We start from the raw sequence: 72,089 nt of genomic DNA, 5'->3' as shown, positions 1-72,089 counted from the left end.
GCACTATCCATACAAGTGCAACAGCAACTGTTAGAGAACGTGGGGCCTCTGCAGAGAGACAAAAGCATGTGTGTGTCATCAACTATAATAAATTCATGGGTGGGGTAGATTTGTGCGACCAGATGTTACAACCTTATCTGGTTAAAAGGAAAACCAGAACGTGGTATAAGAAAGTGGCAATATACCTCATCCAGGTTGCAATGCACAATGCATTTGTCCTGTACAAAAAAATCAGCGGGCAGGGCGACATTCTTTGAATTTCAGGAGAAAGTGATTGAAGATCTCCTATTTCAATCTGCAGACCAGAGAGTAGTCCATGAGTCAGAGGATGTACGCCGACTTGTTGGAAAACATTTTTTACACCCCATCCCTTCAACACCTAACCAAAAATACCCCAAAAAACGGTGTCGGGTCTGCAGCAAACGAGGACAGCGAAGTGAGTCAAGATATTATTGTTCCGCTTGTCCTTCCAACCCCGGTCTATGCATAAGTCCCTGTTTTGAAATCTAAGATACCGTCGCACATTACTAATTTTCTTTTGTGAGCTATAAAAGTTAAAATGCAGGATTTATTTTGGATTTAATTTTTCTGTACACCTCTTTTTTTTTTTTTTTAGGGAAGCAGCTTTCACTTTGGAGATGCCAAAATTTAGGGTTCTTTTAGAGATTTCTTTTTTTTAATCACTTTTTTTGGGAGGGAGGGAAATATACTTTTCTAGATTGAGTCATTTTGGGATATAACCCAGTTATATAAAGTGGAATAAGGCCCTGAAATTCATTCAAGATAAAATTGTGCCCTGAAAGCTTTTTATTTCCTTTTCCGTTATGACTATGTCCTGCCATAAATAGCTGTTACTGACTGGGGATACGGCATAATTTTTTCTTTTTATTCTGAGGATTTCTAATAAGCGAGCTGTTCCTTATCAATTCACTATGGGCTTTATTACAGTTTTGTTCGGGTTTTTGGTGGACCTCTTACACCCGACAATACTTCTAGAAATAGCGACATTAATTTGGGGAGTAGTGGTCCTTTACTGTATCTATACATACGGTGTGGGACACTGCCCCTTTATATATTCTACAGGTGATTGGTTGTTTTGTGCACACGGCGGTTCCTACCTTGCCCGGCAGGGGCTTGTTATGGTGTACCGCGTCACTTAGCACATTCGTCCCTTATATAGGGATTGATAGAGCTAAAGAGACGTTGTATGACCAGTCACTTTGAATAATAAAGTAATTACAGCTCTACAAATTTTCTTTCATCCTGTGAACATGCTCTAGTTTTCCACATAGCTGGATACATTCTTCCTCCTTTTTTTGGATATATTGCCTTTTTCCGCCAACAGTTTAATAAATTTTCCCACTCTAACTTACTATATATCAGAGCGGGTTGATATACATAATGTTTATGGACTGACATGATTTCAGGACAGCTGCTTTCTTAGCACGACATAGTCATAGGGTGTAGAAACTGTTAGGGACATCTATTTCTCAATCTAGAAAAGTAGAATCCTCCCATTTTCAGCAAAATGTGTGTCCTGAAAGCCTCCGGGTGCTCCCTTCCTTTTGGTGTCCAGGAAATGCATTAGGGCCACAATGGGGATATTTTTGAACACAGGAGAAAGAGGGTGATACATTTTCTGGTGCATTTCCTTATTCTCGTGTCCTCTGTACAAGAAATCTGACCTTAAAATGACACATTTGTGAAAAAAAGTGAAATAAAATTTTCTTTCCACCTGCTTTGCATTACTTCCTGCGAAAACTGTGGGGTCAAAATACTTAGTACACACCTAGATGAATACCTTAGTTTTCAAAATGGGGTCATTTATTGGGAGTTTCTATCTTTTTGGCAGCTCAGTGCCTCTATAAATGTGTAATGGGACCTGAAACATTTTCAAGCAAAACGTGTGTCCTGAAAGTCTTCGGGTGCTCCCTCCCTTTCGGGCCCTGCCGTGTGTCCAGCCAACGCATTAGGGCCACAATGGGGGCATTTTTGAAAACAGGAGAAACAGGGTGATAGATTTTGGGGTGTGTTTCTTCATTCTCATGGTCACTTTACAAAGAAATCGGTCTTCAAAGTGATACTTTTATATAAAAAGTGTTTTCTTTTTTATTTCACCTGCTATGCATTAAATTTAGCAAAAAACTGTGGGGTCAAAATACTCAGTACACCCCTAGATAAATACCTTAAGGGGTCTAGTTTTCTAAATAGGGTCGTTTATGGGGAGTTTCTTTCGTGCTGGTAGTTCAAAACCTCTCCAAATGTACAGTGGGGCCTAAAACATTTTCAAGCAAAATATGAGACCTGAATGCCTCCGGTTGCTCCCTTCCTTTCGGGCCCTGCCAAGTGTCCAGGCAACGCATTAGGGTCACAATGGGGGCATTTTTGAAAACAGGAGAAACAGGGTGATAGATTTTGGGGTGTGATTCTTCATTCTCATGGTCACTTTACAAAGAAATCGGTCTTCAAAGTGATACTTTGATATAAAAAGTGTTGTTTTTTTTTATTTCACCTGCTATGCATTAAATTTAGCAAAAAACGGTGGGGTCAAAATACTCAGTACACCCCTAGATAAATACCTTAAGGGGTCTAGTTTTCTAAATGGGGTCGTTTATGGGGAGTTTCTTTCGTTCTGGTAGTTCAAAACCTCTCCAAATGTACAGTGGGGCCTAAAACATTTTCAAGCAAAATATGAGACCTGAATGCCTCCGGTTGCTCCCTTCCTTTCGGGCCCTGCCATGTGTCCAGGCAACGCATTAGGGTCACAATGGGGGCATTTTTGAAAACAGGAGAAACAGGGTGATAGATTTTGGGGTGTGATTCTTCATTCTCATGGTCGCTTTACAAAGAAATCGGTCTTCAAAGTGATACTTTTATATAAAAAGTGTTTTGTTTTTTTTAATTTCACCTGCTATGCATTAAATTTAGCAAAAAACTGTGGGGTCAAAATACTTACAACACCCCTTAATAAATACCTTAAGGGGTGTAGTTTTTAAAATGGTGTCACTTGTGGGGGTTTCCACCATTCTGACACCTATGAGCCTCTGAAAACCTGGCTTGGTGCAGGAAAACAAAATGTACTTCAAAATGTATAAAATTATTCCTAAACTTGTAAGTCTTCTAAATTGCTAAAAAAAAATTTTTTTTTTTCAAAAGTGCTGCCAAAATAGAGTAAAGCGATGGAAATATATATTTAATAAAAAAATTGTACAGTATGTATGTACATATGTCACATATTGCAGTTAAAAATAGGGAAAAATGATAATTTTTACAAAATTTCTTCCATTTTTCTATTTTTTAATTAATTTCCGCAAATCGTATCAGTCTACTTTTACCACTAAAATAAAGTACAACATGTGACGAAAAAACAATGTCAGAATTACTTGGATATTCAAAACTTTCGCTGAGTTATTCTCTGATAAAGTCAGACATACCAGATTTAACAAATCTGGCTTGGTCATTAAGGTCTTTTCAGGCCCGGTCATTAAGGGGTTAAAGAGGCTCTGTCACCACATTATAAGTGCCCTATCTCCTACCTAAGGAGATCGGCGCTATAATGTAGGTGACAGCAGTGCTTTTTATTTAAAAAAAACGATCTGTTTTCACCACTTTATTAGCGATTTTAGATTATGCTAATGAGTTGCTTAAAGGAACAGTGTCATCAGAAATTATTTTTTTATATGTTAAAGATGTTAGTGCTTTATTAAAAACTTTTATATTTATTTGTGTGTTTGTGTTTTACTTTTTCTTATTTTTACACTTTTTCTTCCCTATGGGGGCTGCCATTTTTTGTTCCATTTCTGTGTGTGTCGATTAACGACACATACAGACATGGAATACGGCAGCCACAGTCCCATAGGGACGACGAACGGCTCCCGTCCCATTGACTGCAGTGTACGGCGTCTGTGTGGGAACTGCGCATGCGCCGCTCCCACACAGTCCTATTCGAAATTGGCGCCGTCCGGCGCCATTTTCCTGTGGACCGGAAGTCGCGGCCGGACAGTAATATTACTACTTCCGGTCGCGGCTTCCGGATTTCTGCACTTGCACCAGCGGCAGCAAACGGAGCGGACGGGCCGGAGGGAGCCGCGGCGGCAGGAGCAGGTAAGAGATTTCAATGTATGTTCGTGTTTGTGTGTGTTTACTACTGTATGTAAACCTACTACACTGTGGGTTAGCTCAAAAAATGGCGACACACAGTGTAGGAGGTTACACCGTTCAAACCCCTCGTTTATCCCGGCACTAGCCAGGATAAAGGAGGGGGGGATGCTGAGAGCTCACTAGAGCGAGGGCTTTTAACTCAATGTTGCAATGCTGCAATTTTGGGAACAGCTCCATCTAGTGACCAAAAATGGGTAGTATTATAAATTAGAAATAATTTATAATATTTCCTGGACTCGTGCAAAAAAATAAAAAAAATTTGAACAATGTTTAACCACCCACACACTAAATGTTTAATTTTTAAAAAAAAAACATGTTTTTCTGGCAACACATTCCCTTTAATGCCCAAGTGGGCGTGTTTTTTTACTTTAGACCAAGTGGGCGTTGTATAGAGGAGTCTATGACGCTGACCAATCAGCGTCATGCACTCCTCTCCATTCATTTAGTGAGCGCATAGGGTTCCTTTTAGATCACTATGTGCTGTTTTATACTAACACATTAACGATACTCAAGTGTTTAGTCAGTGAATAGACATTCCACGGGATGTCTATTCACAATCTCTGCACTTCATTACTGTTTCTGTGGTAGTTACAGCAGAGGAAGCGTAATCTTGTTGTAACCTGTCATCTACAGCGTAATCTGGCGAGATTACGCTTCCTCTGCTGTAACTACCACAGAAAGAGTAACGAAGTGCAGAGATTGTGAATAGACATCCCGTGGAATGTCTATTCACTGTCTAAACACTTCAGTATCGTTAATGTGTTAGTATAAGACAGCACATAGCGATCTAAAAGGATCCCTATGCGCTGCCTAAATGAATGGAGAGGAGTGCGTGACGCTGATTGGTTACTGATTGGTCAGCGTCATACACTCCTCTGTACAACGCCCACTTGGTCTAAAGTAAAAAACACGCCAACTTGGGTATTAACCCCTTAACGCTCCGTGACGTACTATTCCGTCATGGAAACCGCCCCGTTCGCGCTCCATGACGGAATAGTACGTCACAGGAGTAACGGCCATTTCGGCCGTCCTCCCGACACATGCAGGAGCTGTGACAGCTGCTGTCTCGTACAGCAGCTGCCATAGCTCCTACAGCAGGGACCGATCGCTGTGTCCCCGCTGATTAACCCCTTAAAAGCCGCGTTCATTAGTGATCGCGGCTTTTTAGGGGTTAAGCTACCATCGCCGGCCTGCTACATGATAGCGGCCGGCGATGGTGACTATGGCAACCGGACACCAAACAATGGCGTCCGGCTGTGCCATCGACGGAAGCCTAGTGGGTCCTAACAAAGTCAGGACCCACTATGCTTGATGTCAGTGAGTAGCTGACAGCTCTAATACACTGCACTACGCATGTAGTGCAGTGTATTAGAATAGCGATCAGGGCCTCCTGCCCTCAAGTTCCCTAGTGGTACAAAGTAATAAAGTAAAAAAAAAGTAAAAAAAAGATGTGTAAAAATAAGAAAATAAAAGTTTTAAAAGTGATCAAAGTAAAAATCCCGCTTTTTCCCTTATCAGTCCTTTATTATTAATAAAAATATATAAACAAACAAATAAACTATACATAATTGGTATCGCCACGTCCGTAACGGCCTGAACTACAAAATTATTTCGTTATTTATCCCGCACAGTGAACGCCGTAATAGAAAATAATAATAAACCGTACCAGAATCACAATTGTTTGGTCACTTCACCTCCCAAAAAATGGAATAAAATCAGATCAAAAAGTCGCATGTACCTAAAAATGGTCCTGATCGAAACTAAAGTTCGTTATGCAAAAAATAAGTCCTCGCACGGCTTTATTGATGGAAAAATAAAAAAAGTTCTGCCTCTTAGAATATGGTAACACAAAAAGTAAATGATTTTTTACAAAATGGATTTTATTGTGCAAACGCCATAAGACTTAAAAAAAACTATAAACATCTGGTATCGCCGTAATCGTATCGCCCCGCAGAATAAAGTGAATATGTCATTTATAGCGCACGGTGAACGCTGTAAAAAAAATAGAATAAAAAACAATAGTAGAATTGCTGTTTTTTAGTCACCGCGCCACTTAAAAATAGAATGAAAACTGATCAAAAAGTCGCATGCACCCCATGAAAACTGCAATGAATTCCTCAAGGGGTCTAGTTTCCAAAATGGGGTCACTTTTTGGGGGTTTCCACTGTTTTGGCACCACAAGACATCTTCAAACCGAACATGGTGCCTAAAAAAAAGGAGGCCTCAAAATCCACTAGGTGCTCCTTTACTTCAGAGGCCGGTGCTCCAGTCCATTACGGCACTAGGGCCACATGTGCGATATTTCTCAAAATGGCAGAATCTGGGCAATAAGTATTAAGTTGCGTTTCTCTGGTAAAACCTTTTGTGTTATAGAAAAAAATGGTATAAAAAGGATTTTCTGACAAAAATAAATAAAAATGTAAATTTCACCTCTAATTTGCTCTAAATTCAAGTGAAACACATAAAGGGTTCACAAACTTTCTAAATGCTGTTGTGAATACTTTGAGGGGTCTAGTTTCTAAAATGGGGTGTTTCATAGGGGTGTCTAATATATAGGCCCCTTAAAGCAACTTCAGAACTGAACTGGAACCTAAAAAAAAAAAAATTAGGCAATACCTCGCTTCTTACATTATACTGATAATGAGCCGTGCCCACCTTGAGATGACCCCAGTTTTGACCGTTTGTATAAACGGAGACGCCTATTAGACCGTTTCAGTGCCGAGTTTTCCAAAGCATACACCCCCGAGAAGTGTATTTCTATTGATGAGTCCTTGGTAGATTTTAAAGGGAGGCTTCAATTCCGCCAGTACCTGCCAGGTAAGAGGGCAAGGTATGGTGTGAAGATGTATAAGCTGTGCGTGAGGGCATCAGGGTATACCTACAAATTTAGGATATATGAAGGAAAGGACAGCAGTATTCAGCCCCCAGAATGCCCCCCCTTACTGGGAGTTAATGCAAAAATTGTGTGGGATTTGGTGCACCCATTGCTGGACCAGGGTTACCACCTCTACCTGGATTATATTTTTTTTACCAGCGTCCCACTCTTCAACTGCCTCGTTTCCAGAAGTCCTGCGGCATGCGGCACTGCTAGAAGAAATCTGAGAGGCCTCCCTAAGACTCTGCTTGGGCAAACACTCAGAAGGGGTGAGAGCAGGACACAATCTAGCAGCAACATATTGTGTGTCAAGTACAAGAAAAAGAGAGATGCCACACCAGTACCCATGTACCTGTATGAGGTACCAGTACAGAGACCCCCAAACCGGACTGCATCCTGGACTACAATAGGTACATGGGAGGGGTGGACTTGTCATATCAAGTCCTGAAGCCCTACAGGGCTATGCGGTGTGGTATAAGAAGCTGGCCGTGCACATCATTATCAAGAACCTAATCTTTAGGGGCCAAGAAGGGAGTACCCAGTACTTCTGGAAGCGAGACCACAGGCATCGTACCAGGGTAACACTTTCCAGAAAAAGTTCCCCAAACTGGCAAGAAGGGAAAAAGTCAAAAGAGGTGCAGAGTCTGCTATAAGAGGGGGATAAGGGAGGACACAATATATCAATGTGACACGTGTCCCGAAAAACCAGGGCTATGTATGAAAGTGTTTTCAAATTTACCATACATCCCTTAGATTTTTCATCTACCCTGACGCACTCCGCACAGCTTATCCCCCTCATCTTTCCTTTCTGAGCCCTGTTGTGTGCCCAGGCAGCAGATAACAGCCACATGTAGGGTATTGCCGTACCCAGGAGAACCCACATTACAGTTTATGGGGTGTATATCTCAGGTGGCGCATGCTGGGCACAATATATTGGACACTGAAATGGCATAGATATATAGAAAATTGCAAATCTCACTCTGCACCATCTGCTGCGCATTACCTATTACACAATACCTGTGGGGTCAAAATGCTCACTACACCTCTAGATAAATGTCTTAAGGGGTGTCGTTTTTAAAATGGGGTCACTTCTCAGGGGTTTCAACTGTACTGGTACCTCAGGGGCTTCTGCATACATGACTTAGCACCAGAAAAGCTCCAGTAGGACAAATGGTGGTCCTTTCCTTCTCAGCCCTCCCATGGGCCCAAACTGCAGTTTATCACCACAAATGGGGTATTGCTGCACTCAGGAGAAATTGGGCAACAAAATGGGGTATTTTGTTCCCTGAGAAAATAAGAAATTTTGATCAAAAATGACATCTTATTGGAAAAAAATTAAATTTTTTTAATTTCACAGCCCAGTTCAAATACGTGCTGTGAAAAAACTGTGCGGTCAAAATGGTCACAGCAACCATAAATCAATTCCTTGAGGGGTGTAGTTTCCAAAATGGGGTCACTTCTGGTGGGTTTCCATTGCTTTGATACCTCTGGGGGTCTGCAAATGCGACATGGCACTCGAAAACCAATCCAGCAAAATCTAAACTCCAACAAAGACATAGCGCTCCTTTGCCGCTTGGGCCCATGGGAGGGCTCAGAAGGAGTTTATCACCACAAATGGGGTATTGCCGCACTCAGGACAAATTGGGGAACAAAATAGGGTATTTTATTACTTGTGAAAATAAGAAATTTTATCAAAAATTACATCTTATTGGAAAACATTTCATTTTTTAAATTTCACAGCCCAATTCAAATACGTGCTGTGAAAAAACTGTGTGGTCAAAATGGTAACAACAACCATACATGAATTCCTTGAGGGGTGTAGTTTCCAAAATGGGGTCACTTTTGGGGGATTCCTACTGTTTTGGCACCTCAAAACCTCTTCAAACCTGGCATGCTGCCTAAAATATATTCTAATAAAAAAAGAGGCCCCAAAATGCACTAGGTGTTTTTTTGCTTCTGGGGCTTGTGTTTTAGTCCACGAGCGCACTAAAGCCACATGTGGGACATTTCTAAAAATTGCAGAATCTGGACAATACATATTTAGTAGTGTTTCTCTGGTAAAACCATCTGTGTTACAGAAAAAAAATGGAATAAAATTGAAATTTAGAAAGAAGAATTAAATTTGCAAATTTTACCTCCACATTGCTTTAATTCCTGTGAAATTCCTAAAGGGTTAAAAAACTTTCTAAATGCTGTTTTGAATACTTTGAGGGGTCTAGTATTTAAAATGGGGTGTTTTATGGGGGTTTCTAATACATAGGCCCTTCAAAGCCACTTCAGAACTGAACAGGTACCTTAAAAAAATGACTTTTGAAATTTTCTTAAAAATAGGAGAAATTGCTGTTTATGTTCTAAGCCTTGTAACGTCCAAGAAAAATAAAAGAATATTCAAAAAACGATGCCAATCTAAAGTAGACTTATGGGAAATGTGAACTAGTAACTATTTTGGGTGGTATAACCATCTGTTTTACAAGCAGATGCATTTAAATTCAGAAAAATGCTATTTTTTCAACATTTTCTCTATATTTTGCAATTTTTCACAAATAAACACTGAATATATCGACCAAATTTTACCACTATCATGAAGCCCAATGTCTCACGAGAAAACAATCTCAGAATCGCTTGGAAAGGTTTAAGCATTCCGACGTTATTACCACATAAATTGAAATATGTCAGATTTGAAAAATGGGCTCTGAGCCGTAAGGCCAAAACAAGCCTGCGTCCTTAAGGGGTTAAACAACTCATTAGCATAAATCTAAAATCGCTAATAAAGTGATGAAAACAGATTGTTTTTTTAAATAAAAAGCATTGCTGTCACCTACATTATAGTGCCGATCTACTTATATAGGAGATAGGGCACTTATAATGTGGTGATAGAGCCTCTTTAACAAACAATAGAACCCATATAAGCTACTACCGTGTTTCCCCGAAAGTAAGACAGTGTCTTACTTTCTTTTTATCCCCAAAAGCCCCACTATGTCTTACTTTCGGGGTATGTCTTATATTGGAAAAAAATTGTCGATTTTTTTTTTTTTTTTTTTCACAAACTTTATTTAACTGTTTTACATTTTTTTTTTTAGTCCCACCAGGGGACTTCACTATGCGATGTGCCGATCGCATATATAATGCTTTGGTATACTTAGTATACCGAAGCATTATTGCCTGTCAGTGTAAAACTGACAGGCAACCTATTAGGTCATGCCTCCGGCATCGCCTAACAGGCAGATGCTGAAGGCAGACCTGGGGGTCTTTGTTAGACCCCCGGCTGTCATGGAAACCCGACGGCGACCCGCGATTTGTTTGCGGGGGCGCCGATCGGGTGACAGAGGGAGCTCCCCCCTCTGTCAAACACATTAAATGCCGCTGTCACTATTGACAGCGGCATTTAATGGGTTAAACTGCCGGAATCGGCGCGCGCTTCGATTCCGGCAGTTGCAGCAGGAGCCAGGCTGTGTATAACAGCCGTGCTCCTGCCGCTGATCGCGTGGGTACAGTCTCAGTACCCGCGCCATCACAGGACGGATATATCCATCCTCCTGCGCGAACTAGCAGCTGCTGAGGACGGATATATCCGTCCTTCGGCGTTAAGGCGGCATTGACAAGTGCAGGGGACGGCGCGGTGACGTATGGAGAGGGGGGCGGCGCGGAAGTGGGCAGGAGGCGGCAATACCCCGTGTTTCCCCGAAAGTAAGACATATGTCTTACTTTCGGGGTACGGCTTATATTAGCCGACCCCCCTGAAACCCCCGATACGTCTTACAATCGGGGGTGTCTTACTATCGGGGAAACACGGTAGGTTTTTCTGGCTAAATATTTGAAGCCATTTGGTAAAATTTTGAAAGTATATAAATAAAAGTAAATTTTAATTATTACATCGCTTTTTCCATGATTCCTTCTTTCCCCTTACTAATATTAAAGACTATCTACATGTGGTGTACACACGATCTAACAGCTTAAAAATATCCCCACAGTGTAACACATTTTCTTATTCAAGGGGCATTATTTACTTTGAAGGGGCACTATTTTAGGGCCTATTCACATGAACAACGTCCGTGTGCTGCCCATTGAAATCACACGCAGCACATGGACCAATTAATTTCAATGGGCCATTCACACATGCGTGAGTTTTCACGCAGCGAGAGTCCGCTACGTGAAACTCACTGCATGTCCTATATTGGTGTGTTTTCACGCACCTACGCGCCCATTGAAGTCAATGAGTGCGTGAAAACCACGCACCGCACACGGATGCACATCCGTGTGCGGTGCGCGATTTGCGCATCAATTCAATTGAAAAATAAAAATACGCAACACACACGTTTTTCACGCGCGTGTATCTGATACGCTCATGTGAATGTAGCCTTACTATGAGGGGGCACTATTTTACAATAAGGCAACACTACTTACTATGAAGGGGCACTATTTACTATGAGGCGGCACTACTTACAATGAAGGGGCACTATTTACTATGAGGGGGCACTATTTACTATGAAAGAGCACTATTTACTATAAAGGGGCACTATTTTGCTATTAGGGGGCACTGTTCACTATTAGCGGGCACAAAAGTATGCATTTTTATTGTGCGGGGGCAAAAAGTGTGTTACTAGTACTGTTTTTAGACAAAAAGGGGCTTTTAGTAATAAAAGGAACCCATTTCTGCCCAAAGCAGTAATAATAACAACCCACATTGTGCCCCCGTGCCATGAAAAGTACACCCCCTTTTGTTCCTAAGGGGCACAGATAGGCCATTATTACTTTGTAGGGGGCACAAAGGTGGTCATTTTTACTGTGTAATGGGCACAAAAGCGGTCATTATTACTGTGTTGGGGTATTATTACTGTCAAAGCCGCATTATAAGCCCTGAGGAAGCCGTCAAGGTTAAACTGGTCAGGTGGCATTCGGATTCCATATGGTGATTTTATATGTCGGATACAAGTTTTTATCTTGTGAGTGGATATTAAAAAAAGAAGGCAAGTACTTTTAAATCTGGTCCCACACAGTCTATATGTGTTTTTGTATTTAAATTTTCCGTATAGATCTGCCAGAGGTATCCTGCAAGAAAAGGGATCTGTCCAAGTGTCATACCACTTACGCACTGGCTGAAGTGAACAGCTGAGGACAGTGAAAGAGCTTGGAAGCTTGAAACTTTGAGTATGCCCGTAGTTGCAGCAATGGAGACAGTGGGCGTTCGGTGAGAAAACCGGGGAAAAAAACATGGGGTGCTGAGGAATCCGTAGGACTGTTTTCTTGGATATTTTCACTTCCATATGAGAGTATTATTTTATAGGGTGTTTTGAGTCCACCATTACATTTAACAAAGCCGCATTATTACTAACTAAGAGGCACACAGGGAGGATTATTACTTTGTTGGAGGGAACAAAAGGGGCATTATTACTATGTGGGGCACTAAGGGAAGCACTAATACTGTGTGGGGCCTATAAAGGCACTGTTTGGGGGCACTAAGAAGATCACTATAAGTGTGTGTGGGCAGTGTTACTGTGTGGGGTACTAAAAGTGCCATTATTTCTTTGTGGTACACAAAGGGGGGCACTTTTACTGTGTAGTGCACTGTTACAGTCTGGGACACAATATGGGGAACTATTTGTTTGGTACCATTATTTTTGGGCCACTATCTATCTGACTATTGTTTTCAGGTGCTGTCTGTGTGAAACTTTTCTAGGAGGTTACCGTAGGACACAATTATTTCTGAAGTACATTGTTTGGGGACTGTGCAACGCAGAAGGTACAGTAATAAGTTAAGATGGGGCAGAAATAGGCATAGAATTGGGGTTAGCAGCAGGATGGGGAGTCCGTGTAAGTTAGGAAAAGTTAGGGAGGATGCTGGAAAAGCGAGGAGCAATACTTTCAGCAACAAATCCACAACGTGTAAGCATACCTTTTGAAAATGCCTTACTAAGGGATTCAGGTAGACATATGTAGACATATGTGCACCTTCAGCATTCACCTTCCAGGAACTAGCATTTCTTTATGTTATTACAAAAAAAAAAGAAGCAAACGACATATGATAAAGACAACCAAAAATGTTCGGTATTACCATATCAATTACCAAATCACAACCAAAAAATACTGGGAGGAGTGTCTCCCATTTAACACAAATCTTTGGACTTTGAATCGCGAGATTATCAGTCACCATCCTAGCAAATCTGGGTGGTCTTTTACTCTCCCACCAGTCCCTATTTTTATTTCACTACAACTCTCCATTTCTCTTTATTTTGATTATATTCTTCTTTTGCATTTCGGAGAAGTTAATCAAAAGAACATATCAAAAGTAAAGGTATAGTAAAATAGTGATGCTTGCTCTATGTTGTTTTTGGGGTTATGTTGGACTCCGATCTTTCCTTAACTTCACACATTCAATCACTTTCATGCTCTTATCAACTGTACCTCAAAAACATCTCCAGAATCTGCCCTTTTCTTACTGTGGAAACAGCTAAAACTCTCATTGTCGCTCTGACTCACTCTCGTCTTGATTACTGTAACTCATTACTTATCGGTCTTCCTACACTAAACTCCCCTGTGCCAGTCACACTGGGCTGCTACACTAATGTCTCTATCCTGTGCCAGTCTCACTGCACCGCTACACCAATGCCTCTGCCCTGTGCCAATGACTGAACTGGTTGCCCATTCACTCTTGAATACAATTTAAACTTCTTAAGTTCTCCACAGTGCTGCACCTCCTTTAATCTCCTCCTTCATCTCTGTCTACCACCCTACCCGTACTCTACATTCTGTCAACGTACTACGGTTAAAATCCTTCATAATCTGAACCTCCCACTCCCGTCTCTAAGATTTTTCTCGTGCTGCACCAGTCCTCTGGAATTCGCTACCCCAGGAGATGAGCCAGCGTCATCAGTGGTGGATGTCAGCTGTATGTTACAGCTGACATCCACCTGTAATGACAGGAACCGGAGCTAGCTCCGTTCCCTGCCATTAACCCCTTAGATGCAACGATCGAGAGCGATGGCCTGCAACCGCAGGGCTGCCGACTGCTGCTATCGCAACAGGAGGCCTAGCAATGGCCTCCTGCTCTGCCATTACGGAAGCCAATTAGGCCCTGCCCGGAGGCGAAGCCTAATCGGCTTGCTGTCAGTGAATAACTGACAGATCTAATACATTGCACTACATCAGGGGTCTCAAACTTGGCCGGGTAAGTGGGCCACATATAGAAAAAGTGGGAAGTTGACGGGCCGCATTACTTTCAAATTTGATACAATACAAAATTATTGTTAATCAATTAGTTATTCTAACTACTATAACACTATATTACTATAATAATACTACATTACTATAATAATACCGCTAGGTTTAAAATTTGAGATATTTCTCCACGTGCTTATTTCAACAATCCAGTTTTAAGTGTCGCTAAATGCAGTCCGGCGGCTCAGTTGGCAGCGTTTGGCAGACACACGTGTCAAGATTGGGCAGCCCCTTTTTAGATGCCACAGTGCCCTCGGTGGATGCTGCCGCAGTGCCCTCGGTGGATGCTGCCGCAGTGCCCTCTGTGGATGCTGCCTCTGTGCCCTCTGTGGATGCTGCCGCTGTGCCCTCTGTGGATGCTGCCGCTGTGCCCTCTGTAGATGCTGCCGCAGTGCCCTCTGTAGATGCTGCCACAGAGTCCTCTGTAGATGCTGCCACAGTGCCCTCTGTAGATGCTGCCACAGTGCCCTCTGTAGATGCTGCCACAGTGCCCTCTGTAGATGCTGCCACAGTGCCCTCTGTAGATGCTGCCACAGTGCCCTCTGTAGATAATGCCACAGTGCCCTCTGTAGATAATGCAACACACCCCTAGATAATGCCACAGTGACCTCTGTAGATAATGCCACAGTGCCCTCTGTAGATGCTGCCACAGTGCCCTCTGTAGATGCTGCCACAGTGCCATCCACAGATGCTGCCACAGTGCCCTTCGCAGATGCTGCCACAGTGATGTCAGGGGCTTGCCCAGAGCTGGAGTCCCGGAGCAGAGCCGCTTCTAGCACTCTGCCTGGGATTCCAGCTCTGCTCCTGACATCACTGTCCATATATGGACAGAGATGTCAGGGGCAACCCCAGAGCTGGAGTTCCGGGCAGAGCACTAGTAGGCTTTTCCTGGGACTCCAGGTGTGCTCCTGACATCACTGGGACTCCTGCTCTGGGGAAGCCCCTGACATCATTGTCAATGTATGGACAGCGATGTCAGAGGCTTCCCCAGAGTCCCAGAGCAGAGCCTACACTAGCGCTCTGCCCGGGACTCCGGCTCTGGGAAAGCCCCAGACATCGTGTGTCCAAACATGGACAGTTGGACACCGATGTCAGGGAATTCCACAGAGTCCCGGAGCAGAGCCGATACTAGCGCTCTGCCCGGGTCTCCGCTCTGGGGAAGACCCTGACACACTGTCCATATATGGACAGCGATGTCAGGGAATTCCACAGAGTCCCGGAGCAGAGCCTGTACTAGCACTTTGCACGGGACTCCGGCTCTGGGGAAGCACCAGACATCGCTGTTCATATGTACCTATACTAGCGGCTCTGTGTCCCACGGGCCGCAGATGACACAACAAAGGGATCGCATGCGGCCCGCGACCCGCGTGCTTGAGACCCCTGCACTACATAGTTAGTGCAATGTATTAGAAAAACAATCTGACAGTTGGACATTCAAGTCCCCTAGTGGGACTAAAGAATAGTGTAAAAAAAAGTGAAAAAAAGTTGTCAAAAATATAATGTTTCAAGTATTAAAATAAAACACAATCGCCCTTTTTCCCTTATCAAGTCCTATACTATTGAAAAAAATAAATAAACCATACATATTTGGTATTGCCGCGACTGTAACGGCCTGAACTATAAAAATATTATGTTATTTACTCCACACGGTGAATGGCGTAGAAAACAATGCCAGAATTTCTGTTTTTTGGTCACTTTGCCCTACAAAAATTTTAATAAAAAGTGATCAAAAAGTTGCATGTATCCAAAAATGGTACTTATAAAAACGATAGCTCGTCTCACAAAAAACAAGCCATCATACAGCTCCGTCGACGAAAAAATTTAAAAGTAATTGTTCTCACAACATGGCGACAGAAAAAAGACATTATTTTTACAAAAGTTATTTTATTGAGCAAAAAGATGTAAAACATAAAAAAGTGCTATAAATTTGGTATTGCCGGAATCGTAAAGGCCCGCAGAATAATGTTAACATGTAATTTATAACGCATGGTGAACGCTGTATAAAAAAAACAAAATAACTGCCAGAATTTTTGTTTTTTGGTCAACTTGCCTCTCAAAAAATAGGATAAAAAGTGATCAAAAAGTCGCATGTACCCCAAATTGGTACCGATAAAAACTACAGCTCGTCCCGCAAAAAAACAGTCCTCATACCACTACGTCTGTCAAAAAATAAAATTAGTTAAGGCTCCAATAAGTCCAAATGCAGTTGTACAGACCCGAGGGGAACATTTCTTCTGTTTCAAGAGGCGATTTATCAAGACCCTAAAATTAGGGAACCAGGAAGGGGAGGGCCCAAACATATCTGCTTGAAGTGAGGACAACACTTTCCCAGTAAAATTCCCCAAACTGCAAAGGTGCGGAGTGTGGACCAAAAGGGGAATAAGTAAGATGGGCGCATGCACGCTGGGCTAATGGTGGACGTGTTTCCCAAGAGCTCCGCACCTCAGCGGGAGTATTCAGCTAATTTTTGCGATTTCTAGCTGCTCACCTCGCTCACATTCCACTGGAATTCCTCCTGCTCCCTCTCAGGGATCTTTTGATGGTGAAAGGGAATGCTAAAAAGTCCGGGATCGTGACCAGATCTTTGGTTGTTGTATCGAAGTCGCCATTACAGATTGCACATGCGGAGCAGGCCATGATGGCGCCGCACCCGGCTCACTGTCCTCAGCTGCAGGCACCTTCGCCGGACCTGATGCACAGTATGGATGGAGGTACACCGTGTTATCAAAGCCGAACTTTGCCTCAGACTTATTTGGGGATGAAGGGTCCAATACCTACTCCGCAGAGCCTGCGGTACAAGGGTTATTACCCTCCCCGCAGCTAAAGGCTGACACTGGTGCATACTCGGGGGATAAAGTTCTTATTGCACGCTTTTCACAACTCCTACAGCAAGAACTTGAAAAAACGTGTGTTAAGATCACACCTAAACTTAAAGCTGATTTTCATGCTTTGGGGTCTAGAATGGAAGCAATGGAGGCTACAATTTCTACTACGGTGACAACTGTTAACCAGCATTCTGATTGCATTGACGACATATACCAGCAGCTTGAGGAAGCCCAATCTAAGCTGGAAGATATGGAAAATAGATCCAGGCGGAAAAAGGGTCTGTCAGAAAATGTCCTGGAGGCTGCGGTACATGATCTTTTTAAACAACTCCTTCCTGATTTACCTGACCGCTATTTGATGTTGACAGAGTGCATAGGGCGCTTACTGCTCCCCGCTCAGATGGTCTGCCCAGAGATGTGTTGGTGAAGCCTCATTATTACTCTGTGAAGGAGAAGATCATGAAAGCTTCCAGATCCACGGAACAGCTGCGATTACGTAGCTGCGACATGCAGATCATTGCTGAGTTTGCTCCTCGCACAATCTAGAGGCATCGTTTATTAAAATCTCTCCTTCAAATTCTGATTCGCCAGGAGATTCGATACAGATGGGCCTTCCCCTTTCGTCTCACATTTTCGTATTGCAATCGGCCATACAGTTTTGCTTCTATCATGGAAGGAGAAGCCATTATGGAACGTCTGGGTCTTCTATCAAAAGATGGTATTCCTCCGCCTAGGAAATCACCACCGCCTGCTTCCTCATCTGCTACAGCACGTATTCGACCACTCTGGAGCTCCAGATCTTCGTCCCTGCCTTTGACTTCTGCTACCTGATCTGATGGCTCCTTGATGTCATCTTGAGAAACCTCTCATTGGATCCTGTGATTGGAACTTTCTTCACGTGATGGTTCCCTTTGCTGCTTAATATTGGCGTTTAACTTTACATTGCTAATGTCTTTAATAGTGGAATTTTTTTCTGATGTTTTTCATCTGGCTCTGGCCGAGTTATCGTGAGCTGGCCCTCCCGCTGGGCGATGGCATGCCCTCTTTGGGATCTTGAGAGACACCCCTATTATTCTATTGTTCTCTTGGTTTGCTCTCTCAACATCCCCTATGGCCCTATTTGGGCGATGCTTTACATTGTAATCTATACACCACAATAATCTCTGTTTATTGTCTTTTCCTTCTGCTCCTCTCCCCTCATTTCCTGTCCCCTTCTTCTGATGGTCAAGTGTCTTGGGTATTTAGCTTTTTGTGAACATTTTGGTTATGGCTGACATTCCGTCCTCCTTTAACATTGTTACCCACAATGTCCAGGGCCTCAATTCGCAGACTAAACGACGGCAAGCCTTCCAGACATATAAATCCTTACATTGTGATGTTGTGTTTCTACAAGAATTTCATTTCTCCACTAGCTCTTGTCCTAACTTTATGCATAATCATTATCCTTTGTATTACTTAGCAGTGGCTATGGAAAAGAAGAGAGGAGTGGGCATCTTTTTCAAACGTAACCTTCCCTTCGTACACTGCCGTTCAAAACTTTGGGGTCACCCAGACAATTTTGTGTTTTCCATGAAAACTCACACTTATATTTATCAAATGAGTTGCAAAATGACTAGAAAATATAGTCAAGACATTGACAAGGTTAGAAATAATGATTTTTATTTGAAATAATAATTTTCTCCTTCAAACTTTGCTTTTGTCAAAGAATGCTCCATTTGCAGCAATTACAGCATTGCAGACCTTTGGCATTCTAGCTGTTAATTTGCTGAGGTAATCGGGAGAAATTTCACCCCATGCTTCCAGAAGGCCCTCCCACAAGTTGGATTGGCTTGATGGGCATGGTGGCAGACCCTGAGGGCAGGTATTTGCTTGTGAATGGTACACTACAGGACACTCAGGTCACATTTATTTCTTATTATGCACAAAACGAAGGCCAAATCGGTTTTTTCAATGCACAGTTCAGACATTTACTTCCCCATTTTCTTGGTAAAGTGTTTTTAGGAGGAGATTCCAATGTAGCATTGGATCATCTCCTTGACAAAATGAACGCAGGTCCCTCCACCCTTCGCGCCCCCCCCCCCCATAACAAGGTTTGCAATTAGCCAAACTTTTACACTCCCATGATTTTGTTGATGCCTGGAGAGCTGTCAATCTCACCACCAGGGATTATACCTTTTATTCTCATGCCCATTCATCCTACTCTCGCATAGACCATTTCTTCCTTCCATCTCAGCTCTTAAATAGTCTATTACAGGCCAAAACACACGCCATTTCATGGTCTGATCATGACTTGGTGTTGTTTACACTGGATTGCTTCTGGCTTAAACCTCGGACTAGCTCATGGCGTTTACATGAGTCCCTTCTGACGAATCCCCAAATCTTTCAGGAACTTGCAACTGAAATTGAACACTATGTAGTGGTTCAGATCTCACTAGACTTGTCTAATGAACAAAAGTATTCAGCACACAATGTTGTACATAGAAGAACATCTTGTTTTATTAGAAATATGCCAATGACTTAGTGAAACGTTTCGGTCTTTATGACCTTCATCAGGCACTGTAGAGACAATATGATTGACAGTAAGATAAATATATTGTCTACATATAAGTATAAACATGCTTAGGCAGATTTGAAATCTATAATTTTTATATTGTTTGGTTCTACCAATGATCAAGGGTTTTTTCTCAGACCATATACCCATAGCCCGGGGAATGAGACTGGAGTGCCCTCTCTCCTCTATCCTTTTTGTTTTGGCGATCGAGCCCCTGGCCCATCTGATCAGGCTGAATAAGGACATTAAGGGAATTGAGGTTAGAGGTCAGACACATAAATGCGCACTATATGCGGATGATATCTTATTGGTATTGTCATCCCTCCTGACGTCCCTCCCAAATCTTTATCACGTTCTAGACCAATTTTCCCCTGTTTCAGGACTGAAGGTCAATCATGACAAGCAGTGGCGGATTAAGTAGACCCTGGGCTGTTACCCAAACTTGGGCCCTCCTTCCTCACCGCCGCCCTGCCGCACCGTAACTATTTTTAACACTACTTTTTTGGGCAAGCATTAACAGTGTTACGATTCCCCTTGTCACAGGGCTGTGTCCCTACATACTGACAGTATCACACTGTGCAGGGACACATCCTCCTGACAAGGGGAATTGTCTATCAGTCCTGGACTGCAGAAAGACTGTGAAATACAAGGATTTCCTATAATAAACATGTCAGGAGAGGTGACAGATTCTCTATAAATCTAGTGACTCACAGGTGACGACGTAGTTTTTTTCCTCTTCTCCATCCAGTCCAGACTTCATGACGACTTTTCCCAGCCATGACCCATTTCTGCAGAATTTGCCACTCAGATGTCTTTGGCTCCTCACTTTTCCAACATTTCCACACCTATAAACAAAGATAATATTATCATGGTGCCACACACTGTGCCCCTAAATATAATAGCACCAAACACTGCGCCCCTGAATAAAATAGTACAAACACTGTGCCCCTAAATATTATAGCACCATAGACTGCGGCCCTGAATATAATTGTGTCAAACACTGTAGATAGCACCACACACAGCCCCCTGTAAATAGCGCTACACAGTCCTCCCCCTCTGTAAATAGCGTCACATAGCCCTCCCCCTCTTGTATATAGTGCTACACAGCAATCCCCCTTAGATATAGTGATACACAGCGCTCCCTTCTATATAGTGCTATACAACAATCCCTCCTTGTATATTGTGCTACACAGCGTCTCCCCCCTTGGACCTGCAGCTCTTGTAATTGCTCAGTATAATGTCCCCCGTAGCTGCCCCCACAGTATATTGCCACCCATAGCTGCCCCCACAGTATATTGCCACCCATAGCTGCCCCCACAGTATAATGCCCTTCATAGCTGCCTCTACACAGTATAATGCCCCATAGATGTGACACAGTATAATGCCCCCATAGCTGCGACACAGTATAATGCCCCCATAGCTGCGACACAGTATAATGCCTCCATAGCTGCGACACAGTATAATGCCTCCATAGCTGCAACACAGTATAATGCCCCCATAGCTGCGACACAGTATAATGCCTCCATAGCTATGACACAGTATAATGCCTCCATAGCTGCGACACAGTATAATGCCCCATAGCTGCGACACAGTATGTCAGCTATGGGGCATTATACTGTGTCGCAGCTATGGGGATATTATACTGTGTCGCAGCTATGGGGCATTATACTGTGTCGCAGCTATGGGGCATTAGCCCCATAGCTGCGACACAGTATAATGCCCCATAGCTGCGACACAGTATAATATCCCCATAGCTGCGACACAGTATAATGCCCCATAGCTGACACAGCATAATGCCCCATAGCTGACACAGCATAATGCCCCATAGCTGACACAGTATAATGCCCCACAACAATCCCTCCTTGTATATTGTGCTACACAGCGTCTCCCCCCTTGGACCTGCAGCTCTTGTAATTGCTCAGTATAATGTCCCCCGTAGCTGCCCCCACAGTATATTGCCACCCATAGCTGCCCCCACAGTATATTGCCACCCATAGCTGCCCCCACAGTATAATGCCCTTCATAGCTGCCTCTACACAGTATAATGCCCCATAGATGTGACACAGTATAATGCCCCCATAGCTGCGACACAGTATAATGCCTCCATAGCTATGACACAGTATAATGCCCCCATAGCTGCGACACAGTATAATGCCCCATAGCTGCGACACAGTATAATATCCCCATAGCTGCGACACAGTATAATGCCCCATAGCTGACACAGCATAATGCCCCATAGCTGACACAGCATAATGCCCCATAGCTGACACAGTATAATGCCCCATAGAGGTGACACAGTATAATGCCCCTATAGCTGCAACACAGTATAATGCCCCATAGCTGACACAGTATAATGCCCCATAGCTGACACAGCATAATGCCTCATAGCTGACACAGTATAATGCCCCATAGAGGTGACACAGTATAATGCCCCATAGCTGACACAGTATAATGCCCCATAGCTGACACAGCATAATGCCCCATAGCTGACACAGCATAATGCCCCATAGCTGACACAGCATAATGCCCCATAGCTGACACAGTATAATGCCCCATAGCTGACACAGTATAATGCCCCATAGAGGTGACACAGTATAATGCCCCATAGCTGACACAGTATAATGCCCCATAGCTGACACAGTATAATGCCCCATAGCTGACACAGTATAATGCCCCATAGCTGACACAGTATAATGCCCCATAGCTGACACAGCATAATGCCCCATAGAAGACACAGCATAATGCCCCATAGAAGACACAGCATAATGCCCCATAGCTGACACAGCATAATGCCCCATAGCTGACACAGTATAATGCCCCATAGCTGACACAGTATAATGCCCCATAGAGGTGACACAGTATAATGCCCCATAGCTGACACAGTATTATTCCCCATAGCTGACACAGTATAATGCCCCATAGCTGACACAGTATAATGCCCCATAGAAGACACAGCATAATGCCCCATAGAAGACACAGCATAATGCCCCATAGCTGACACAGTATAATGCCCCATAGAGGTGACACAGTATAATGCCCCATAGCTGACACAGCATAATGCCCCATAGCTGACACAGTATAATGCCCCATAGCTGACACAGTATAATGCCCCATAGCTGACACAGTATAATGCCCCATAGCTGACACAGTATAATGCCCCATAGCTGACACAGTATAATGCCCCATAGCTGACACAGCATAATGCCCCATAGCTGACACAGCATAATGCCCCATAGCTGACACAGCATAATGCCCCATAGCTGACACAGTATAATGCCCCATAGCTGACACAGCATAATGCCCCATATCTGACACAGCATAATGCCCCATAGCTGACACAGCATAATGCCCCGTAGCTGACACAGTATAATGCCCCATAGAGGAGACACAGTATAATGCCCCATAGCTGACACAGTATAATGCCCCATAGCTGACACAGCATAATGCCCCATAGCTGACACAGTATAATGCCCCATAGCTGACACAGTATAATGCCCCATAGCTGACACAGCATAATGCCCCATAGCTGACACAGTATAATGCCCCATAGCTGACACAGTATAATGCCCCATAGCTGACACAGTATAATGCCCCATAGCTGACACAGCATAATGCCCCATAGCTGCGACACAGCATAATGCCCCATAGCTGACACAGTATAATGCCCCATAGCTGACACAGCATAATGCCCCATATGTGCGTACCTAATAAAAAAGAAAACATAATTATTTACCTATCCCGGTTCCCACGACGGTGGGGGATGCGATGCTTCTCCTCCTCTGCACTGTGCTGTGAGTGACTCCGTGCAGACAGGCGCGATGACGTCACTACATCGCGCCTGCCTGCACCGAGCCGCTCACGACAGAGTGAATGCTGGAGCGAGGCTCCAGCATTCAACCCAACTGAATCTGCGTCCTGCGGATGCAGATTCAGTTGGAAGCGGGAAGCGCGGTTTGGGCCGCGATGGGCCCCCTGGCAGCCTCGGGCCCCCTGGCAGCCTCGGGCCCCGGGCGACCGCCCGAAACGCCCATATTATAATCCGCCATTGATGACAAGTCTGAGGTTTTGAATATCAGCGTTCCACATTCCATGGCCAAGCTTATACAACTGAACTTTGAGCTAAGATGGAGGGAAGACAAAATCTCCTATCTGAGAGTTTATCTCACTCCTTGCTGTTCCACCCTTTTTCGCACAAACTTCCTCCCTCTCAACAAACATTGAAAAAACAGACCTATTTCACTGGGCTTCTATGCCTCTTTCCTGGTTTGGCAGGATAGCAGCTGCTAAGATGACGGTTCTCCCCAGAATCTTATATTATTTCTGCACTTTACTAATAGATGTCTCCAAAGGCTTATATTGTCCTTCGTTTGGGGTCCTAAACGTTGCAGAGTCCAACAAAATACTCAATATGCTCATAAAGCCTCTGGGGGTCTGGGTTTACCGAACCTCACTAAATATTATTATGCTGCTCGTCTGGCACCCTTAGTCACACTCCATAGTAGCAGTAATCAAACACGTTGGATTTCTATTGAACATGCAGCTACCCCTGAGGTTCCTATAGACCATTAATTATGGTTGAAGCCCAAACACAGACCACCTGTATTGTGTCCACTCCTCTCTTCTTCCTTGGTGCTGTGGGATAGGCTGGGTCACAGGTTTCGGCTCTGTTCTGTACACATGCCTGCAGCTAGATTGTTTGCTAACCCTATATTTGCTCCTGGAATGCAGCCGGCAGCGTTTCAATGGTGGCTGGACAAGGTTTTTTTTTATAAAATTGGACACTTTTTTGATAGACTAGGCGTAAAACCCTGTCACTTTTATCAGTCTATCCACCACATGCCAGACTCTGAGATTTTTCGCTATTACCAGATTCACCATTTTATGTCCTCATTTAGACCTGCTTCGGTTCTGCAAAGTTCGTCTGTATTTGAACAGTTATGCTTGAATAATTCTAATGGTCATCACCTCCTGTCTCATATTTACTCATATTTGGTTGCTCCATCGGAAAAAACTATCATAAATGTCTATGTGGGAGGGGGACTTACACACATCCTTTACTGTAAGGGAATGGCAGGATATGGCAGAACGTACTGCGAAAATCTATTAACGCTTCGCTGGTTGAAGCCAATTATAAGGTATTTTTACGATGGTACTTAGTTCCCTCTAGATTGGCCAAGATGTTCCCTTCTTCCTCGTCATTGTGCCTCAGACACTGTGGATGTGTGGGAGATCCTTTACATATATGGTGGGGTTGTCCGAAGGTACGCCGATTTTGGTTAATTTGACTCTGTCTCCGTATCAGGCGTTACTTAATAAGACTGTCCCTGGCTTATCTAAGGCATCTCATAAATTTGTATCCTTTTTCTTTTTCTGGCAGCCAAAGTTGCTATAGCTACATCTTGGAAAAGTCCTGTTATTCCTCTTCATCTGGTTAAGACGAAGTTGAATTGGATTATGGTGAATGATCGATTACACTGTATGGTCTCAGATAAGGAAGAACTCTTACTTCAAGTTTGGGAGCCATGGCTCAGATACCTAGGTACGATCTCTTAGGTTTATTTTGCCTGTAGGACACTCGACCCTCATTCTCCTTCCTTCCCCTCCTCTTCCCCCTCTTTTTCTCCCTTCACTTTTGTCTCCTCTTTTTTGTTTTTATTTTTCTCTCCCCTCTTTTCTCTTGACATGTTGCAATATTTGGTATATATTTGCCTGTTATAATTCGATTTATGGGGACTGCCCCCGGCTGCTACTTGTAATGTTTCACACGTTTGTTTGTTTTTATTTGAAAACCTACAATAAAAATTATTGAAACACAAAAGGGGAATAAGTAAGGACCATTTATCAGTGTAACACTGGTCTATGCAGAAAGGATTGCTTCACAGAGTAACAAATATCTATGGATTATTTTATTCTTTTTTTTACCCCATTATTATACCACCTGACTATGCCCCTGATGTACTCCGCACAGATTACATATGCTCCCACATTATAAGTTGAAATACCAGTAAAACTCCAAACAAAACTACTACCAAGCAAAATCCACGCTCCAAAAGCCAAATGGCGCTTCCTCCCTTCACAAACTTACAGCGTGCCCAAACAGCAATTTACTTCCACATATATGGCATCGCCATACCCAGGAGAACCCTTTTAACAATTTTTGGGGTACGTGTCTCCAGTGGCACAAGCTGGGCACAACATAGTTGCCACTGAAATGGCATATCTAAGGAAACAAAATATTTTTACTTTGCACCATCCGCAGCGCAATCACTTATGGAAAAGACCCGTGGGGTGAAAATGCTCACTACACCCCTTAATAAATGCCTTGAGGGGTGTAGTTTCCTAAATGGTATTATTGTATTATTTCACATCAGAGCCCTGCAATTGTGAACCAATACTGTGTAAGTCGCCAAATTAGGCCTCAACTTTGCATGGTGCTCTTTCACTCCTGAGCCTGGTCGAATGTCCAGGCAAAAGATTACGGCCACATGTAGAGTGATTCTAAAACCGGGAAACACAGCATAATAATTAGAGAGCTGTCTTGTTATGGTGGCACAAGCCGGGCACCACATATTGGCCTATCTATGGAAAAATTCCCATTTTCACTCTGCAACATCACTCTGCACACTAATTTCTGCAAAACACCTGCAGGGTTAACATGCTCACTACACCCCTAAGTGAAGACCTTGAGGGGTGTAGTTTCCCAAATGGGGTCACTTTTGGGGGATTTCCATTGTTTTGGCACCGCAAGACCTCTTCAAACCTGAGATAGTGCCTAAAATATTTTCTAATAAAAAGGAGGCCCCAAAATCCACTACGTGCTCCTTTGCTTCTGAGGCCTGTGCTTCAGTCCATTACCACACTAGGGCCACATGTGGGATATTTCTAAAAACTGCAGAATCTGGGCAATAAATATTGAGTTGCGTTTCTCTGGTACAACTTTGTGTTACAAAAAAAATTGATTACAAATGAATTTCTGCAAAAAAAAATTTAAATTCGTAAATTTCACCTCTACTTTGCCTTAATTCCTGTGAAACGTCGAAAGCCTCATGCACACGACCGTAATTTTCATCTGTAATTACGGCATCCGTAATTACGGATGAAATTGCGGACCCATTCATTTCTATTGGCGAGGGACTGCTTTCTGTATATTTACGGATGGGTGTCCGTTCCGTAGAAATGATCCAGTAATTATAGAACATGTCCTATTCCTGTCTTCAATTACAGCACGGACTCGCCCATAGAAGTCTATGAGCGCTTTCACAATTGCGGATGGCTACGGATGTGAATCCGTAGCTGTCGGATCCCTATTTGCGGACAGGGAAAACTATTACAGTCGTGTGCAGGAGGCCTTATGGGTTAAGAAACTTTCTAAATGCTGTTTTGAATACATTGAGGGGCAAAGTTTTTAAAATGGGGTGACTTATTGGGGGTTACTAATATATAAGGCCCTAAAAGCCACTTCACAACTAAACTGGCCCCTGTAAAAATAGCCTTTTGACATTTTCTTGAAAATGTGAGAAATTGGTGCTAAGGTTCGAAGCCTTGTAATGTCCTAGAAAAAGAAAAGAATGTTCAAAAAACGATGCCAATCTAAAGTAGACATATGGGGGATGTTTATTAGCAACAATTTTGTGTGGTATAACTGCTTGTATTACAAGCAGATACATTTAAATTGAAAAAAATGCAAATTTTTGCAATTTTTCGCTAAATTTTGCCAGTAACATAAAGTCTAATGTGTCACGAGAAAACAATCTCATAATCACTTAGATAGGTAAAAGCATTCCAAAGTTGTTACCACATAAGTGAAACATGTCAGATTTGAAAAATGAGGCTCTGTCAGGAAGGTCAAAAGTGGCCAAAGCGGGAAGGGGTTAAGCCAGAATTCTGGTGCAACACAAACAGTAAATCCTTTGACATCAGAATAAAGAATCAGAGTGTGAAAGTAATTAATATGTTAAAATTTTATTTCACTCATCAAACTTCCCTGAATTTTTAGGGTCAGTACAGTCATACAGGTATAATAACAGTAACATAAAAGAACACCGACACATAAACTACATACAAATTATTTTAAGACTAATTCTGAATCACAATGAGCAGCTTTAGGGTTACCCACAGGCTTTATAAGAAATCTTTACTCAATGAAATGTATCATGTTGTACAAGCTGTAGAACATAAGATCGAGACGGAAATGAAAGCTCAAGTAAAGAAACTGAAATATAAACCCCCATATATACCCACAATATTTAGAAAATATTAATCTTTCAAAAATAAATATACTATGCTATGAACTCCATAAACAATGTTTTTTGAGTTTATGGAAATATAGTTAATTGGAAAGAGAATCCGTTTCGGGACTTCAGCGTTGGAAACAGTGTTGTTTCTTTGTTGGGAGAGATTCATCAAAACGAATGCAAGGGAAGAGTAGAACAGTTGTCAATGACAACCAATCAGGTCACTGCTTTTATAAACTTAAGGACATCTGAAAAATGAGATGTGAAACCTGATCAACTTTTTCGCTTGTGCTAGTTTTGATAAATCTCCCCACTATGTCCAGGGTGAGATATGCACTCCATACCCTCATATCTTGTCCCCGGATATAAGAACAGTGCTGTTGTCCCCATAGCAGCAAAACTAGACCTGTTTTTTGGAACCAATATACTGAATACAAACTTTGTCCAAATCTTGTACTAATTCAGTTAACTTTTTCTTTACACAAACCCGGAGAACGTTTTCATAAGAGATAGGAAGTGCAATTGATTTATGAGACTTTTTTTTGGCTATAAATTGTTGTTTTACTGAACACTGAGGCTACAAGCCTGTTTATGAGCGCAATATTCTCCAGCTTTCTCTTCCCCTTAGCAAGCATTTTTTAACACGTACCTTTAAGAGCAATGGTAGGACTTAAAATATCAGTAAAAGGTGCTAAAACATATATGACATGAATAATGTAGTATCCTACTTGGCTGATAACAGTTATTCCAGGGTGTAGCTATATGGCGTGAAAGGAAGCAAATGTCTCTCTGCCATATATTTAAAAAAAACACCAGTATTATAAATGGCACATGGTATGTGGTGCAAACTGTTACAGATTTTGCATTCGGGCATAGGGGCTTCAAGTTACATTTCTGCAGTTATTGCAAATGTATTCAAAGGCTGGTATGCTGTCTGCTAATATTATTAGTCATGAATAGGTAACATACTGTATATCCTAAAGAACGACTGCAGCAGGTATACAACATCCATTTTCCCCCTGCAGGACTACTCCTTTGACACTCACCCCCAAACTGCACAATTTAAAAAAAAACTTCCAGTATTACACAATCCAGAGCTGGTCCCAGCATATATATATAGTTCTTTGCAAGAGTGTGGGGATCTGGTGTTGTCATACTGGGGTCAAAAAGTGATTCATTAAAGAGTCCATAATGAATAATTACAAAAAAATATGGACAGAAAAATTAGGGGAAAGCTTATAAAGGTGATATTTGCACATAATATAAATAGTTAGTACCTACTGCAGGTAAATGACATAATTTACATTTCTATGCTTTATGAACAGGGCAATTCTGTGGGCATGGAGGCAAATGCAGTATATGGAGGGCATTACGGGCCTGCAGTACAGATTTGTAGTGCTCTCCATGTGCCCTTGTGTGGCATCTCTGGGAGGCACAGCATTCCCCCTTGAAACGATGCCTTTAGGGTAGAATACATCATGGATTACTTACAGAATCAGCAAGAGAAAACGCTTGTGTGTCTCCATGTTTGATTGAAGGCACTGAGGAACAGTATAGGCTCATAGTAGGCTATATATACAAAAACACCGAAAAAGGCCATACTTACTCCTTCATCAGCGTTTCTGACCTGGCTGTGTCCATTTGTAAGTATGGCCTTTTTCGGTGTTTTTGTATATGTCCCCTTGTTTTTATCTGTTTTGTCTGTGCATCAGGAGCTTTTCGTTCCATTTAGGGAGTTAGGGACTCGCAAGTCTGGGGATCCTTGTCGTGGATTGCGAGCTTGCGTCCTTTTGGCCAAAATTATCACTAATACCCCAGGTATTTTTCATTATTACTTATATTTGCTTCTTTTGGACACAGCCGGGTCTTTGCTGCTGGGAGAGCATGGTGTGTTGTTGTTTGGCTTAGCAAGCAGGGTAGCCCGCTCTATGAATTATCAAGGCGTCACAAATAGGCTTCTACCTGGCTATACACGTTGCGCCTCATGACTTACACACTATCCCTCCATGTTTCACACACTTGCACCCCATTATTAATTTATTTTTATTGAGGCACTTTACTGATTACTGCCCCCTATATTTCACTTATATTATTACACTTGCACATACACTATTCATTTATTATTCTTTACTACACATCCCATGCACCACACACCACTCCCCTCAAGACTAGTGGGAGTGGCTATTATTATTTAAAGCACCTGCTCACTCTCCTTCATCAGCGTTTCTGACCTGGCTGTGTCCATTTGTAAGTATGGCCTTTTTCGGTGTTTTCATAGTAGGCTATGGGCACAGTATTTGGGATCTGTGTGGTATGAATCCTGAATATGGCCATGTGCATGAGGCCTAATGTTCATGATTATAGAATGGATTAGACCATTCTCTATGGGTAATACCTCTCCTAGTTAAGCATTTCACCCAAACTACACTTTATTTTTGCAATTTGGAAAATTAACCTGCATCCTCCAGTGTGATCATCTCCCATAATAATAATAATATCTACAGAAGCAGTTGGAAGGCATGGAGACTAATCCAATACTACAACACCAATGCTTCTGTGGTCAACAATGAGCTGAGCTGGAAGCCAGGATATATTTAACCTGCTGGAGCCAACAGACTCACAAACCTTGATGCCCGCCTCGCCCTGCCTTATCAAATTGCAAAATTTTTCCTTTTACCAAGTAAGGATTATGGAATTGTGCTATTTAAAAAGGAATGGACACAGATGAACAACATACGATAGAATTGAGTTCCATAGACGGTGATAGGAGACAACAGAAAATGCAGGGACAATTATCGAATTCGGTCTTCTCACCTTTTGCAACCTGTTTGAACCTCTTGTCTTTCACAAGGTAAGCAGCACAAATGTCTAGCAAACACTCATCATCTACACTTACCTATTAAAATAACATGCATGTTCTGAAGAATATGCATGTTTACGGGGGATGGGGGAGTTTGGGATTGATTCAAGAGTGTATATGTGCAGATTATTCGTCGTATCCAAGAACTCAAGAACTTGTGTACATATCCAGGGTCACTGAACACATAGTCGCTTAACTTATAATCATAGTCAAGGGTAAGGAAGGAGTATAACCCTCATCTCAAGTGATGAGACCAGCATCATTCATACTACATACATAACAATATTCTCATAAAAGTGCTACTAATCTGTTAGAAGTCAGGAGACAATTCAAACAAATTGGAATATTTTGGAAAGGTAGTTTTTTTTTGTTTTTTTTTAAATATTGACAAATTTGACAGTAGAATTTCAGTTTATGAATGATTTTCTGTGTAGGTTTCGCTCATGAAAACATCAAGTTCCTGTTCTATCAAAGCAAGTAAATATATAAATACGATGAAGTGATGTTGCTCCTGTAAACGTGCTCAGGAACAAGTTTATACGTCTTTGACTTCAGAAAACAAATGGAGTGAATGCAAAGTAAAATAGTCAATATTAGGGGCAACCAAGATCAGCATTGGCTGAAACCGTCTTTCTTTTTAATGAGGAAACAAGCGTTATGCTGGTGTTTCACAGAATGAAGTTTTCTTCTCTTTCGTTTGTACTTTCGGATTATTGTAACAGTTAATAAAAGAGTGAACGTGGAAAACAGGCAAAAGATGAAAAAGATGAGAGGTTTCTTCTGTTGTAGATAGGTACAGAAGGAACATGAGTTATCTTTACTTGTCAGTTTGCAGGAGCTTCCAGTTTGGTCCAGTGGAAAGCCATTGGCGGTAATTATTGCGCTGTATGTGTTCACTGACGCCTTCGCTTTCATGTCATAAATAGCCGAGCTGTAGAATCCATACTGCGGTTTTGTTTTATCAGTCAGTTTGAAAGCATAGTATCCCTTCAAGTTGATGTTATCTTGCAGGTAGGCTAGAAGACAAGTAACCAGAGAGAATGAGATTAGTGCAACCACTTCTATAGAAAGGCAAAGATAACTTTACCATGTTTATTTTTTATTTATTATTAGATTTTAATTTAGGAATGTTTACAGTCTAATATCCAATATATGGCCCTGTTCACACTGAGTTTTTTTTTTTTTTTTGCGAAAACCACTTTTTCTGCCTCCCTTTGATATCACCTAAAGAAAGGGCATGACGCTTCTTTTTCCCGTGAGGGAGCAAAACTCCTCCGCCTCCTATTGAAATCTATGGGAGGCATTTTTGGCCGTTTTCTGCCACGGTTTCCAGCGCAGTTTCCGCATCAAAAAGCGCGTCAAAAATCCCAGTGGGAACAGGGCCTATACGTTTTGAAAAATCTGATTAAAATGAAAGTGAGTATGGCATGACTTGACAGCGGCCAAAAAGCTTTTTCCCTTCTCTGAGCTCATTACAATGTCAACACACAATATCTGGTCTCATTACAATGTGAGCTGGATTATTTAAGACAGACTGGTTGCTATGAATATGCGGCCTAATAGATTCAGCCATTTACATGGTGTTGTCACTTGTCAGGCCGCGGTGTTCATCTCATGGCCAAATTAGTACTAAGCTGGGAAAAGAGAAAATGTAAGAAGGCCTGGCAGTACTCAAACCTCCCTTTTCTATATCTTTGCCTGTCATATTAATCATATTTTTCTAAAAATAAACTTACATGGAAAACCACTTTAAGCTTTATGAAACGCATTGGGTAATTGATGTATAGGTATACACTTTAAGTTCATCATTAAATGTTTGTCTTTTGTCTAGGTACTAGTATGTGTTTTGAGTATACACTACAATTTCCTCCAACTATCTCAATTTTGACAGGACATTTTTATTATAAATCCAAAAGTTTGAAAATAATCTATGCCACCCTGCTCTGCGCAAGTATTATGGTGCTCCACAATGTAATATAGAGCAGTCCCCCACTATGAGCCAGAACGAAGAACCGCTAAGTATCAGCGGTTCCTGCTGTGGCAGACACTGTCTGTCCTTGTATTACATAGATAGCCATTCATTTGAATGGCCGCTATGGAATACTACATTTTGACTGTAGCGGCCACTACAAGGGAAATATATGACTAGCCGCAGCTTACTGGGCTGACTTTATTCCAAAATGGGGTTATCATAATGAGACAAGAATGATGATTGCATTATAGCGGCCCTCCGGTACTGGGAGAAAATGTTCAATTTGATTAGGTATATGTAGTAATACTGCCTGGAGCCCTCGAGATGCGGCCACCTGTGTGGATCTGCCATTTTATAGTCCCCTCTGTATTGTCCAAAAATAGATGCAGCGCTTTTCAGACTACTAATCTGAGACACTCACCCGCTACTCACATTGGCCAGAGCTTGAGAGGACCCTAAAACGGCAGATCTACAACATAGGGGCGCAACTGGAGGGCACCAGGTAATATTACTCCATATGGCCCATCACATTTCAAATTTTGTCCCATGACCAGTTCCAGCTGTACATTCAGCTCTGTACATAGTCAGAAATACATCTTCCACCATCCTTATATGATGAAAGAAGAATATTTTGTACCAGAATGTGAATTTGAGGCAGAAAATAGTTCACATCTGGATCTATTATGTAATAGTCGAGGGTATAGCTCCATATGTTGCTGTGAGGACCACTCACCTTGTAATAACTGCTGGTTGTATTTCTGTAAGTAATATTTTCTAAGTGCATCATTTTCTAATGCTTTGTCGTCCACTCCATTTGCTGTAACATAAATAGGAATATTTCCATAGTTCTTCCTTATCCAGTTCAGAAGTCGTCTAATCCCATGTGGTACAACTGCAAGTCCGTTAAACGATGTAAGACGAGTTGCATCTGACAGAAAGTGGATGTCTCGGTCCGATTCAAATCTGCTATCATTCTTTGTCTCGTGAATCACCAATCTAGTGGTGAAATGATTCAAGGCAAAAAAATCAGCTGTACCTTTTACCATTTTTTTCTCTTCTTCTGTGAAATAGGGCAAAAATGACTTATTCATTCCCTTTTGGTGTTTGGTCATTAAATATTGCCTCATGAGCGAAGGGTAATCACCCGAACCAAAGATTGGCTCAGTAATCCAAGCAATGTCAAATTGCAGGAATCTTTCCGCAGCCTCAGTGTGGGAATGTAGGAAAGGATTTGCAGGCTCAGCCCAATCTGTGTGTAAAGATAAGGATATTTGACCATGTTGATGAGGTCTATAGATCTTGTCATATAAATGCCATGCTGTGGAATGGGCTAGGAGTGCGTTGTGCACTGCTTGGTAGGTGTTGTTACTACTGTTATGGTAATATTGGCTTAGGCGGTTTGGCTCATTAATGGTAATCCACTGTTTCACCAGATCACCAAATTCGTGAAAGCACAGTTTTGCATAGTCACTGAAAGCCTGAGCAATAGTTCTGTTTAACCAGCCTCCATTTCCTAACAATGGTCCAGGAAGACTTAAAGATCCATGTGTTGGGTAGTAAAGAGTTAGCATGGTCTTAATTCCAAGTTTGGAAGCCTCAGTTATCATGCAACGATAATACCTCAGAACGTCTCTGTTAATTGATGACAAGTCACCTTTTGGCATAATCAAAGACCAGTTAAGAGCAAATCTATAATAAGAGACTTTCATATTTTTAAGTAGGGCTAGTTGTTTTTTGATGGTGATGAAATCAGTACATTGTGCCGCCCGAGTCTTTAGCTCCACTCCTTTTATTGCATGCAGGATGCCATCACCTGTAATGTTCCACACATACAATCTGCGATCCACAAACTGAGGAGATGATGGGACCAGCTCTGACTGTGGAAAAAAAAGTACGTTTTTAAGGGAATGTATTATCAGAAAATTACTTTTTTTTTTTGCTCTACTATCCACATGTTAAATTATTGCAGTTTTCACAATGGCCATTAGAGCAGTCACAACAAGCTGTGCTTATTGTCTTCTTTGCAGCTCATTTGTCAGCTTTGCTGTATAGATGGGAACAGAATGAACAGAGTCATCTCAATATCTTTAAAACGCGGTTGATTGTTAATGAAAGCTCTATTGTTCTGCTAGTGGTCTAGATAAGGCAGGCTAGCAACACTCTCTTCTGCACTGTCTATGCACACAACATAAGATGTTTTTTAAAAAAAAATATATCTATGTAGCTACATTTTACAAAAAATAACTATCACATTATTTCTCTTTTACAAGATACATCTAATTAATGAACGAAAATTAAATACATGGGACAGGACGATGTGTCACTACTGAATAAATTTTGTTGAAAATGTAAGGTTTTATTAATGGTGTAGTTCTAATAGTATTTTTTTTACAACTGGTGAAGACCAAACAAGAATGGACAGACCACTAATGGCAGACTTTGAGTATTTTACTTAATTCATCATTATGACTACCGGTTTACTACCTCCAATAAAGCCTAAATGAGCTGCCTATGTATCGGTGCTGGCTATATTTACCTTTAGTACAGAATCTGTGATTCCCCAGGAGAAGTCACAGGGAAACTGTCCACGAATTTCTTGTTCTTGGGTCTCTTCTGGAAAACCATTCTGCTCTATGATTTGTTTGAAATATAGTGCAGAAGATTTAGGGGTTATTGCTTTGTTCTTGTTGGTGAAATCTACATAGAACAACCCACGTCTTATTTTGTAGCCTTCTTGCCATTCAAAGCTGTCCATCAAGGACCAGGCGGTGTAGCCAAAGACTTTTATATCATCAAATTTAATAGCTGTTGACAAAAACAAACAAAAAGTTAGTCAAGAGCGAAATAATATTAAAATGAATATGATTTAAGAAGCAGCAGAACGACGTTGTCGGTCGAATCCGTCAGTCAGCTGGTCTGACGGCTCAGCTGACAGTAGCTCCTGTATGGCTTTGACACCTCATCTAACCCCGAGGGTATGTTCACACGGGCTATTTTCAGCCATTTTTCGGGCCGTAAACGTCCGAAAAATCAGAAGCAGAACGCCTACATTCATCTGCTCCGACGGGGCGTTTTTTTACGCCTCATTTTCAAAAAACAGAGCGTAAAAAGACGCCCCTTAAAAAGAAGTGCATGTCACTTCTTGAGCCGTTTTTGGAGCCATTTTTAATTGACTCAATAGAAAAACAGCTCCAAAAACGGCCATAAAAACGCTGCAAAAAACGCTAGTTACTTATAAATGGCTGAAAATCAGAGGCTGTTTTCCCTTGAAAACAGCTACGGATTTTCAGCCGTTTTTTGTTAAGTGTGTGAACATAGCCTAATAGGGAAAGATAGAGTTAGATGAGGTGTCAGAGGCACACTGGAGCAACTGTCAGTTGAGCCGTAAGATTAGCTCACTCATGGATTCCGCTGACAACGTCATTCTGCAGCTACTGTGTACCGTGAATTTATGGAAGCTGCAGAACAAAAACCTAGCTACATTTTTTTTTATGGAAGTATAATAGAAAAGTGCTTTCATCACAAAAAAACATACATTACGTTAAAAAAAAATAGCATCAAAGGGGTTTTCCCACGAGGGACATTTATGACATATCTACAGGATATGTCATAAATGTCAGATAGATACGTGTCCCACCTCTGGGACCCGCATCTATCTCTAGAACGGACTCCCGGCCACTTCCTTTATGGTTGGGAGTTATGAAAACAGCGTAGCCCACTGAGCTACGCTGTTTCCGTAACCCCCCATAGTAGTGAATAGCAGTTACAGAAGCAGAGTAGCATGTGAGCTGTGCTGTTTCCGTAACTACCATTCAGTTCTATGGTGCTTACAAAAACAGCGTACAGAGGTAGAACAGGGTTTAGGGGCCCTGTTCTAGAGATAGGTGCGGGTCCCAGAGGTGGAACCCGCATCTATCTGACATTTATGACATATCCTGTGGATATGTCATAAATGTCCCTCGTGGGAAAACCCCTTTAGGGTATGTTCACATGGCCTATTTACGGACGTAATGCAGACATTTTATGCCTCTAATTACACCTGAAAAGACGGCTCCATTACGTCTTCAAACATCTGCCCATTGATATCAATGGGTTTTACGATGTTCTGTTCAGACGAGGTGTAATTTTACGCGTCGCTGTCAAAAGACGGCGCGTAAAAATACGCCCGCCTCAAAGAAGTGCATGTCACTTCTTGGGACGTAATTGGAGCCATTTTTCATTGACTCCATTGAAAAACAGCTCCAATTACGTCCGTAATGGACGCTGCGAAAAACTCGTGCACTTGCAAAAACGTCTGAAATTCAGGAGCTGTTTTCGCCTGAAAACAGCTCAGTAATTTCAGACGTAATTTGTTAAGACGTGTGAACATACCCTTGGGGGTCGAGCACATTTTAGCCTTCAAAGGCTATGTAAACCTTTGGTGGCTTTATATATATATATATATATATACATATATATATATACAGGGTGGGCCATTTATATGGATACACCTAAATAAAATGGGAATGGTTGGTGATATTAACTTCCTGTTTGTGGCACATTAGTATATGGGAGGGGGGAAACTTTTCAAGCTGGGTGTTGACCATGGCGGCCATTTTGAAGTCGGACATTTTGTATCCAACTTTAGTTTTTTCAATGGGAAGAGGGTCATGTGACACATCAAACTTATCGAGAATTTCACAAGAAAAACAATGATGTGCTTGGTTTTAACGTTACATTATTCTTTCATGAGTTATTTACACGTTTCTGACCACTTATAAAATGTGTTCCAAGTGCTGCCCATTGTGTTGGATTGTCAATTTAACCCTCTTCTCCCACTCTTCACACACTGATAGCAACACCGCAGAAGAAATGCTAGCACAGGCTTCCAGTATCCGTAGTTTCAGTCGCTGCACATCTCGTATCTTCACAGCATAGACAATTGCCTTCAGATGACCCCAAAGATAAAAGTCTAAGGGGGTCAGATCGGGAGGCATTTCTTCTCCGGTGTTGCTATCAGTGTGTGAAGAGTGGGAGAAGAGGGTTGCATTAACAATCCAACACAATGGGCAGCACTTTGAACACATTTTATAGGTGGTCAGAAACTTGTAAATAACTCATGAAAGAATAAAGTAACGTTAAAACCAAGCACATCATTGTTTTTCTTGTGAAATTCTCGATAAGTTTGATGTGTCACATGACCCTCTTCCCATTGAAAAAACTAAAGTTGGATACAAAATGGCCGACTTCAAAATGGCCGCCATGGTTAACACCCAGCTTGAAAAGTTTCCCCCCTCCCATAAACTAATGTGCCACAAACAGGAAGTTAATATCACCAACCATTCCCATTTTATTTAGGTGTATCCATATAAATGGCCCACCCTGTATATATAAACGTATGTCTTTTAGCATAAAAATAACTTTTGTAGTATACTTTCCTTAAAAATTTTGCTCCATTTGACTTCGCCCAATTTTATATATCACTGTACATAGAAGCTGCAGAGAGTCTGCTGTCAGCTAAATCCGTCAGTGACCTGGTTTGACGGCTCGGCTGACAGTGGCTCCTGCCAATAAATATATGTTTTTACTGTTTAATTATTTTTATTCAATAAAAATAATTTATTTAAAAAATAATTGTTTATTGTATTTTTATCTTTTGCGTTATTAGAAAAAAAAATTAGGGACTTTTTCCAAACTGCAATGTAATGCCATATATCTTTATATGGCATATATCTGGCATATAAAATGCACAGCCATCTGTTAAGGCATACCTCAAGGTATGCCCTAACAGAGACTTATACTGGACAGATCTGAGGGCCTATGTTAGGCACTAGGCTGCCAGTATAAAACTATCTCCTGGGGTTGATGAAAAGATGAGAAAGGGAGCCCATGACAAATGCTACAGAAAGGGTAAATGGACGGGATAAGAAGTTTCTCTGATCCTGGCCATAAGTAGTGTCAGTTATAGTCGTCCTACAGTGTGTCACAGCATGGGCAGAGCTTCGGTGTCCCACGCAATCACATACATTTACTTTTAGATGCGGAAAGGTTTGTTCAGGATCAGAAAAACATGTCTGCTTTCTTCCAAATACAGTGCCACACCTGTCCACAGATTGTGAGTGGTATTACAGCTCAGCCCTATTCACTTTTAAAGGAGCTAAGCTGCAATATCAGACACAATCCATGGCCAGGTGTGGTGCCGTTTCTTGAAGAAAGCAGCCATATTTTTCTAATTCCTGACAACCCTTTTAAGGAGTTGATCTTGAGGACCTTTAATAAGTTAAGCACCTGGTAGTGCCAAGGACATTACTAATCGATTTCCAAATAATAAATAATTAGATAACACCATGAATCATTAATTCGAAAATACTTGACTATATACTACAATTGTCTTTAATTTTTGCCACATACTCTCACACAAGTGAGTTTTCTGCGGCCTTGGTTTGTGGCCAAGGTGGACAATATGTCACACACGTGATTGTTTGCTATATATATGAATCAATACCGGTCACTACTTTTTCATTATTTTTACTTTTAAAGGGGATGTTCCATGATTAAATATTGCATTGTTCTGTTAGACCATTTAAAACATAAACATTTTTCAATAGGAGTAATTTAAAAAAAATAAATGCTCCTGTATCTTGATATTGCTGTTACAAACCAGTTGGTGTGGCTTTTTTTTATTCCCTCTGTCGTGTTCACACGACAGCGTCCGTAACGGCTGAAATTACGGGGATGTTTTCAGGAGGAAACATCCCCGTAATTTGAGCCATAACGGCATGTGCAGGCGCTTGAACGCCGCGTCCATTACGGACGTAATTGGCGCTGTTTTTCATTGGAGTCAATGAATAATGGCTCCAATTACGCCCAAAGAAGTGACAGGTCACTTCTTTGATGCGGGCGTCTATTTACGCGCCGTCATTTGACAGCGGCGCGTAAATATACGCCTCGTGTGAACAGACAAACGTCAGCCCATTGCTTTCAATGGGCAGATGTTTGTCAACGCTATCGAGGCGCATTTTTCAGACGTAATTCGGGGCAAAAATGCCCGAATTACGTCCGTAATTAGCGTGTGTGCACATACCCTTAGAACATCCACCAAATGTATCAGTGTTGGTGGTCACACATGGTCAGAAGCTCAGTCCCACTACCCAAATCCTCTTGCACACGAGCGGCGGAGCAATAAAGTCAATAAGATGTCAGGATTAGTTGGAATCGGTTTGATCTGTCATAGCAGTCATTGCTCCATTAGTAAAGAAAGCCAAGACACTAGTGTGAACAACAACAATACTTATCAAGTGATTGGCTACAAAAAAAAGTACAAAACAAGGGTCTCGTCTGACTCCTACAAGTTTAATTTACCTAGGCAACAGGAGTGATGTGGGGGCTCGAATTCTCATTACAGAACAACTTACAAATCAAAAGAGAAAATGTCATGGTCAAAAAAGTGGTGGCAGGATATCTTTAAATAAAAATGTACTATAATGAATAGTATTAAAGGGGCTGTCCAGTCATAAGAAATTGATGGCCTACCTGATCGGTTGGAGTTCAATTTCCGGCAACTCCACCGATCAACAGTTTTGAAGGGGCCGCGGCACTCGTATGAGGATGGTGGAATATCTACTTACCCTGTAGGATATCATTGATAAATTTCTTCATGATGTAGACTGTTGTCGTGTCTTCAGTATGGATGTTGCTATTTGAGAACCATCCATTTTCCATTATCAGGATTTTGGGATTGTTATATTCCATCTTGATCCAATTTAACACTCCCCTTAAATGAATTAAGATGCGAACCAACTTGTTGGAATCATTTGAACGCTTAAAATTATTGGGTCCAAAGGAGAATGCAAAGAAGTCTGCTGTCCCTTTAATATAAGCTTTTTCTGACTCGGAAAATATGGGAAGACTAGAGCCATATTTTCTCTTTAGACTTTCTGGGTAGTCGCCATCAATATGGATAGGTTTTGCAAAGCGTCCGAGTACAGTATCCATGGATTCTTGACACATGTTAATAGTTGATGAGTCAATATGTCTTTTCTCTGGTTCTATCCAGTGGGAGCCCAATGTCACGGACAGGTATCCCTTTTGAGATGCACGGAAATGGGTGTTATAGGTATGCCAGACCACAGCATGAGCCTAAAATATAAGAATATAGTTTTATTATGGAAACAACAAATACAAATGGTATAGTGAGAACTGAAAAGGTCAAATACAAGGTAAAATAAAATGACAGATCCAGCTGGGATTTAGCTTTGAAAGCTTATGACCTTCAGAGACAACAGAGTCTAAAGTTTCACGGAACAGGTTTTTGCACACCACTAGCAATATTCCACCTAGTTAAATGGTTACGTATAGATTTATGTAAATAGTATTTCCACAAATAGAATTTCACATATATCCAAGAATAAGTCATTCTGGGAGCCAGAGTTAGAGCAAGGCTTTCCTTCACCCAGAGCATAGAATCGATTTGCTGCCTTAGTCCTGTTTCTAAATACCCTGGCCATATCAAGGTATGGCATCCCCAGAACACCCCACACCCGGGACACATGTCCCGCCCGCCCTTCTAGTTACGCCCTGCTGTAAGCTAGTTGGGGGCCACCCAATGTCTCAAAGCAGGGGAAGGGACAAGAATCCGACAGGTTGCAGTTCAAACCTACTGTTTACCCTAACATGAGATATCGTCCTCTTTTTTTTCTTAGGCTATGTTCACACGGAGTATTTTGGGGGAGGAATATCTGCCTCAAAATTCCGTTTGGAACTTTGAGGCAGATATTCCTCTCCCTGCACGCCGATTTTCGCGGCGATTATCGCGCCATTTTTCGCCCGCGGCCATTGAGCGCCGCGGGCATAAAACAGCGAGAAATACGCTTTCTCCTGCCTCCCATTGAAGTCAATGGGAGGTCAGAGGCGGAAGCGCCCGAAGATAGGGCATGTCGCTTCTTTTTCCCGCGAGGCAGTTTTACTGCTCGCGGGAAAAAGACGCCGACGCCTCCCATTGAAATTAATGGGAGGCGTTCTCGGGCCGTTTTTGCCGAGTTTTGCGACGCGGTTTCCGCGTCAAAAAAACTCGGCAAAATACCCCGTGTGAACATAGCCTTAAATGACATGTATTTTTGGTCAATCTAAACATGCATGTTTACGGGGGAGTTGTGGCTGATACCTATTATAAATAATTCACTTACCAATGTGTTTTGTTACCCATTGTTCGCTGTTCTAGCTATTGTAAAGTTTAATCAGGCTTTTATTAGATACACACTAATAATTCTTTTTTGCACAGTTTTGAAGGTCCCCTGATAATTAGAGTAAATAGTATTTGGTAATTTTATTATACTTCTCCAACTTCACAAAAACTCATATTTGCAAATGCAGCACAATGGTTCAATACTAGTTAGTTGTTGGTTTGCGGAGTATGAGCCTATAGATTTCTATGGGTGCCCCATCATGGATCCATTCAACATGGATCCATAATTCAGCTGTGTGCAAGACCTCTAACTTATATATGGCCTAGCTAATACTGGCGTCTATGCAGATACATCGAAGTATATCTGCCTAAAATATTGATTATAAGTCAAAATAAATAAATGACAACATTCATTATACTATAGAAATAACAGCCATAACATTAGTACTGCCAAAAATATCATGGTGGTATGGCATTATGGTAAATCTGATTTTTATTGTTCGAGGGAAAAAAAACAATCACAAGGCTTAAAAAGGAAGCAGATTATCTTCTGATCTGGTAATTAGAAACAGCTTATCAGAAAACCGCTGTGATGCTTTAACGAACGGAAAAAAGAGAGGTTGACTTCATTTTGCATTGTTACATTATTTGATAAAACTTGAGAGATTAAAACTCACATGATTTTATAACATAATGTATTATTGAACAAGGTATACTTGTAAGAAGCTTATCTATATTAAATGTATCATAGTGACATGACGTACGAGTAGCTGTCCTCCTTTTGTCAGCACTTGATTTTGCCCATATCCCTCCAAACCCACCTGCCCCCCAAAAAATGCTGAGCAAAAAGTTTGAGTACCAGTCACTTTAATTGTAAGGCTCTGTTCACATCTGAGTTCGTATTTTTATTTCTATATCCCATCATAGGAACAGAAAATAAAAATAACATCAGTGCCGGATCTGTCACATGAAGGACACAAACCGACAGACCCTATTGACTTTAAAGTTTTTGTACACTTTACTAGCGGGTCCTGTGTGTCTCTGACACGTAGGATCCACCCGTTATCCATCACATTTAAGTTATAAATTTAGCTGTGATCGTTATCAGCTTGATCCTGCGTGTCAGAGACACACAGGACCTGATGACACTGAACCCGTCAGTCCCGCTGACCTGACGGATACAGGCTTCAGCACTAGGTACAGCTGCTCTGTATACAGGATATAAAACAGCTGTATCTCAAAGAGTAAAACTCATTTTTAATAAAATATAATTACAAAGTTGCACCAATCACACTAATACACATTTTTATTTTTAAAAAATATATATATTTTCAAAGGTGTACAAAGCCTTTAATGGGATTGTCGAGTTTCCATCATGGTGTCCGGCAACTTACCAGAAAATAATCCCCAAAAGTACTTGGAACAGACAGTTTTTTTTCTTAAAGTTTCTATTGGGAATGATTACTAGTCTTTGTAGTCTAGCTCAAAGTGTTGGGCATCCTCTCCCACTTCCATTTCCAAGACGAGCGTTTTGTTTGTGATACTTCCCCTTGGGCAAGTATAAACTTTGTAAAGAGCACCCACTCTTTTGTCCCATACTACGTAAGTATGTACAGATGTACAGTAGCATAGCGGAGTTGGTTATCTGGTACAACTCATGGTAATTCTAGGAGCTATCAGTAGTTTTCTGTTTTTCAGTTAGGGCCAGTTCACATCAGCATTGGGCTTCCGTTGAGTTTTCTGTTCATCTATTCCATCAGAGGATCAGATTTACGGAAAGAAAAACGGAAAGTATCATTTTCGTTTGCAATACCATTGATTTCAATGGTATTTTTTCGGTTTCAGTTTGGCTCCATTCCGCTAGGTTTCCAGTTTTTCACCGGAAACGATAAGGTAAACAACTTCGCTATTGTTTCCGTGAAAAAAAAAACCCTGAAACCTAGGAGGCAAACTGAAACCAAAGAAATACAATTGAAATCAATGGTATTGTAAACGGAAACGATACTTTCCGTTTGTCTTTCCGTTCATCTGTTCCTTTGACAGTACAGATGAACAGAAAGCCCAAATGGAAGGTGAACGCTGATGTGAACAGGCCCTTATTGAATGGTCAGTGGAACGTTGTTGCATTTTTATCAAGTATGACTGGAGAAGTTGTTTGTTTTTTTTACATTTATTAAAACAAATAAAAAAAAATAATATTAAAAATATTTAACATTAAAATGGATTTTGCCTAGAAAAGCAAAAAATAAAATCAAAATAAAATAATTGCTTTATATAATCAGCTCTACTGACTACGGAATATTTTATTTCTTTATCAAAGCGAAGTGTTTACCTTGCACAAATACAACATCCCTGATCAATAATGAGCGCTGCCGCGATCTCTGTTGTGTAACATTAGCCGTACAGATGACATTTTCCCTGCTGTAAAAACACTTGTTGGACCAATGAGTTTGGTGATTAATCTAAAACCGCAGACACATGTATCACACACTGATCATACTCGCTATATAAAGGTGTATACTGTAATCTATTATGAGAATTACCCCCTAATATTAAAAATAATAATTGTATCTGTTTCTGGGAGATCTGTTGACAAATAACATGACAGCCAATAAAGCTACCACAGGGATTATCATCCAACTTTTCTAGATGAAAAATCTGGCTACGTATGTAGCAAAATGAGGACAAGTGATTTATCACAGTATAATTTAACATTCAGGACTCTTCTAAGATAAAGGTAACACATTCATAGTAGAGGACAAATCAAGGAGTCAGATTTCCTGGGGATTATATGATTTCTGGGCAAATGCTCTTTAAAATATAAAGTAATAATATAGTTATGAAAATGCAGAGTCAGTATCATTTCTTCTTGTGTTTGCCTATAAACATGGGTTACAAAGGTCAAGGAATCTGGAAATCTAAAATGCTGGAAATCTAAAGTGTATTTTTCGTGACGTTTTTAATGGCGTTTGTTACAGTGTTTTTTTTAGGGCAGCCAGATGTTACTGTAATGATGGGGGTAGGGAAATAGACAAGTGAGCCCTAATCTACCCGCCACTCAGTCCCTGCCTACTTGCAACGACCCGCCCTAGGCGACGGGGTACAACTTGGCGACGGTCCCTACGCTCAGTAACTGCACGACAGACAAACAGACAAGGGTACACAAAGCTAAGGGAAATGGGGCAGTTGCCCACGGCAACACCGTGAGCAACAAGAGTGGTGAACGAGCCGAGTCAAACCAGGAGTGTACGAGGTACCAAACACAGAGCAGGAGAGTAGTCAGTAAGCCAGGGTCAGTATGAAGCAGGGTCAAATAGTTCAGAAGCTGCAGCAGGGCCAGGAAACCACACGAGAAGAATCACAAGCAAGGAGGAACAGGAAAGGCAGGTATAAATAGACAGAGGGCGGGAGCTAGCTCCATCTGGCCAGGCTGTGATAGGCTCTCCCACTCCTAAGCCTGCCATCCTGAGTGGTCGAAGATGGAGTCAGTCCCACAGACACAGAAGCAGGTGCAGACTGATTACCTATGGGCGTATACACAGAAGCTGTGCCTGGCAGATCCTTTACAGTACTCCCCCTTTTATGAGGGGCCACCGGACCCTTTCTAGGTGGACCTGGTTTATTGGGGAAACGAAGGTGGAACTTCCTGACCAATACCCCAGCGTGAACATCCCCGGCGGGTACTCAAGTCCTCTCCTCAGGCCCGTATCCTCTCCAATGGACCAGGTACTGGAGGGAGCCTTGGACCATCTTGCTGTCCACAATCTTGGCCACCTCGAATTCCACCCCCTCAGGGGTGAGAACGGGGACAGGAGGTTTCCTCGAGGGAGCCAAGGACGGGGAGCAGCGTTTAAGGAGGGAGGCATGAAACACGTCGTGTATTCGAAAAGATGGGGGCAACTCCAGTCGGAAGGAGACAGGATTGAGGACTTCAATGACCTTATACGGCCCTATAAAACGGGGAGCAAACTTCTTGGACGGGACCTTAAGGCGCAAGTTCTTAGATGATAACCACACTAGATCCCCGACCATAAACAAGGGGTTAGCAGAACGTCTTCTATCTGCCTGAGTTTTTTGTATGCTCTGGGACGCCTCTAGGTTCTTCTGAACCTGGGCCCAGACTGTGCACAGTTCCCGATGAACGACCTCTACCTCGGGATTGTTGGAACTACCAGGTGAAACGGAGGAGAACCGTGGATTAAACTCAAAATTACAGAAAAAGGGGGAGACCCCTGACGAGTTACTAACCCGGTTATTAAGGGAAAATTCGGCGAGGGGAATGAATGAGACCCAATCATATTGACAGTCAGAGATAAAACACCTTAAATATTGTTCTAGAGACTGATTAGTCCTCTCAGTTTGGCCATTAGTTTCAGGATGGAAGGCAGAGGAGAAGGACAGATCAATCTCCAACTTTTTACAGAAGGCTCTCCAAAACAATGAAACAAAATGTACCCCTCTGTCCGAAACAATATTGACAGGGACCCCATGGAGACCAAGGATGTGTTTGACAAACAACGTAGCTAACGTCTTAGCATTGGGTCGTTTCTTGAGGGGCACAAAGTGGCACATCTTACTGAAGCGGTCTACTACAACCCACACCACCAACTTGCCTTGAGATGGAGGCAAATCGGTGATAAAATCCATGGAGATATGGGTCCAAGGTCTCTGGGGAATGGGCAAAGAACGTAGTAAGCCCGCTTGTCGGGACCTGGGAGTCTTGGACCTAGCACAAACCTCACAAGCGGCGACGTAGGCCTTAACGTCTTTAGGCAACCCAGGCCACCAATAGTTTCTGGCAATGAGGTGCTTGGTACCCAGGATGCCTGGATGACCAGATAGTGTCATGATTTTCCCTAAGTACCCTTAGCCGGAATTGCAGGGGAACAAACAGCTTGTTCTCAGGAAGGTTCCTGGGTGCTGAACCTTGATCAGCCGCAATTTCAGAGACTAAATCAGAATCAATAGAAGAAATGATTATACCTGGAGGCAAAATACAAGCAGGATCTTCCTCCGAAGGAGGGCTGGCCATGAAGCTACGCGACCAAAAAGTTGAATCTGGTAAAAAATAGCGCCCATCGAGCTTGTCTTGGGTTTAGCCTCCGGGCAGATTCTAGGAAAACCAGATTCTTGTGGTCGGTAAGGACCCTTACCTGGTGCCTAGCCCCCTCCAGGAAGTGGCGCCACTCTTCAAATGCCCATTTAATGGCTAAGAGTTCGCGGTTGCCAATATCATAGTTACTCTCAGTGGGCGAAAACTTCCTGGAGAAATAGACACAGTGATGGAGATGGGTGAGGGACCTGGTACCCTGGGACAAGACAGCCCCCACTCCCACCTCGGATGCGTCAACCTCCACGATAAATGGCTCCATTTGGTTGGGCTGAACCAGCACCGGGGCCGAGATAAAGCGCTTCTTAAGGACTTCAAAAGCCTGGACAGCCTCAGGAGGCCAGTGGAGGAGATCAGTACCTTTGCGAGTGAGGTCCGTAAGAGGCTTAGCGATGACCGAGAAGTTAGCAATAAATCTCCTGTAATAATTAGCGAACCCCAAGAAACACTGTAACGCCTTCAGGGAGGCAGGTTGGACCCATTCCGCCACAGCCTGGACCTTGGCAAGGTCCATGCGGAATTCATGAGGAGTGAGGATTTGACCCAAAAATGGTATCTCCTGCACCCCAAACACACATTTTTCGGACTTCGCAAACAGTTTGTTTTCCTGAAGGACCTGGAGCACCTTCCTGACATGCTCAATGTGGGAGGACCAGTCCTTGGAAAACACAAGTATGTCATCAACGTACACTACAAGAAATACCCCCAGGTAATCTCTTAAAATCTCATTTATGAAATTCTTGAAGACCGCGGGAGCATTACACAGCCCAAAGGGCATTATGAGGTATTCAAAATGACCTTCGGGCGTATTAAACGCAGTCTTCCACTCATCCCCCTCTTTGATGCGGATAAGGTTATATGCCCCCCGTAGATCAAACTTAGATAACCATTGGGCCCTCTGAACCTGATTAAAGAGATCAGGAATCAAAGGAAGGGGATACTGGTTCCTTACAGTGACCATATTCAAGTTACGGTAGTCAATACATGGCCTAAGACCACCATCCTTCTTCCCTACGAAGAAGAAGCCAGCACCTACCGGAGAAGTAGAGGGGCGAATGTAACCCTTGGCCAGGCATTCCTGGATATACTCTCTCATGGCTTCACGTTCGGGACAAGAGAGATTAAATATCCTACCCTTAGGGAGCTTAGCTCCTGGTACCAAATCGATAGCGCAATCGTATTCTCTATGAGGAGGTAACACTTCGGAGGCCTCCTTAGAGAAAACATCAGCGAAGTCCTGAACAAACTCAGGTAGCGTGTTCACCTCCTCAGGGGGAGAAATAGAATTAACAGAAAAACATGACGTCAAGCATCCATTACCCCATTTGGTAAGCTCCCCAGTATTCCAGTCAAACGTGGGATTATGCAACTGCAACCAGGGAAGGCCTAAAACCAAATCGGACGATAATCCCTGCATCAACAGTACAGAGCACAGCTCCAAATGCATGGAGCCAACAAGGAGTTCAAAAACAGGGGTATGCTGTGTTAAATAACCATTAGCAAGAGGAGTGGAGTCGATACCCACTACCGGGACAGGTTTAGGCAAATCAATCAAAGGCATAGCTAGAGACATAGCAAATTCCACAGACATGATATTAGCAGAAGACCCTGAATCCACGAAGGCACTGCCGGTAGCAGACCTACCACCAAAAGAAACCTGAAAGGGAAGCAATATTTTATTACGTTTCATATTTACGGGAAATACCTTTGCGCCCAAGTGACCTCCCCGATGATCACTTAGGCGCGGAAGTTTTCCGGCTGCTTATTCTTACGCCTAGGACAGGTGTTCACTTGATGCTTGTCATCCCCACAATAGAAGCAAAGACCATTCTTCCTGCGGAACTCTCTACGTTGTCGGGGGGACACGGAGGCCCCGAGTTGCATAGGTACCTCCGAGTCTTCTGTGGAAGATCGAAGCAACGGGACCTCGGGAGGCATCATGGGGGAGTCAGAGGGGAAAACACAAAAACGTTCAAGTTGTCATTCCCTGAGACGTCGGTCAAGTCGTACCGCTAAAGCCATAACCTGGTCTAGGGAGTCAGAAGAGGATAGCTAACTAGCAGGTCTTTCAGGGCGTTCGACAGACCCAACCTAAACTGGCACCTTAAGGCAGGGTCATTCCACCGAGAAGCTACGCACCACTTCCTAAAGTCAGAACAATACTCCTCAACAGGTCTCTTACCCTGACGTAAGGTCACCAGCTGACTCTCGGCAAAGGCAGTCCTGTCAGTCTCGTCATAAATGAGTCCGAGAGCAGAAAAGAAAAGATCAACGAAGGAAAGTTCAGGGGCGTCAGGAGCCAAGGAGAAGGCCCATCCTTGGGGCCCTTCCTGGAGCCGGGACATAATTATACCCACCCGCTGGCTCTCAGAACCTAAGGAGTGAGGCTTTAAGCGAAAGTAGAGCCTACAACTCTCCCGAAAGGAGAGAAAAGTCCTCCGGTCCCCTGAGAACCGGTCAGGCAACTTGAGGTGGGGTTCAAGAGGTGAGGTGAGGGGCACTACCATGGTAGCGTCAGGCTGGTTGACCCTCTGAGCCAGGGCCTGGACCTGTAGGGAGAGATCCTGCATTTGCTGAGCCAGGGTCTCAAGGGGGTCCATAGTAGTGTGAGGGACCAGGGTAGACTAGGTATATGGGCTTGTGATTATGTAATGATGGGGGTAGGGAAACAGACAAGTGAGCCCTAATCTACCCGCCACTCAGTCCCTGCCTACTTGCAACGACCCGCCCTAGGCGACGGGGTACAACTGGGCGACGGTCCCTACGCTCAGTAAGTGCACGACAGACAAACAGACAAGGGTACACAAAGCTAAGGGAAATGGGGCAGTTGCCCACGGCAACACCATTAGCAACAAGAGTGGTGAACGAGCCGAGTCAAACCAGGAGTGTACGAGGTAACAAACGCTGAGTAGGAGAGTAGTAAACAAGCCGAGTCAAACGAGGAGTGTACGAGGTACCAAACGCAGAGCAGGAGAGTAGTCAGTAAGCCAGGGTCAGTATGAAGCAGGGTCAAATAGTTCAGAAGCTGCAGCAGGGCCAGGAAACCACACGAGAAGAATCACAAGCAAGGAGGAACAGGAAAGGCAGGTATAAATAGACAGAGGGTGGGAGCTAGCTCCGTCTGGCCAGGCTGTGATAGGCTCTCCCACTCCTAAGCCTGCCATCCTGAGTGGTGGAAGATGGAGTCAGTCCCACAGACACAGAAGCAGGTGCAGACTGATTACCTATGGGCGTATACACAGAAGCTGTGCCTGGCAGATCCTTTACAGTTACATTAAAGTCTATGGTAAAATATCAAATGCCCTACATACAACTGCGCTTTTGTTTGCAGCGTTTTTGAGGCAATTTTGTGGTCAGTGGCGTCTTTTTTCCAAACGCAGCATGCTCTGGGTATGGTGTCTTCTTCAAGCGTTTTCCCCATAGGCTTCTCTATAGGACTACAAAATGACACTAAATTAACGCTTGTTACTTTTGAAAACGTCTAGGATTTTGAGAAGCGTTTTTTGATGCAGTTTAAAACGTCAGAAAAATTGTTGTGTGAAGGAGGCCTTAAAGACATACTCCTCTCATACATAGCTGGGAGGGAAAGGCCATCATAACCCATTGCTCACAGACAAGCTGCTAAATAGAAGACGGTGATGAAGGGTTCTGACAGCTGACAGCTCTAAGCCTGGAAGGTATGCTGGTCAGGGAAAAAAGAGAGATAGCAAAGAAAATGTGGTGTCTTATCTCTATTGTCTACTCTGGAAAAATAAACTTCAATGGGACACAAGTTAAAGTTGTAAATTCTTACACCAGATCCTCACAGTTCTTTATCTGTATTTTGTGCCTGCTACTAATTACAATGAAGAAAACTTTCATCAGATAAGAAACATAAGAAAGTACAGCTACCAAACACTTATCACTTGGTTTGGACAACATTGTAACTCATAGATTGTTGTCAACTTGCATTGAAATCATCAGGATCAGCAAGACTAAAATCGAATGTCTGGCCAGATTTAAAGGGTTTGCCTAATCATGGACAACCCCTATGATTTGGGAGCCGCTGCAGCAATCAGCTGGTCATGTCCTGTCAGGGCATATGGATAGCTGTTGTTTTTATGAGGCAATACCTTTAAAGAGGCTCTGTCACCAGATTTTGCAACCCCTATCTCCTATTGCAGCAGATCGGCGCTGCAATGTAGATAAGAGTAACGTTTTGTTTTTTTTTAAAAACGAGCATTTTTGGCCAAGTTATGACCATTTTTATATTTATGCAAATGAGGCTTTCTAAAGTACAACTGGGCGTGTATTATGTGCGTACATCGGGGCGTGTTTACTTCTTTTGCTAGCTGGGCGTTGTGAATGGGAGTGTATGATGCTGACGAATCAGCATCATCCACTTCTCTTCGTTAACACCCAGCTTCTGGCAGTGCACAAACACAGCGTGTTCTCGAGAGATCACGCTGTGACGTCACTCACTTCCTGCCCCAGGTCCTGCATCGTGTCGGACGAGCGAGGACACATCGGCACCAGAGGCTACAGTTGATTCTGCAGCAGCATCAGCGTTTGCAGGTAAGTAGCTACATCGACTTACCTGCAAACACCGATGCTGCTGCAGAATCAAATGTAGCCTCTGGTGCCGATGTGTCCTCGTTCGTCCGACACGATGCAGGACCTGGGGCAGGAAGTGAGTGACGTCACAGCGTGATCTCTCGAGAACACGCTGTGTCTGTGCACTGCCAGAAGCTGGGTGTTAACGAAGAGAAGTGGATGATACTGATTCGTCAGCATCATACACTCCCATTCCTAACGTCCAGCTAGTAAAAGAAGTAAACACGCCCAGATGTACGCACACAATACACGCCCAGTTGTACTTTAATTTTAAACACGCCCAGTTGTACTTTAGAAAGCCTCATTTGCATAAATATAAAAATGGTCATAACTTGGCCAAAAATGCTCGTTTTAAAAAAAACAAACAAACGTTACTCTTATCTACATTGCAGCGCCTATCTGCTGCAATAGGAGATAGGGGTTGCAAAATCTGGTGACAGAGCCTCTTTAAACTAGTTGTACTTTGTATTTTTTTTATTTGCAATTCTATGGAAAATCAGTCCAAACATTGTAGTTAGAATTCTAAGGACAGATACACAGGTTCACGCAGGGCAGTTTGGTAAAGTATTTAAAGAGGCTCTGTCCCCACATTATAAGTGCCCTATCTCCTACATACGGAGATCGGCACTATAATGTAGATGACAGCAGTGTTTTATATTTAAAAAACGATCTATTTTTACCACTTTATTAGTGATTTTAGATTTATGCTAATGAGTTGCTTAATGCCCAACTGGGCGTGTTTTTACTTTAGACCAAGTTGGCGTTGTACAGAGGAGTGTATGACGCTGACCAATCAGTGACCAATCAGCGTCATGCTCTCCTCTCCATTCATTTAGTCAGCGCATATGGATCCTTTTAGATCGCTATGCGCTGTCTTATACTAACACATTAACGATACTGAAGTGTTTAGACAGTGAATAGACATTCCACGGAATGTCTATTCACAATCTCTGCACTTCGTTACTGTTTCTGTGGTAGTTACAGCAGAGGAAGCGTGATCTCGTTGTAACCTGTCATCTACAGCGTAATCTCGCGAGATTACGCTTCCTCTGCGGTAACTACCACAGAAACAGTAACGAAGTGCAGGGATTGTGAATAGACATCCCGTGGAATGTCTATTCACTGTCTAAACACTTCAGTATTGTTAATGTGTTAGTATAAGACAGCACATAGCGATCTAAAAGGATCCCTATGCGCTGCCTAAATGAATGGAGAGAAGTGCATGACGCTGATTGGCCACTGATTGGTCAGCATCATACACTCCTCTGTACAATGCCCACTTGGTCGAAAGTAAAAACACGCCCACTTGGGCATTAAGCAACTCATTAGCATAAATCTAAAATCGCTAATAAAGTGGTGAAAGCAGATCGTTTTTTTAAAAATAAAAAGCACTGCTGTCACCTACATTATAGCGCCCATCTCCTTATGTAGGAGATAGAGCACTTATAATGTGGTGACAGAGCCTCTTTAATGCCTTTTCTTTTTCAGCCAAAGCCAGAAGTGGATCTTAAAGAGAGGAAAAGTTTGGGAAAAAAAAACCTGCAATTTGTGATCCTGACCTCGACATCCGCTTGAATAATTAAAGGTTGTTAGTGAATTGTTCTAAGGTGGTTATTATTGCCCGTGGTTTGATCTGCCCTGCAGGCTTCATACACACGGCAAAAGTCATAATAACATGGAGTCGGAATAACGGCATATGGAGACCTGACAGTTCTGTATTACAGATTGGTAGAACCGTATCTTGTCTCTGTACGTCAGTGTATTCTTCTATAGCAGCAATGCTTCTAAGGGTATGTTCACACGCCCTATTTACGGACGTAATTCAGGCATTTTACGCCTCAAATTATTTCCGAAAAACAGCTCCAAACCGTCTGCAAACATCTGCCCATTGAATTCAATGGGTCTTACGGTGATCTGTGCAGACGTTTTTTTTTTTTACGCGCCGCTTTCAAAAGACGGCGCGTAAAAAACACCTCAAAGAAGTGCATGTCACTTCTTGGGACGTAATTGGAGCTGTATTTCATTGACTCCAATGAAAACCAGCCCCAATTATGTCCGTAAAAGACGCAGCGAAAAACGCGTGCGCTTGTCAAAACATCTGAAATTCAGGAGCGGCTTACGGATGTGTGTCCATGTGCTGTCCGTGATTTTCACTCACCCATTGACTTCAATGGGTGCGCGATGCGCAAAAAACGCTCAAGTATAGGACATGCAGTGAGTTTCACACAGTGGACACACTCTGCGTGAAAAACACGGAATGTCTGAATGGCCCCATTGACTTGCATAGCTCCGTGCGACGTGCGTGATTTTCACACGAGTATCACTGGCGTGAAATACGCTCGTGTAAAATAAGGCCTAAGAGAGATTACCTCTGTCATTTGCCAGGCAGTGGAACATGCCACTTATAAAATTGGGGGAACGTGGAGGTTCGGTATGGGCACACAGCAGTCTATAGACGCTGTATTACAGATCTGTAGAAAACGGACCCATAATAAGGCAGTGTCAATGAGCTCTTGACCCTGCCCTCTGGAGCCAAAGGAACAACTTACTGCAGTGAGAAAGTCATTTGCACAACAGGTGTGCTCTCAAGGTTCACAGATAGCCGGTATCTTGCTTGCACTGGTGCCGCCTGCCTGTCATCTCTACAGAGAATACAAAACACATGTATAGACACAAGAGGGAGGCTTTTAAAGCCAATGTACAATGTATGCCGTCTGCACTAAAAACCTTGTTTATAGATCATGCAAATTAAGCATCAAAAATGCTCGAAAGAGAATAATTAAAAAACAAAAAGCGGCTATCCCAGTGAACCTGACATTTTCAATACAGTAGAATACCAATATAATGATGCCCAAGATACATCATTTGACAGATGTACTGCTCAGCATTCAGACATTTGAAAAGACCTCAGTCGCCTACCTAGAAATAATTTATTTTAAGTAGCGAAAGTAGCTACAGTTTTCTCCACTTCAACTAACTTTGACTTCTCCCTACTGTATTTCTAGTACGATTAAAAGGAGTAGTCCCATTAGCACAATCTGGGCCAGATTTAGTTTGGTGAAGCCCCAGGGCAACAGACAGTAGTACACAAATAGGCCATTATTGTCCGGGGGTTTCACTATCAGAACCCCAATCTGAATTTATACCCTTTCATCAGACCCCAAAATTAATGCAGACCCAGACCCCAAAATGTATCCATACCCCAAAATTAATTCAAACATGTAAATAAAATCAGACCACCAGACGAGACCCCCAAATTCAGATCCCAGAGCAGTCCACATAATTACTTACCGCTCCTTGCTCTCCAGTCCACTTCACCTTTGGCCCTGGTGCATTAGGTTCTGACGCTTTCCAGCATCAGGACCTTTTTCTGCGTCACTTAATGGCATCAGGATTTAGGACGGCGGTGCCTGGAAGTGAAGAGGATCTGGTAGGTAGGAGTGGTAAGTGATGTCAACTGTTATCTATTTAATTTGATTTGCATCACTTATGCAAATTCAATAGATAATGGCCTGTGCTGTCGGGTTCCTTGAGTACATGGGCCCCATAGCAGCCGCTATGTTTGCAACAGTGGTTAAGTGGGTGTCCGCCTCCCGCCACGCTGCGCATCAGCTTATCTGGCATTTGCCATAACTGTCAGATTAGTAGTTTCGTCCTGCTACACACAGTCACTACATACGCACTACACATACACACGCTATATACATACTGCACAAACACACTGTATACACTACAGACATACTACACAAACACACACTACAAACACTATACACACATTACATATTGTACACTATACACACACTACACATGACATACACTACACACACTGGTTTTAATCCTCTTCCTCTGTGGTGCTTGTGTGCAGCCCTCCAACCCTCTCAATTGCGGTTTCGCTGCAATTTTCATTAAATTGCAGTTCTGGGTCCAAAGGGGTGCTGCCTATGGTGGATGCCTCTAAGTCTACCTGGGTGGTGGAGGCCCCTGTTGCCCTCCCTTATAATCCAGCCCTGAGGAATACCCCTGTCCATATGCCCTTTTCCAGTCTACGTGCCACTGTAGGGTGCCTCCATATGGCACCATATTACAGAGGTATCCTCCGCAAAGAATATTTCCGTAATACAGCATCCGATGGATCATGCTGTGACTTTTCTGTAAGAAACCGACAGATAAAAACTGTGTAGGGGTCGGTGTGAAATCAGAGGCACATTGAGGTTAAGTATGGTCCCATAGACTCCTATGGGTGATGTATTATAGATCTGAGCTTGAGGCCTGGCAGATGTACTAGATATACTGTGCTCCAGTCATTCTCTGCTCATTTAGTAAAAGTAAATGTATACATACAGCTCTGTTGTTTTCACCTCTAAGTCACTGTTGTCAAAGAGATTACTTGAAATAATGTATGGCAGATAGGGAGACCTTTGACCATGGTAATGAATGTCTATGTCTTATTCTGTTCCCAGGGTATGTACAATGCATATATTATAATGGATAAATAAAATTGTAAGCCTCAAAACTAAACCAAAAGCACAACACCTTCTCCAATATAAAACGCAACAAATTTTGCAAATGCTGTGAGACATTATATAAATTGATAGTAGAAAAAAGCTCCAAAATGCAGCCACAAAAGAATATAAGACTGACACAGATAAGCCAATATTTATACATCAATATACAAAAAACACTGGCGCTATAAAAATAATACATGAATATGATTTGCAACTGCAAGTGCCGTGCTGTCTGCCTAGGCACATAAGAATAGCAAATATGTAGAAAAACACGCACTTATTAAAGTAGATTGTGAAACTGTACAATAAAAATGGCCAGAAAACCTGTGCTAATAGCCCCAATGGTAAACTACCATAGTAACAAACTGGATATTATGCAAACGGATATGACATTATATGAAAACTGCTACAATAGAGATCTGATATTAACTTAAAGGGTCTTCCAGCCAGTAAAAATTGATGGCCTATCCTCAGGATAGGGCATCAATAGCTGATGGGTCAGGGTCCGACTCCAGGGACCCTCACGGATCAGCTGTTCTGAAGGGGGTGCAGCGCTCGTACGGGTACTATTCTAGCAGTTTGCATATTGTCTAGTTTGCCACTATCAGGCTAGATTCACACAGGCGTTGTGCATCTCGGACATGAAAAACAGACGTTCGTGTGTATAAGGTCTTAGGCCAGGTTCCCACGGGTCAGATACGCTGTGTAAAACTAGGCAGCGTATCCGACATGGAACCCGCAGCACATTCCGTCCGAAAAAACGCACCACACTGTGGTGCAGTTTTTCAGGCGGAATTTCCACTGTGGAAAGCAGCGGTAGAAATAAAACCAAAAAACTTTCATACTTACCCCGGCTGTTGTCATGGTGACGTCCAGTCAGGCCTCCCTGGATGACGCTGCAGCCCATGTGACCGCTGCAGCCTGTGATTGGCTACAGCGGTCACATGGGATGAAACGTCATCCTAGGAGGCTGGAATGGAGGAAGAAACAGGGAGTTCTGGGTAAGTATACATATTTTTATTTCTGAGTTACATTTTTTGCGGTGGAATCGTTGCGATTCCGCCCCAAAACTCGCAAAACTTGGCTATTTGTTGTGGATTTTGAATCCCTATTAAATTAAACAGGGAAAACCCGCAACAGAAAAGCAATGAAAATGCAGCATAAATTTACATGCTGTAGATTTAAATTCTGCACCACAGGTCAATTTATTAACATTTTCACTGCATTTTTTTTCTACATTCATCTATCCATTAACTTTTCTAAATAAAAAGAACATGTATAAATATTAAATATAAAGAAAAACTTGTATGCTAATAACATAAATGGGATACTATTAGGCTGGGTTCCCACGTGGCGCAACAGAATTATGTGTGGAAATTCTGCAGCATTTACAGTAGCAGCCAAGTGGATGAGATTTTGTAAATCTCATGCCCACGCTGCGGTAAAAAAACGCAGCGTAAACGTTAAGGATCAGTTTACACGTTGCGTAAATACTGTGGATTTTCCGCAATTGAATTGCGGAAAATCTACAGCAAATACAGTAGCAGCAAAGTGGATGAAATAAAGCAAATCTCATCCACACGCTGCGTAAATACTGAGCGGAAAAAACGCTCAGAAATTGACCTGCACTGCAGAAATTGATTCCGCAGCATGTCAATTGTATTTGCGTAAACACTGGTTATCTGTTGCGGTTTTTCCCCATTGATAGCGCTACCCCCCTGTAGATAGCGCCATTGGGACTCCCTCTAGGAGCGGAATCGACAGCCAGAGTATAGGCCGGGGATTCCACTCCTAGAGGGAAGCCCTGATGTCACTGTCTATATAGGATATGTCCCGACCCCGGCCGGGGATTCCGCTCCAGGAGGAGCCCCTGACGTCAATGTCCATATATGGACAGTAACTTCAGGGGTTTGCCCTAGGAGCGGAATCCCCGGCCAGATCATCGGCAACGGGGATTACGCTCAATCAGTAGGCACTGACGTCACTGTCCATATATGGACAGTGATGTCAAGGGCTCCCCCGAGCTAAGCGCTTAAAGTAGTGCTGTGCCTGGGGAGTCCTCGGCGAGCGGAGGAGCTCCCTCTGCTCTGAACGAATTCTGAAGCAGGGAGCTGATGGTTTCCTACTTCTATATTGGGTTCAACTCTATCTGCGTCAGGACGCAGATAAAGTTGACAGCGGGACATACCCCCGGGACACGGCCTGTATGCCGGGACTGACGCGCCGAATCCGGGACAGTTGGGAGGCATGAGCTTGGCCATGTCCTTTACACACAGCAGACAACTTCCGATTTACGGCCCAAAAAAACCAACATCACAGATACAAATTACAAATGATTATCGATTGTCAGATGCCTGAAATGATGAAAGCCCGCACCCGACTAACAAATAGTCGTTGGCTGAATCTGTTTTTGCCGACATATATATTATGACCATTGCGTGCATAAGTCTGCATAGTCATTGTGGTTCTGGCATTCTATTAACGAACTAGGAAGATCAGGATGAACAGTTCTATAGGTCTCACCCACATGATAAAAATAAACAGATATCTCTACAAATATACATAACAGACCATAAAATGGGTATGATGAAGTTAAATATTGGAACACACTGAACCCTGGAAAATAGCCAGCGTTCAAAACTGAAGATCAAATAACAGGTGAAGGTCTGTATATATTTGCTTTTACTCTCATCCTTGAAAATTAACCATAAAGCTGTACAGTTGATTTGTATGTAGTTGTCATAAAGCAGTCGTCAGCAACCTGCGACTTTCACTCTGAAACTACAACTCCCAGCAGTGCTACTACCTAAGCTGTTGCTTCACAATAGCTGGAGAACCACAGGCTACAGACCACTGCTGTACAGTATATTAGATGGACATCATACATTGCTAAGAAGTAACTAGTTGAGGGCATCAGGAAAAACCTAAGCGTAGAGTTAGGATATGTTCACACGCTGTGTTTTCAGGTGTATTTCAGGGAGTAAACGCCCCGAAATACACCCAAAAAAACGGTAGCTGAACGCTGAATTCAAAGGGCAAAACGGCGTTTCGCTCAGACGAGGCGTTTTTTAACGCTGCCATTTTAAAAAACGGTGTGTAAAAAAAAGCCCTGTAAAAAGAAGTAGCATGTCACTTCTTGAGCCGTTTTGGAACTGTTTTCCATTGTGTCTATAGAAAAACAGCTCCAAAAACGGCTCCAAAAATAGTCTAAAATAAAAAAACATTTTTAGCATCAAAAATGGCTGAAAATCGGAGCCTGTTTTCCCTGAAAAATCTCCGTAATTTTCAGCCGTTTTTGACTCTGTGTGTGAACATACCCTCATAACACCATTAGGGTATGTGCACACACACTATTTACGTCCGTAATTGACGGACGTATTTCGACCGCAAGTAGAGGACCGAACTCAGTGCAGGGAGCTGGGCTCCTAGCATCATACTTATGTACGATGCTAGGAGTCCCTGCCTCTCCGTGGAACTACTGTCCCGTACTGAAAACATGATTACAGTACGGGACAGTTGTCCTGCAGAGAGGCAGGGACTCCTAGCATCGTACATAAGTATGATGCTAGGAGCCCGGCTCCCTGCACTGTGTTCGGTCCGGGACTTGCGGCCGAAATACGTCCGTCAATTACGGACGTAATTAGTGTGTGTGCACATACCCTTACTGTATGCTAAAACTGGTCTGCACTGGCCCCAACAAAGCAAACATGGGATGAGTATCTGAAGTAAGCACAATACACACAAGAGCCAAAAGTCCAGGACACAACAGCCACAGGGTATTGCAAAGAGTAATAATTAATTACATAGTGTAAGCCTATACCTAGAATAATACATTACACACATCACAAGGGTCACAACAGCTAAATGCACGTCAACTCAAGTGTGTGCTATATATCATCCACAGTATTATTATCACAGATGGAGAATATACTGTAGACTTTTGGGACCAATTAGGGCACGTTCAGACATGGCGAAAAATTGTGGCATTTATGCAACAAATCTGGTGCAAAATTTGCAGGCTTAAGGGTTTGTTCAGACATGGCGGATTTCGCAGCGACTTACCGCAGACTTCAGCCTTTGCATAGCAAAATCCGCTGCTTCTCCACAACAGACTGTGCATTCTGCGGAATGTAAATTCTGAACTGCAAGCTAGTTTCCGCACCCTTGTTTTCCAAAACGTCTGCACTAAGTTAAAGAGTCTCTGTCACCACATTATAAGTGCCCTATCTCCTACATAAGGAGATGGGCGCTGTAATGTAGGTGGCAGCAGTGCTTTTTATTTTAAAAAAAACGATCTGTTTTCACGACTTTATTAGCGATTTTAGATTTATGCTAATGAGTTGCTTAATGCCCAAGTGGGCGTGTTTTTACTTTAGAACAAGTGGGCGTTGTACAGAGGAGTGTATGACGCTGACCAATCAGCGTCATGCACTCCTCTCCATTAATTTCCTCAGCACATAGGGATCCTGCTAGATCGCTATGTGCTGTCTTATGCTAACACATTAACGATACTGAAGTGTTTAGACAGTGAATGGGAAAAACGGTCGCGTAAAAAAACAGCCGCGAAAAAGAAGTGCAGGACACTTCTTGGGACGTTTCTGGAACCGTTTTTCATAGACTCTATTGAAAACAGCTCCAAAAACGGCCATAAAAAACGCTGCGAAAAACACAGCAAAAAACGTGAGTGGCTTAAAAACGTCTGAAAATCAGCTCCGTATTTTCAAACGTCTTTGAGTTTGCGTGTGAACATACCCTGAGGCTTTTCAGGTGTTTTTTGAGGCTTTTCATAGTGTTCAATGGAAAATCAGCTCCAAAAAACACCTCAAGAAGTGACATGCTACTTCTTTTTACGGAGAATCTTTTTACGCTCCGTTTTTTAAAACAGTGGCGTAAAAAGACGCCCCGTATGAACTAAATGCTGTTTTTCACATTGATTTTAATGGACAGATGTTTGTAGGTGTTCAGCTTCCGTTTTTTCATGTGTTTTTGAAATACGCATGAAAACACTGCGTGTGAACATACCCTTATTCTTATTATTGTTTGCCACCAGGTCATTTATAGTTCCTGATGTTTTTTAAAGATAGTACTTCTTCAGTATGCACTTCTGTCTTCTATTTTGGTCAAACGTGATATACAATTCGAAAGGGAAGGAAACAGGGGCAAACTGACCATTAGAGGGGCATTAGGGCACTGCTCAGTGGACCCATAGCATAGCCAGTAGCTCAATAGCAGAAAAAAATAAAAGTGATGTGTTTTACACGATGGAGTCAGTTAACCCAATCAAAGTGTATCATAGGTCTAGAAGTTGGTATGGGGCCCATGACCTGTAATGCCCAGGGGCCCAGACCACTCTCAGTCCACCACTGATCTAAATATAGGTTGTTTTAATAAATTATTATTAGCTCTACACTGAGTCTATTATCTAAATGATCTAGAATTCCTCAATAAATATATGCCTGGATCACTCCACGTGACAGCTTCTCTGCTCTCTCCATTGCTAATAATATATAGAAAATAGATAATGATGTCATTTTCTAATAAAAACCCTAAATTACCATCTAAGTGGAGTTTCACTTTTATTATTTTTTTTGCTGGTATGAAAAACACAGTTCATGTGCAAATATTATATTTGGCAAAATATGCAATATAAATGTATAATTGGGTTAACTCAGTGACCAAGTGGTATCTAGAAAAAATTTTAACAATTGGACAGGCACTGGAACGCTTACATGCCCGAAGCCGTTTACCCACCTGCACAGCTTTCGTGAATGGACTGCAAAATGTGCTTGTCAGAGATGGATGATCCTGTGACACTCACTCCATATTGTCCACACTGACAATGGATACAAGAATGGTGGCCAAAATGAAGCATGCAATATTTTCACTGTGACTGATCTTTAGTTGAATTTATCAGTACTGTTCCTTTCAAGTATAGTTATCTTTACATTTCACATTCTTGGGTACAGACACTTTCCTGCACCCAAGGCAAAGATTCCGTTTGCTGTCATAGCTCAGTATTTAAATACCCTGGGCAAGGCAGAGTGGCTGGTTGGTGTACCCGGAGGCAGATTCCCCAGTACCCGGAAGCACATGCCCTACCAGCCGTACACTAGCTACTGCCCTGGGCATAAGCAAAAGATATTACCGAACAATAAGAATGATTTTTGTCTTCAAAAATCCTTTTGTATCATGAGAAATATCATGCATTGCCCAACATGTATTTTTCGCGGCGATTGTAAGTTTATTCTATGATTGTAATATTTAGGATTAACATCTGAGAAAATTTTTTAAAGACTAAAGGATAAGTGTTCTGACCAATGGAGCAGATTTCCATTGGTTGGTATCATTCGTTTTTAGTACTGTAGACAAAACAATTATCTTTAGGTTAATAATAATCTATCGCCAGATTTATAAAATGACTGGCAGATGGTTGTTTCATGTGAGACAAAGGCTATCAATTGTCAAGACCATTTGTCCATCTGAATCTCACTTAAAATCATTGTATTCAAAGTGCAAATGATCTAAAACAACTGATTTCAAGGAAATCACAATAATCACATAAAACAATTACCCCCCAAAAAGTTACTATTGCCCCTTTACATGAAGTGATATGTTCATATAAGGGTATCGAATATTTGACTAACCTTAATAAAATTGCCCTATGCATGGCAATAGACAAGTCGGTCTCCTTGTGAAAAAGAATAGAGCGCCACGTCTTCATCACCTGCCTATTCCTATATGGAATAGATATATCTATATAGGACGTAACCGTGGGAGACCAGCTCATTTATTGTGGGTCTATAGTAAGGGTATGTTCACATGCAGTGACCAAAAACGTCTGAAAATACGGAGCTGTTTTCAGGCGAAAACAGCTCCTGATTTTCAGACGTTTTTGTAGCAACTCGCGTTTTTTGCGCCGTATTTTAGGGACGTTATTGGAGCTGTTTTTCAATGGAGTCAATGAAAAACGGCTCCAAAAACCTCCCAAGAAGTGACATGCACTACTTTTTCGTGGGCGTCTTTTTACGCGCCGTATTTTGACAGCAACGCGTAAAATTACACCTCGTGGGAACAGAACACTGTAAAACCCATTGCAAGCAATGGGCAGATGTTTGTAGGCGTAATGGAGCCGTTTTTTCAGGTGTAATTTGAGGCGTAAAACGCCCGAATTACGTCTGAAAACAGTGCGTGTGAACATACCCTAAGTGTGCATACCATAAATCTGGCATTGTCATATGGCATTGTCTCCTACTAGGGTTAAACTATCGTGGAGCATATCACATTATCTGTAAATACACAAATTGGCCATAAATGTAAAAGTTTTGGTAAAACCAATAACTGATATATTTTTTTTTTTTTGGGATCTGGAGAGGATCATTTCAAATAAAAACGACAATTTGTGTCCCATTGTCAAGATGATTTATTGTAAAGTATTTTGGACCTGCTTTCCGATATATTGTCCATGTGTACATGCTAGACCATCTACTAAAAAAAGCACAATTTGGTCAGACCAATGTATTAGGTTAGTTTTTAGATACCGTATAGTGACCAGATATGGAAATCTAGATTTTTCCGATATGACGCGGTACATAAAATATCATACTATGGATAACAGAAATGAATTACACAGTCAGGAACATTCACCTACTGCACGCACACAGTGATTTACCTTGATGAGGTTATGTGCCACTGCAGACACAGCTGCATTGTCTCCTCTAATCCAAGGGGCATTCATTCCTGTGCCATACCCATGCCAGGCAATCAGATAAGGGTTATGCATGGTGATCCAATACTTGACCCGATCCCCAAACTTTAGGAAGCAGTACCTGGCATAGTTATTAAACAGATGGATGACACTCTGATTTGCCCAGCCTCCGTACTTTTCCTGTATGGGCACAGGTAGGTCCCAGTGGTAAAGAGTGATCACCGGCTGAATGCCCTTCCTTATTAGCAAATTGATGCTGCTGTTGTAGTAGCGTACACCTTCCTCACTGGGAACATTACTTCCTTGTGGGAACAGTCTTGGCCAAGAAATTGAGAAATGGTAAAAAGATACCCCTAAGAACTCCAGAGCTGGCATTTCCTTGCTTGAGAAACTGTCTGAAATGTCTGCAGGCTGGTCCATGGAAGGGATTTCTCTCCAGGACTGGTGGGTCTTCATAAACTGGTCCCACACAGAAGGTCCTCTGCTGGAGTGATCATCTTCTATCTGCAATGATGAGCTTCCCACACCCCAAAAAAAGTCAGGAGGGAATGTCCCATAGGTGAACAGCTGACTTTCATTTAAAGGGTTGACTTGACTCAAGCTTTCCCAGACTTTTATGCCTTCTCCAGGACTTCCAATGACTTCTCTTGTTAAAACCAATAAAATCCAGCAATAACTCTTCAGCCATAATTCAGCCATTGTGTCCCCCCTCTGATCTGCTGCCTCTATGGGGCTCCTTTCATGGGTAAGGATGGAGACACTTCCATTCAGTTGCGGCGGAGAGAATGGATGAGATCCCAGTGCTCCTACTGCTGTCTCCTGCTCCAAGAGCAGGACTGTCTTATCTCAGCTGCTCTATAGAACTGGATTGTAAAAGTCCTGTCAATGATTAGCTTGAACTGTGAGCTCAGGAGGGGTCGCTGAAGGAGGGGGTGGTGTGTCCTTGCACCAGCTATTCAGAACTTCATTGCTTTCATATTCCTGGGGAAGATGTTACCTATATTTATACTGTATATACTATATGTCTCTGTATTGTAATGTAATTACTACTTGTTAACCCTCCAGGTGCCAAAAGACTCCAACTGCATAACAGCTATGGGCTAGAAATGGCAGAATAAGGCTGTGCATACAATTCAGGCTGTATACAAAAAGTGCATTATGCATTGAACCGCCTCTGACATATTATGCAGATAGCATTCCCACCAATCGCCACAAAATCAGCAGTAGTCCTAAAGTAGTCCTGTCAAAGACTAAAAAATTCAGTGAATTTGTTTCTTACTTATATCTCTCTCTCTTTTTCAAAAGTGGCAACCCCTAATGACAGCCATTACATCCACTCAAGTTCTTGTCACCCAACTTTCCTGGATTTCTGAATGGCCAAGTTGTGCATTTCTATGCAGAGGTATGGAGGGAGATTTACCGTAGGAGAACTAGGTGGATTTATTATTCATGACTGTCAGAATGTGAGAATACTGGCTTAGGGTATGTGCACACACACTAATTACGTCCGTAATTGACGGACGTATTTAGTCCGCAAGTAGTGGACCGAACTCAGTGCAGGGAGCCAGGCTCCCAGCATCATACATATGTACGATGCTAGGAGTCCCTGCCTCTCCGTGGAACTACTGTTCAGTACTGAAAACATGATTACAGTACGGGACAGTTGTCCTGCAGAGAGGCAGGGACTCCTAGCATCGTACATAAATATGATGCTAGGAGCCCGGCTCCCTGCACTGTGTTCGGTCCGGTACTTGCGGCCGAAATACTTCCGTCAATTACGGACGTAATTAGTGTGTGTGCACATACCCTAACAACTCCTGCAATGGTGGCCAATTTAGTCGACACACAGCTTTCCCAGAAACTGATTAAGTTAAGAAATGGCTGCATAGAATTTTTAGCAACTGACCATGGAGATATATATATATATATATATATATATATATACTGTATATATATATATATATATATATATATATATATATATTCGTAGATTGTAAGACCTCACCGGCAGAGTCCTCACTCCTTCTGTACCAGTCTGTGACAAAGCAAGATCATGTTTATTGCACTTGTTGTTTTTATTGTCTCACGTTGAATTTAAACCCTTCTTTACAGTGCCGTGGAATTAAAGGCGCTTTAAAATGAATAATATTAATAATAATTTCATATATACATACGTATATATATATATATATATGTGTATATATATATATATATATATATATTTATTTATATTTATTACACAAGAAACAAGAAAGTTTTATCAGCATAGTCTAACAAAATGAAAAATATGTGTATACAGGTGCAAGAACGCCTGTGACTGCAAACAATACATTACACAAGAAAATGGCAGCACTCTGCGAACTCCAATGCCACCTAAACACTATATATAAATAAATATGCATTACTGCTAAATCTACTTACAATAGTGTGGTTCATAGCGCACATTTTGATCAAATTGTGTGAGCCCACCTGCCACGACAAGGCGACCCCCCTTATAAGTTGGGTCTCTACACTGCACATACACCAAGTTCTGGGACTAAGCCTACATATACTTGGGGAGTCGACTGCGCTATTGATTCAGTAAAAAAACGTTAACCTTATGGCTTAGACAAACAGAAACCATTAGCAACGAAAGCATTACCATTGAAATCAATGGTAATGCAAACGAAAGCTATGGTTTCCATTTGCCTTTCCATTGATGGGTTCCTTTGATGGAAAGGTCAAAGGAAACCCATCAACGGAAACTGAATGCTGATATTAACAGGCTCTTAGTAGAGGGGGTCTCCTGTTCAGGATCCTCATCTCTTGGTCAGAGTAAAGAGCAGTTGCAAAGAGCTTCTCTCGCTCTGGAGGATCTGTCCTGTATTACACAGACAGCCCATTGATGTGAATGTGTAAGGGTATGTGCACACACACTAATTACGGAAGTAATTCGGGCGTTTTTGCCCCGAATTACATCCGAAAAATGCGCCTCAATAGCGTTGACAAACATCTGCCCATTGAAAGCAATGGGCTGACGTTTGTCTGCTCACACGAGGCGTATATTTACGCGCCGCTGTCAAATGACGGCGCGTAAATAGACGCCCGCGTCAAAGAAGTGACCTGTCACTTCTTGGGGCGTAATTGGAGCCGTTATTCATTGACTCCAATGAATAGCAGCGCCAATTACGTCCGTAACTGACGCGGCGTTCAAGCGCCTGCACATGCCGTTACGGCTGAAATTACAGGGATGTTTCCTCCTGAAAACATCCCCGTAATTTACTAATGGAGCAATGACTGCTATGACAGATCAAACCGATTCCAACTAATCCTGACATCTTCTTGACTTTATTGCTCCGCCGCTCGTGTGCAAGAGGATTTGGGTAGTGGGACTGAGCTTCTGACCATGTGTGACCACCAACACTGATACATTTGGTGGACGTTCTAAGGGTATGTGCACACACACTAATTACGGACGTAATTCGGGCGTTTTTGCCCCGAATTACATCCGAAAAATGCGCCTCGATAGCGTTGACAAACATCTGCCCATTGAAAGCAATGGGCTGACGTTTGTCTGTTCACACGAGGCGTATATTTACGCGCCGCTGTCAAAAGACGGCGCGTAAATAGACGCCCGCGTCAAAGAAGTGACCTGTCACTTCTTTGGGCGTAATTGGAGCCGTTATTCATTGACTCCAATGAAAAGCAGCGCCAATTACGTCCGTATTGAACGCGGCGTTCAAGCGCCTGCACATGCCGTTACGGCTGAAATTACGGGGATGTTTCCTCCTGAAAACATCCCCGTAATTTCAGCCGTTACGGACGCTGTCGTGTGAACATACCCTAATGCTTAATTTACTCTGTGGTGGTGCTGTAGGGAAACTAAACACTAAGGGTATGTTCACACGGCAACGCTAATTACGTCTGAAATTACGGAGCTGTTTTCAGGCGAAAACATCTCCTGAATTTCAGACGTTTTGACAAGTGCACACGTTTTTCGCTGCGTTTTTTACGGACGTAATTGGAGCTGGTTTTCATTGGAGTCAATGAAAAATGGCTCCAATTATGTCCCAAGAAGTGACATGTACTTCTTTGAAGAGGGTGTCTTTTTACGCGCCGTCTTTTGACAGCAACGCGTAAAAAAAAAGCCTGTCTGCACAGAACACCGTAAGACCCATTGAATTCAATGGGCAGATGTTTGCAGACGGTTTGGAGCCGTTTTTTTGTGCGGAATTCGAGGCGTAAAACGCCTGGATTACGTCCGTAAATAGGGCGTGTGAACATACCCTTACTACCAGGTCTCCTTACAGATTACTGATAACTATGGCTCCCAGAAGGAGGACACTTTGTGATCAGCTCATTGTTAAAGGGATGCTTCTAAGGCTGCATTCAGACGAGCATGTCCGATTTGCGCACGTAAAAAACGCATTTTTCCTACATTTTATGTCTATGTGCATTGCGTATTGGCATCAGTGTGCATTACGTGTGGCCAGTGGCGTAACTACTGCTGGAGCAGCCATAGCGGCTGCTACAGGGCACACGGCATGAGGGGGCCCGTTCCGCCTGCCGTGACAGGCCCCCCATGCCAAATTCAATAGTACCTGCTATTTACTATTGAATGCCATTTCTAAGCTACAGGCAGGGCCGACGTTAGCGGGGGGCGTAATTTCCCAGGACCCCCATCCTCTTAGGGCCCCCTGCCCGCGACTGCTAAGAGGCCCGAGGCGGCCTGCGCTGCCCGGCCCTTAACATTTATGCCCGGTGGCGTCACTAGCACCAGAAGGGGGCACAGGTGCTGGCGACAGCCACATTCACTTGTATCTGCGTTCTCAGGACGCAGATACAAATGAATACTATAGGCCACGTCAGAGGCGTAGCTAGGTTCTCCAGCACCCGGGGCAAAGATTTAGTTTGGCACCCCCCCCAACCTCTTTCCCGACATCTCCTTCCCCCTCGCCATGTTTGTTTTCTATACTAATCAATGACGTGTAATTTCTTTTCCACATTTTTTTTATGTGACTCAAGCATAAAAACATTTGTACATTTTACAAGCAATATAGTTCTATACACAACACCAGAACCAAGCTCAGTACATATATACAACACCAGAACCAAGCTCATTACATATATACAGCACCTGAACCAAGCTCAGTACATAAATACAACACCAGCACAAATACAGCTCAATTTAGTGCAACCCCTGCCGTATAGGTTTGCACTAATTTGTTTCCAGCTCCCAGCATGGCCCGAACAATGGTAAGGATATGCTGGGAGATGCTGTTTCACAAAAAATAAATCATATCATAATCATACCACCCATCATCTAGCTGCAGATCATACAGTGACTACATTACTGATTACAGGCAGAATAAACATTTACATTAAGTGACTCACGTCTCAGATTCTAGTTCTTTTTCTCCCTCCGGTCCAGACCTCTATGATGACTTCTCCTGGTCACAGCCCATTTCTGCAGTTTGCCGCTCAGATGTCTTCAGCTTCTCACTTTTCCAACATTTCTACACCTATAAACAGACATTTAAACCTATAAACTGACATTTTCCTGAAGGCAACGGCTACCAGTTTCCTACACTGGGAAAGTTATCATCCACCTGCCCTCAAGAAAGGAATTCCAATAGGCCAGTACCTTAGAGCTAAGCGGAATTGCTCTAATGAATAATCCTTCCAAGTGGAATGTAATAGGCTTTATCACAAATTCCTGGAACGAGGATATCCAAAAAAGTGGTTACATAGAGCCTATGCCAGGGCCAGGGCGTCTGATAGACACGATTTACTTTCAAATAGGGGAACCAAACCTGTGGTGCCCGGATCATCCAGTGCCATACGATGTATAGGTAGGTACCTTTGATGTATGCTCTCCCCGGGTCATTCATATTCTACAAAATATTGGTCCATTGTTAAGGATCTGCCAGGCACAGCTTCTGTGTCTACGCCCATAGGTAATCAGTCTGCACCTGCTTCTATGTCTGTGAGACTGACTCCATCTTCCACCACTCAGGATGGCAGGCTTAGGAGTGGGAGAGCCTATCACAGCCTGGCCAGACGGAGCTAGCTCCCGCCCTCTGTCTATTTATACCTGCCTTTCCTGTTCCTCCTTGCTTGTGATTCTTCTCGTTTGGTTTCCTGGCCCTGCTGCAGCTTCTTGAACTATTTGACCCTGCTTCATATTGACCCTGGCTTACTGACTACTCTTCTGCTCTGCGTTTGGTACCTCGTACACTCCTGGTTTGACTCAGCTTGTTCACTACTCTCCTGCTCTGCGTTTGGTACCTCGTACACTCCTGGTTTGACTCGGCTCGTTCACCACTCTTGTTGCTCATGGTGTTGCCATGGGCAACTGCCCCTTTTCCCTTGCTTCTGTGTACCCTTGTCTGTTTGTCTGTCGTGCACTTATTGAGCATAGGGACCGTCGCCCAGTTGTACCCCGTCGCCTAGGGCGGGTCGTTGCAAGTAGGCAGGGACTGAGTGGCGGGTAGATTAGGGCTCACTTGTCTGTTTCCCTACCCCCATCATTACATTACATCTATACTCACTGCCGATCCCGATTTGAAAGATGCCATTTCGGCAAGTCCAAGTATTACTTATCGAAGGGGGAGAAATCTGCGGGAATTCCTAGTGCACAGCCACTATTCCAGACGATCTAGTATTCTACACACTTGGCTAAAATCGCCTATAAAGGGATTTCATCCATGCGGCAGATGTTCCTTTTGCCCCTTTATGCCAACAGTTAAGAAGTTCATCAATCCAGTTGATGGCAAATCATACGAGATCAAGCAGTGGAGTCATATACATCGTTAAATGTCCCTGTCCTAAGCTATATGTTGGTAAGACCATTCAGGAACTGAGAAGAATCTCTAAACACCTCAGTACCATCAACAATAACGAAGACACCACTTTATCAAGACATACTCACAATTTTCATGGTGGCAACCCTCGATTACTTCAATTTTGGGGTGTTGCCCAAATAAAATTGGGCCCTAGGGCTGGTAATCTAGATCGGAGACTTTTGCAAGAAGAGGCACGGTGGATTCACCGCCTGAATACCATGACTCCTTTAGGTCTAAATGAAGGATTCACCTTTACTGCCTTTCTTTGATCCCCCAAAAATATTTTTCTCTGGTGTGTATTTTGGGTCTAATTCCACGTGTGTGAACACAGGCTGTTGGATGGTTTTACCCTGCACCTGCTCTATATACCCAAAAAAATATATAGATATAAAAACTAAATAAATATACCTTTAATTGTGTAGAGGTTTTCTTCTACATTAGAAATAGTCAATATTATGACTCTAGACCACACAGGTATGGCGGCTCCCTGTCTCTTCCATATGTTCCGTACACCATGTCTGTCGATAGGCTACCATCTAATCAAACGTTTCTATACATTTCACAGTTTCTTAGGACCCACTTGTGCCTCTATAGAGGAGATCATGTGCATGTTTCTTGATTGAGTATTTTTTATATTGCATGCCGACACATACGCTCTGCACCTTCCCTCTAATGTGGCTCCTATTACGTTTTTTATTCATACAGACTCAATCATCTTATAATACTTATCTCTGGCACCTTGCAATAAACGACTGTTGTCACACTAAGGCCGGGTTTACACGAGCGTGTGCGTTTTGCGCATGCAAAAAATGCGGCGTTTTGCGTGCGCAAAAGGCACTTAACAGCTCCGTGTGTCATCCCCGTATGATGCGCGGCTGCGTGATTTCGTGCAGCCGCCATCATTATGACACTCCGTTTGGATGTTTGTAAACAGAAAAGCATGTGGTGCTTTTCGGTTTTATTCATAGTTTGATAGCTGTTGCGCGAATCACGCTCGTCCCACGGAAGTGCTTCCGTGTGGCATGCGTGATGCATGAACAATGCACAAATATAGGACATGTCGTGAGTTTTTCGCAGCGGACTCACGCTGCGCAAAAATCACGGACTGTCTGCACTGCCCCATAGACTAACATAGGTCCGTACGACACGCGTGAAAATCACGCGCGTTGCACGGACGTATTTCACGTTCTTCTAAACATGCCCTATTTCTTACAGACACGCATGCGCTGACTTCTGATTTTTTGCTACTTACTGAAATCAGTCTAAGTCCCGTTACTGCTTGTCTGCGCATGCGTGATTTTCCCTGATTCCCATATATTCAGTGAGCATGCGCTGACGATCTATGGACAATTTACACTATGTCCTTACTTGCCATATGTGCGCATGCACATTCTTTCGCCTCTTATTGGCTCATCTTATGTTCTTTTCCATTCGCCAATCCATTCTTTCTGGGGGTCAGTCTATTCTCACCTGTTCTGACTGGCCAGTCGTACTGA

General features: G+C 42.7%; 1 protein-coding gene across 1 annotated transcript; it reads right to left on the bottom strand.

Moving 5' to 3' along the window:
- Positions 1–31,157: 31,157 nt before the first annotated feature.
- KLB (klotho beta) lies at positions 31,158–64,567 on the bottom strand. The gene is made up of 5 exons (XM_075849590.1): positions 63,734–64,567; positions 40,301–40,811; positions 35,230–35,498; positions 33,427–34,570; positions 31,158–31,737 (listed from the first exon to the last, which is right to left on the bottom strand). The coding sequence occupies exons 1-5, from the start codon at positions 64,466–64,468 to the stop codon at positions 31,331–31,333; spliced, it is 3,066 nt and encodes a 1,021-aa protein (XP_075705705.1). The 5' UTR covers positions 64,469–64,567; the 3' UTR covers positions 31,158–31,330.
- Between the last annotated feature and the right edge of the window lie 7,522 nt (positions 64,568–72,089).

This window comes from Rhinoderma darwinii, chromosome 1 (genome assembly GCF_050947455.1).
Source record: "Rhinoderma darwinii isolate aRhiDar2 chromosome 1, aRhiDar2.hap1, whole genome shotgun sequence".
NCBI classification, from domain to species: Eukaryota; Metazoa; Chordata; class Amphibia; order Anura; family Rhinodermatidae; genus Rhinoderma; species Rhinoderma darwinii.
The sequence above is the reverse complement of the archived record's forward strand: the minus strand, read 5'-3'. Positions and strand labels throughout refer to the sequence as shown.

Coding starts and splice junctions, on each gene's coding strand:
- KLB (XM_075849590.1), bottom strand. CDS start 64,468: ATGGCTGAATTATGGCTGAAGAGTTATTGCTGGATTTTATTGGTTTTA. Junction 40,812..63,733: donor TGGCACATAACCTCATCAAG/GTAAATCACTGT, acceptor CTTATATTTTAG/GCTCATGCTGTGGTCTGGCA. Junction 35,499..40,300: donor TATCAATGATATCCTACAGG/GTAAGTAGATAT, acceptor TTTTGTCAACAG/CTATTAAATTTGATGATATA.